Source organism: Gorilla gorilla, chromosome 3, assembly GCF_029281585.2.
Source record: "Gorilla gorilla gorilla isolate KB3781 chromosome 3, NHGRI_mGorGor1-v2.1_pri, whole genome shotgun sequence".
NCBI lineage: Eukaryota > Metazoa > Chordata > Mammalia > Primates > Hominidae > Gorilla > Gorilla gorilla.
In genome coordinates this window covers 52,625,804-52,686,751 of record NC_073227.2, presented here as the reverse complement: position 1 = coordinate 52,686,751, position 60,948 = coordinate 52,625,804, and the positions used below count along the sequence as shown (strand labels likewise).

General features: G+C 36.6%; 1 protein-coding gene across 1 annotated transcript; it reads left to right on the top strand.

Moving 5' to 3' along the window:
* Positions 1 to 24,664: 24,664 nt before the first annotated feature.
* On the top strand, positions 24,665 to 52,341 carry YIPF7 (Yip1 domain family member 7). Its single transcript, XM_004038630.4, is given in 5 exon segments — positions 24,665 to 24,781; positions 38,677 to 38,855; positions 45,212 to 45,357; positions 49,989 to 50,170; positions 52,179 to 52,341. Coding segments are annotated over 5 exon segments (786 nt in total). The 5' UTR covers position 24,665.
* The last annotated feature ends 8,607 nt before the right edge of the window (positions 52,342 to 60,948 follow it).

Here is a 60,948-nt window from a genome sequence, read left to right as displayed (position 1 = left end):
CACTAAAAATGCCATTAATAAATGATTAAAGTAGTATCACATTAGCCATTTAAAGCACTTGCACAGTTTTAGAGCATAATCACACAATATTAACAAAAGTTCTCTAGTATTGCTGCTAGGCTGCTGAAATGGTGCCACCGTGTGTCTACAGTATAAAATACATCTTTCAATTCACTTTTGAGGCCCATTTTTAAATTATTCTAAGTTTTTTAGACTTTTATATTTTTTCAAATTTTGAGCATAAAAATTTGATCTTTAGAAATATTTTCATATCACAAAATAGAAAGTGTATGGGGTAGAGGAGGAATCATAGAAAGAAGAGTTTGTATCACTTTGTGAAGGGCTTTGAACAGGGACGTACTAGTTAGCATTTCACCATTAATCTATGCAGAAACCATCGTAAGGAAGGAAATAACAGAATTTTTTGCTCTAGGGGGCTTTCTCTAACGATGTGTAAAATGAAAAGAAATCAAATGAGGTGATGAGAATGAAAAGGAAAAGAGAGTTTTTTATTTTAATAATCTAGGTAAGACAGGCCGGGCGCGGTGGCTCACGCCTGTAATCCCAGCACTTTGGGAGGCCGAGGCGGGTGGATCACGAGGTCAGGAGATCGAGACCATCGTGGCTAACACGGTGAAACCTCGTCTCTACTAGAAACACTAAAAATTAGCCAGGCATCGTGGCGGGCGCTGTAGTCCCAGCTACTCGGGAGGCTGAGGCAGGAGAATGACGTGAACTCAGGAGGCGGAGCTTGCAGTGAGCCGAGATTGCGCCACTGCACTGCAGCCTGGGCCACACAGCTAGACTCCGTCTCAAAAAGTAATAATAATAATAATAATCTAGGTAAGACACAGTAGAGTCCTGGGTAAATGAGTGGCAGAGAATGAAGAGATGATTAGTGGCATTTTGGAGACAAAATTAACAAAATTAATTTGATGTAGAGAGAGAGAGAAGTCCAGGATAACTCCAAATTTCATCTTAAGAATGCAACCTTGAGCTGTTAGAAACTATATTAGCGTTTGTTCAAGTCTTTTGATATGTGTGTATGGGTGGGAGGGGGGAGGATGTGGATGAAATCAGTTGTGCTGAGAGTCTGTAGTTTTTATAGGCCAAGGTGGAGACTTTGCCAGTAAATGGGCTCAGAGGAACCTGGCTATAGTTAGTCAGGAAAAGTATTTTGTCAATCTTCCTATTTCTCTTATATACTTAATATTTTTTAAATTAACTTACCTTTTATGTGTAAATGAATTTTTAAATAGAAAACTTTATATGATTAATATAAATCGAAACAACATAATAACCTGTTAAAAACTAACAGTATCAGCATAATGAATAAAAAATGTGATTCATTTAGAGTTTGATTTCTTTTGATTAAAAAGGGAGATTAGTCAGCATTAGAGAAGAATTGTAAAATATTAGCACCAAAATAAGGTGTTGGCTGGAACAAACAGATTCTTTTGGCAACTTTGAGCTTTCCCAGACTGAAACTCAAGGAGGCTGGAGTCATCATCTGTTTTTCTGGAGAACATTGACTAATACAGATGCTTAGAGATAATTTTTGAAAAATATAAGTACAAATCCATATAGGCTATTCTGTTTCCTCAAGGCATGTTTCACAAAAGGGTACCCTCAAGTGTGCTGAGTTCTTCTCTCTTCTTTTCTCAACAACTTTATTTCCTACCCTCTGATTTCAAAAAGTTATCTAGTACCACAGTTTTTTTAAAAATTGTTTACAGATGGTTTCCAGAACTCTAGCCCTGAATTATTTTCCCTAAACTCGATTTATAACTACCTATGAGATACTGAATATTAAAAACATCCTAACAGCAATGTTATTCTCCAATCTACCTAAGCTAGATATACTGGTTACAATGGCTTCTCACATTACTTATTCAAGGTGCTTCACACACTGTCTGACATGCTAGGTATATATACTGGCTATTCACACACACATACACACAAAATGTATATATATATATATATAATGTGTGTATATATAAATATTTACACACACACACACACATATAGCCATGCATGGCATGTACATGCATATGGAGACAGAGAGAAAGAGATCACGTTTGAGATTTTAAATAATTGACTCACACGATTGTGGAAGCTAGCAAGCAAGAAATTTGTAGACCAGGATGGCAGCCTAAAAATTCAGATAAGTGTTGATGTTGCACTCTTGAGTCCAAAATCTGCAGGGAATTCAAAATCTACAGGAAAACTCAGGCAGGATTCCTTCTTTAGTTTATCTTTTACCTCTCTTGTTTTACTATAAACAACAAGGAGAAACCAGGCTGCACCTTCAATACTTTGCTTAAAATTCTCCTCAGTTAAATATCCAAGTTCATCATGAATAAGTTCTTTCCACTCTATAGAACACAATTCATCCAAATTCTCTGTCACCTTTTCTTCAGTTTCCATTAACATGGATCACCTATTCTCCAGTTTCCAATAAAATGATCCTCATTTTTGTCTGATACCCCACCACCTTTAACATTTGTATTTCTAGCAACATTGTTCATGATGATGTATGATCTAAGATGATAGACGCTTTCTCTCCAGGTTTACTCTTTATGAGCTCTCCACAGACTCTCCTTTAACATCCATATTTTTTACCAACAATCTCTTCAAGGCAATTTTGGCTTTTTCTGCCATTTTCCTCAAAACTCAGTCTTTGCGCATTTCTTAAGTTCAAAACAACTTATACTTTTTAAGATATTTCTTGCTGAAGCAGCCCACTTCCTTTTGCCATCTGTATTAGTTTTCTAGGGCTTCCGCAAACTGAGTGGCTTAAACAACGGAAATCATTATTTTATAGTTCTGGAGGCTAGAAGTTCAATTGGCAAGGTTGGTTTTTACTGGGAACCAGGATAGAGAATCTGTTCCATTGCCCCCTACTAGCTTCTGCTTGTTTCCTGGCAGTCTATGGCATTTCTTGGCTTGTAGCTGCATCAATCCAGTCTCTGCCATATGGTGTTCTCCCTGTGTCTCTTAACATAGTCTTCTGTCTGTGCATGTTTCTGTGTTCAAAATTTCCGTTTTTATAAAATACCAGTAATATTAAATTAGGGCCCAACCTGATGACCTCATTTTAACATGGTTATCCCTGTAAAGACCCCATTTTCATATAAGGTCACATTCTGAGGTACTGGGCATTAAGACTTCAACGTATCTTTCTGGTGGGGACAGAGTTTAACCACAACAGCATCTAAGAGTTGACCTCCAGGCAGGCCCAAGGTCAGTAGCCTTCTGTCTAAATCTTGATCCTGGTTAAGAATCTGGACAAATCTCCTCTTTCAGAGCCTCAAAAATGAATCAGACTGAGACTTTGTATCATAATTTATGGTAATTTGTAAAAATTACCTTAAAATTAGCCTTAAATCCAAAGACTTTTAATGATAATTACTTTTAAAGTATTTATGTTCAAGCAAAAACATTACCAACCCAAATACTCTGAATAGATACTTATTGGTAGTTCTTAAATGGTCATAGCAATATTTCTTTTCTGAATGCTGTCCCCAGAAACTCCATTGTTTTAGTTTTCTATTGCTATGTAACTAATTGCCACAAATGCAGCACCTCAAACGATACAGATTTATTAGTTCACAGTTATGTAGGGCATAAGTACAGCATGGTTCATTTGGATTCTCTGCTTAGTATTTCACAAGGCTGAAATCTGGGATCTAGTCAGGCTGGACTTTTACGTGGAACCTCTAGGGTAGTATCTACTTCTGAGTTCATTCAGGCTGCTGGCAGAATTCAATTCCGTGTAGCACTGAGATACACATTTCCTAGCTGGCTGTCATCAGGGGGCAGCTCTCATCTCCTAGCGCTACTCACATTCTTTGGCATGTGGCCCTCTCCATCTTAAAGCTAGCCATGGTACATCAAATCCCCACTGAGCTTCAAATATCTCACTTCTTCTGCCTTCAGCCACCAGCCAGAGAAAATTTTCTGTTTTAAGAAGATTCATGTGGTCAGATTAAGGCACTCAGATCATCTCCCTATTTCAAAGTCAACTAACAAGTGGCCTTAATTATATGCCTTTTGCTAAGGTGACACCCAGCAACAACCACCAGACATATGGACTCAGCAAGACTTCACATGATTCCAGCATTTAGTTTCTGAGCTACCACAGATTTTGCCAAGCAGAGCAGGGAAGAGCTCTCCCCATCAGCACAGCCCAAATTGCAGATTTCTGAAAAAGATAAATGTCTCCTTGTTTAAATTCAGTAAATTTTGATGTGTTTTTTTGTGTGTGTGTAGCAATGACTATCTGTAACAACTTATGTACATATATTTATTTTATTCTGAGAAATCTGCATTCATTGATTAGTGTATTAGTCCATTTTCATACGTTATAAAGAACTGCTGAGATTGGGTAATTTATAAAGGAAAGAAATTTAATTGACTCACAGTTCAGCATGGCTGAGGAGACCTCAGACAACTTACAGTTATGGAAGAAGGCAAAGGGAAAGCAAGGCACCTTCTTCACAAGGCGTCAAGAAGGAGAAGTACTGAGTGAAAGAGTGAAAAGGGAAGAGCCCCTTATAAAACCGTAAGATCTCGTGAGAACTCACTCACTCTCAAGAGAATGGCACGGGGGAAACTGCCTCCATGATTCAATCACCTCCACCTGGTCTCTCCCTTTACAGATGGGGATTATGGTGATTATACCTCAAGATAAGATTTGGCTGGGGACAGAATATCATTTATTAATCATTCAATAAATATTAGCTGGATGTTTACTACATGTCAGACACTGTATTAAGCCATGGGAATGCAAAAATGAAATAGGTATGGTTGTAGTACTGAGAGAATTTATGATAAATTTAAAAAGCCATTTTATAAAAGATAATCATAATACAATGTTATAATTTTTATGATAGAATTTTCAATAAAGTATTATAAAGGAACAGAGAAGAGGCCTCTTCTACAGCCGGATAGTGGTGGTATCAGGAAAGTCTTTGCATGGCAGGTGACAATAATACTTAGTTATACACATTAATAAAGAACTGGCTATGTGCCAGGTGCTCTTCTAAGCACTTTGTAAATATCTCAATTAATCCTCAAAACAACGTTATAAATAGGTATTATTGCCCCTGTTTTACAGATAGGGCAGTTGAGCTTGGGCCGGTTGAATAACTTGACTGAGTTCATGCAGGTCGTATGTAGTGAAGGGGCATTTAAACACCACTCTGGCAGATTTGAAAACTATTCCCTTGACCACAGAGTTATGTCCCTAACTTGGGGGCCAAAGGATAAGTCAGATTCAACCAGGCTGAGATGAAAGTAAGGTGTGACGTTCTAGATGGAAGATCCTATGTGAGCAGAGTCATGATATATGCATGAAACAGTCAGCACTTTTAGGTTGCAGGAATTTAGAGTTTGGCAAGAAGTGAAGTTGAAAAAGAAATTAGGAACCAGACCAGGGAACGAGGAGCTTGGATTTCATGTTCCTGGTAATTGTAGCCACTGCAAGGTTAGAAAGATTTTACACAGAGGAGTAGCATGGCAATTTTGTGTCTCATTTAGATCATTTTCACAGCTGCTTGGAGGCAGGGAATAAATTAGTTTCAAGAGATAAATGATGGCAACCTACATGGGGACAGTGATACTGTGTCTGCAGAAGAAATGAATTTGACTGGATGGTAAATTTATCCTGCCTTAATATAGAATATGAAAAAAGCAATTGCATATTACAAACCCAGAGTAAAGAAAATTTTTGCATTTCACACTTGAAATGAATCAGCTGATTCCTGGTTTCCCTTATGCCTCCATTATCATCTATTGGTTAAAAAAATTAAGCAGGGCAGGGGAGAGGGAATATTTTGTTTAGTTTTGCACTGTGGAGACTTGTGTCATTCTTGTCAGATGAAGACCAATTCAACTACTTTCTAAGCTTCTTGTTATATTATTCCAAAACAAAAATCTCAAAGCAAAGTTTATCGTTCTCCAGTTCTTCAGTGAATCTTACTGATTCAGGAAGTTAGTCATAACTGAAAATGACTTGTCTCTGGCGTCCTTCCTTTTGCTCTTTGGCATGTGCAGAAACTTGTTTGATGCCTTAGCTTAAAGTCTTTGACCTGGAGAAATGATATGCTACTCATGCACCAAAGTATATCACAAAGGAAAGGCTTGGCTATTTTTCCACCCATCAGGTAACTTTCATAAACCCCAAGGCAATGCCCAGGCAATGTCCGTGGCCTTTGTACTGTCGTATATTTGGGAACACACATATTCACTCATACATCTTTCAAAGGTGTGTCTTCTTCAGAAAGCTATGTCGTGGAGCATCGGTATTTCCTTTAGGAGCACATCATTAAGAGTTTTGATAGATTTCACTATTAAAAATAAAATATTATAGTATTGATGTGTGATTTTTATCACAATAAAATACTAGGAAGGATAAGATTAGAAGTGTTTAAATTGAAAAATATCCTGACCCAACATATACAGCAATAGCTAAATAAAAGGCATCAATTAAAGACACTTTGGAGGCTGTGGGGTGCAGTGGCTCATGCCTGTAATCCCAGTGATTTGGAAGGCAGAGGCAAGAGGATCACTTGAGACCAGGAGTTCAGAGCTTCAGTGAGCTCTGATTGTGCCGCTGCACTCTAGCCTAGGTAATGGAGTGAGTCACTCTATCTCTTGGTGGGGGGAGATGCTTTGGTTGTTAGCTATGTTTTTACAGGAAGGTGTATTATAAACTTTAAGTTACAATTATACAGCTTAACCTGGTCTAAACAAGAAGTTCTATTGGCTTGTATCACTGCCAAGTCTCTTTAAGCCTTGGATTTATCAGGATCACAGGTCTGTTTCTCTGATAGTCCATTGGTTCTGCCTTCCTCCATGTTTGGTTTATTTTTGTCTTACATCCTTAAAAAATGCGTGTCAGAAGCAATTGAAACACTGTTTTTTCTTATTGAGATACAGGGAGAGAGCATCAGTTTTCACAATTAGTGAAATAATCTTTTTTTGAGGTGTTGATCTGGATCTACTAGTAGCATTAGGGAAGAAATTCTGATGTGAGCCCCGGGGCTCTTACACAATGTCAGCAGGGTGTTCCCCCAAAGGAAAACTGGGTGCTGACAGGAAATGAGAAGGTGGATTGGATATTGAGTAGCAATAAATGTCCATTACAAGGATTAAAGGATTCTTAAGCAACCCCGAAGAGTACATTTCTAAGTGCACAATGCCAAGGAAAATAAGGAAATTAATTTTCCTGTGACTTTGTCTTTTTAAAAAATTACTTTAGCATCTGTTTCTTACCTGTGTTATTTTTTGCTTCTCTGACATTTTGTATTCTTATGTGAGTCATTATTTGCATAGTACTGATCAATTTTTTCTCTAATAATTCCTCCTATTTTTGTCACTAGTTTTAGATTTATTAAACACCTCACAGTAGTATTCATTCATTTGGAAGTGTTAGAAAAACATCATTTCCGTTTGTGCTTGTTTCTCTATGGCAGTTGTGGAATTTAATATTTATTTATGCTCACAAGGAAGGGAATTGTAACATGTTGAATAAAGAATATGAGAAATAAACAGTTTTAATGTTGCACTAGGAACATGAAAAAAAAGAGAACTTTTCTTTTTAAGGCCTAAAAGGATTTATTCAAAAGAATCCCTGCAGAATCTAGTAGATTCGAGTTTGCAATAAAATGTCTTAGCAGAAATTTTTGGCACATTTAGGCAGTATACCAAGCAGCTTTGCAACACAGATAATGTCTCCCATCAGAAGCTTCTGCTGTGGCCATGTTAAAAATATAAATATTTTTAGGTACACTTACAGTACTTGAAATATTTCAGGAGGTATAGGGGGTGTCCTTATATACCATATAATCCAAAAATATAATTTTATTGCTTAGAAAACTGACATGCAGAGAAACTAAGTAAATTGCCATAGGCCACACAGCAGGAATAAGAGAGCTTACATTATAACAGAAATACAATGCTAGCCTACAAGTTTACAGGAAGTTATTATTAGGGAAATCTCTGTGACAAAACTTGATGGCTCTCTTAGTGGAAAAATTTGATGATGTTTTCCCCTTGGAAAAAGATGAGCTGGAGGCCCTCTGGTACCATGTGAAGTTTTGTTATATGAATGTAATGTCTCCCATTTTCCTTCTTTGTCATAAGAGATGATTTAGAGAGAAATCGCATGAGCATAATACATCAAGAGAAGACATTAGAATGGCTACAGGTTTGTCTTGTCAGGTAAATTATCTGGTTTTCTTAGAAAATGAGAATTGCACCATGTTGACATGACATATGTGAGGATAAGATCTTATACATTTAATTAGTTTTTTAAAAGATTTTGGTGTCAAGACATATTTAAGTTTGTCAGTTTTACTGACGAGTTATTGTATTAGTTACCTACGACTACAGAACAGCACACATTTTTTATCTTATAGTTTCTTTGGGTCAGGAAACTGGGCATGGCTGAACTGGGTTCTCTGCTATACAACCTATCACAAGGCTGAAATTGAGATATCAGACAAAGATCCACAGTCTCATCTGAAGACACAACTGAGAAAGGATTCTTTTCCATGCTCATTCAGTGATTTGGGGCTGTATTCAGATCCTGTGGTCTGATGGACTGAGGACCTCATTTTCTACCCATCCGTGAGAAATGGGATGGGTAGAAAGTGAGGCCTCCCTTATTTCCATGCCACCTGGGTCTCTCCCATATTTTAGCTTGCTTCATCAAAGTGTGCAAGCCACAAAGGCAATAGAGTCTGCTAACAATATAGAAGTCATAATATTTTTCACTTAATCACAGAAATGACATCCCATTATCTTTTCCATATTTTATTGGTTAGAATCAAGTAATCAAGACTATGCTTAAGGGGAGGGGATCACACAAGAACATGAATACTAGGATGCTGGGATTATTGGTGACCACATCAGAACCTGCCTATCACAGTTAGAAAACAACCTTTCCAATAAAGACTGTCAGTAAAACTATTAATATTATTCTGTGAAAACCACAGTGTGATATCCACAGCCTAAAATTCACAGCCTAAAAACATGCTCAGCAATAGATTTTTATATAGAAACACTGGTGCAATGGAAAGAAAAAAAAGATTTTAAGCTAGTTTTGCTATATTTAAAGCTACATAACATACTTAGGCAATAAAACAATGCCAGAAACTATTTATAACCCAAAACTTCTTATTTCCCCAGTCAAAAACAATCAAACATATGTAATAATAAAATTTGAAATACATCTTTTTAATATAAATATTTGTCTTTAATAGATAGTAAGCAATTAATTTGTCAGTTTTGTTAATTGCTGTGATTTATCACTGTTTTTCGTTCCACAATATGTATATGTATGTGTGTGTATACACACACACAATTAAAACAAGCTCATGTAAGTCATAAAGATCATTACATCATTTGATACATTTTACATCATTTGATAAATATATTTAAAATAGTCCTGAAAATCAATTCTGCCACATGAATTTGAGAGTATATGTCTTATTAGTCTCATTTTTGAATGTCTGCTGTGAACATAATACTGTATATTTCATTTATCATTTAATCTATTTATTAGTTAATCAGAATAGAAATAAATTTATATGTATATCTTATTTTTAATAAAATGCTAATAGTAAATGACTATGAAAAGAGAATCTATTGATAGGGGTTTTCCTATGTTATATGATATTTTCAAGTATATTACGCTGATAAAATATTAAGAAAGCCTCTTACACAGAGATTTCATTCTAAATAGATACACATTAATTTTGACAAGGTAAAAAAAGTGAGGTTAAAAAAAGTTGTCTTGTTTGAGTATTCATTAATTCAACAAACTTTTATTGAACATTTATTGCATCTCAGGAACTGTGCTAGGTGCTATGAAGAATATAAGAATGCAGTTAAATTCTCAAGTGAATCACCAGAATAGAATATGAGCCTTCTATATAATTATAGTAGACGGTAAGTGATGGCAACAATGAGATATCTAAAAGAAAGATTTTCAACTTAAAGCAGTGATTGCCTATGATATAATTGGACTATATGATATGCTGTGTTTCACCCTAACTAGTGCTAACCAGCTGAAGCTTTTAAGCAATCATGAACATTGAACATTGACCAACAATGGCTGATAAATGAATGTGAATTTTGAGTGACTCCAGGATATTGGACCATTACTGAACACAATTGAAGACTTTCTCTTTTTTTATTTCAAAAAGTCTTTTAATTGTTCGAAATAGCACAAAACGACATCGTACTATGGTAATACTGAGTCACAGGGATTACTCTACAATAGTGAAGGGTGTACTCTTCTCAGAAACGAGAAATCAAAGGGCGCGCGGGAGAAGAGATGGGGTAAAACAACAGGACCAGGTGAGTGGGCTGCAAGGTGAATAAACGTGATATTTTCCACAGCGAAATATACTATAATACAACAAACCAGAGGCCCTGGATGACACAGGCCGCTGCATCTCCAGGCAGAGTTTAGTGTTTGCGGGGTGGGGGGTGGGGGTTGGGCGCTGAAAAGATTGGCTGCTCAGTTCAAATCCTTCTGACTTGTTCGCAAGCCTTGCTCCTTGCCAGAAGCTCGGGGTGTGGGACAGAAAACTCCGAGCAGATCCCCCAACCCCGGAGTCTGGCCTGGCCCGGGTTCCATGCTGCACATTCACGCAGCAGCTGCTGCTGCTGTTGGACTGCTCCGTTGCCCTAGCCTCCCTTGTGGGTGACGTTACACAGTCGCCCTCCCGGGCTGCCTCCAAGGACGCCTGGTTCTCCCCCATTCTCCACTCTTTCCATGACAATTTGGGGGAGGCGGCGCAGTGGCTGCGCAGAAAGCAGCAGCCCAGTGTGGGAGGTGGCACCAGTAGTGCTGAGGGACGGGGCGTGGAGACAGCTGTGAACCCAAGACAAGGAGCCCCCAGCCCACCCTCAGGCTCCCTCAGGCTCTACCCTTTAGGTGCGAAGTGGTCGCCCATGAGGAATGAGCTGTCCTTCCTTTGTTCCAGCGGCCTGAGGACAGGCAAAGGCGCAGAGGGTAGGGGCAAGCAACAGGAAGTTGGGCTGGCAGGCAAACAGCAGGCCTCACGTGGCAGATTCCACACCTCTCCTGCCATGGCTGGCCCCAGCTTTTCCTCCAGAAAGATCCCTGCCGAGAATTAGCCAAGGAGAAAAAAGAAAAACACACAAACAACACACACACACACACAAAGAAAAAAGATTACACATTCTGTACACAGCTAACAACTACAAAAAAGGGTCAAAACCTCACATGCTAAAAGTACAATGGAAGTGTGAACTTCACTCTTTCTTAACAGGTGAACAGTGGGGCTTGTTTTAACTAACCTTGTACGGACTTACGGACTGGTAGTCCTATCCAGAAAGCAAACATCAAGTATTCATTAGCATAACCATCACAAACTCTCACTATATCCCTATTGCATAATACTGCCTAAAGTTTTTCCCTCAGAAAACTGCTCCTTCAATTCTTCTCTGGTGTGTTCTCTTGCCTGGCAAATCAATAAACTCTGTGCTCACTTTGATGATCACAATAGTGGTTCTGGTCTTTCCTTTATTAGTCACCATCTGAATTTTGGCAATTAGAGCAACCGCATTAATCACTTAAAACCTAAAATCTATAGGAGATGAGTTCAAGAATATCCAAAACCACTTAAAAAAGAAAGAATAATGTATAGTAGTTCCCTCTTACACGTGGTTTCTCTTTCCAAGTGTCATAGTTCATTTGTGTCGCTATGAAGGAATAGCTGAGGTTGGGTAATTTATAAAGAAAATAGGTTTATTTGGCTCACCGTTCTGCATGCTGTGCAAGTAGCACAGCACCAGCGTGTATGTCAGATGAGAGCTTCAGGCTGCTTTTGTTCATGGCAGAAGGCAAAAGGGAACTGGTGTGTACAGATCATATGGTGAGAGAGGAAGCAAGAGAGAGCAGAGAGGGAGGAGCCAGGCTGTTTTTCACAATCAGTTCTCACAGGAATTAATAGATCAAGAACTCACTCATTACTGTAAGGACAGCACCAAGCAGTTCATGAGAGATCCACCCCAGGACCCAAACACTTCCCAGTAGGCCCCACCTCCAACATTGGGATCACATTTCAAATGAGGTTTGAGGGGACAAATATCCAGACCATAGCAAGCATACAGTTTCAGGTACCTGTGGTCAACTGTGTGCCAAAAGCATTAAATGGAAAATTCCAGAAATAAACAATTCATAAGTTGTAAGTTGAGTGTCATTCTGAGTAGCATGATGAAGTCTTGCCCTGTCCTGCTCTGTCCTTCTGCTGCTCCACTGTGCCCAGGACATGAATCATCCCTTTGTCCAAAGTATCCACACCATGTTTGCTCTTTGCCCATTAGTCACTTAAGTAGCCTTCTTGGTTATCAAATCAACAAAAAGAAAGGTGAGTACAGTACAATAAGATATTCTGAGAGAAAGAGAGAGAGACCACATTTACATAACTGCTATTACAGCACATTGTTATAATTGTTCTATTCTATTATTGTTAGTCTCTTACTGTACCTAATTTATACGTTAAACTTTATCATAGGTATGTATGTATAGGAAGAAACAGTATATATAGGGTTCCATACTATCTGTGGTTTCTTAGGCACCCACTAGGGGTCTTGTAATGTATCCCATAAGGATGAGGGGTACTGCTGTACAGAACAGCACAACAGTTGGTATAATGTAACAAATGGTTTCAATATAACTGAAGAAAAGCACATATTCATCAGAAGGAAGATAAATCAGAAACAAACAAGGAAGAAAGAGCATTGAAGAGAAACAGGCTGACAGTACCTCTGTAGAATTCAAAGTTGTGAGTGCCTTGAACCAAGAATTCTATCTGCTGGCTAGAGATGGTGACAGATAAAAACCAATTAACTTGGTAATTAAAGACCAAGTCCCCATTCTCTGATTCCACCTCACTAAGTAATATTCCTGTTAATCTTTTTTCTTCCACATGTATTTATCTGCAACACTTTTGGTTGAATGTACATTTTTATGTTAGGAATTTGAAAGTTTAAGCCCAATAATTCTCACCTCCCAATGAACGCTGTCTCCTCCCTGGTGGGAAATATATAAGATTAAAAAATTATGCTGCTTTTTATTGTTGTTAAGAAGATGACATAAAGAGACATGTGTACCCTTTACAAGGGATGACAAATGCATATTGCAACAAATGGAACCTGTAGTACTTGCAAACTTTGTGCAAGAAATTTTACTATTTACAAATCTTACCAACTTCTATCCAAAGAACAGAGATGCTCAGTCAATTCGCTGCCTCCCTATTTGAGTTTCTTATGGATCAATTTATAATCCACTTCACAACCAGTGTTTCTTCCCAAGACAGGCCCTTTTCTACGTTAGACCCCCTGTGTGGTTCTTGTGGGATGTTAATATTTCTAAAACCCTTGTTGTTTAACTGAGAGGGTTCACAAGATGTGCCCATGAGATATTTAGAAGCCCTGCTAAGTATACCCTTACATCTGTCTGAAGTCTTAACAAATGGTTTATAGTCACAACCTTCAGTTTATCTCTGAGCCCATACTTTAATGGTGGCATCCTAAGTTTTATCTTTGTGCTGAAGCCATTTTCTACTTTGGAGAATTTTTGCTAAGAGAGACTAAGGTTGGAAAACTATTCTGTTTTCAAATTAAGCAAGTCCTGGCCTTTTTAAATTTCCTCTAAATTCCATTTAGAATTTTAACAGTTCCTGCTTTAGTTTTTGTATTTTAGTCTCCTTATATGTTCTTATAAGTTGCTGCAAGAAACTGGTTGGCATTTTCTGTATTTTGTCTGGAAAGTTCCCTTGTCTATTTTTCACATTAACCTGGGCACCAGTATTGCCAAACTTTTTGGTACTACATAAAATAAGTCTCAATTTTCTCCATCCTACAAAGCATATTTTTCACTCTCCTTCAAATCCTAAGCCTGGGACCCTTTGAGCTTCCACTAATAGTCCCCTTGGAGTGTTTCCATCTTTTTCCTACTACTTGGTCTCAGATGCAATGTAACATTTTCAAAAACCAATTCCATTCACCAAATGTGTTCTAGTTATTTACTGCTATATCACAAACCACTCCAAAATTTAGTGACTCAAAACAATCATTCCTTTTGTGTATTCATCTGCAGTTTGGGAAAGTCTGGCAGGAATGACTTGTTTCTGTGATGTCTGTGGCCTCAACTGGGATGACTCGACCAGCTGGGGACTTGAAAATCGGGCATCTCTTTCTCTCTCATCTTGTAGTCACAGTCTCTCCATGTGGTCTCCCCATACAGCCTCTTCAGCATCACAATCTCAGGTACTTATTACATGGCAGTCAGACTCAAAGAACAAGTGTTCCAAGGGACCCAGGCAGAAACTAAATAGCTTCTTATCCAACCTTGAAAGTCTGAGAACGTTGCTTCCTCCACATTTTATTGGTCAAGCAAGTCACTAAGGCCAGCCTATATTCAAGGTGAAGGAAATTACATCCCTTCTTAAAAAGGAGTATCAAAGAATGTGTAGCTATCTTTAATCTGTCTCAAATTGCAAAGTGTTCAATTGCATAGGTGTATCATGATTTAATTAACTAGTCCTCTAATATTAGACATGCAGGTCACTGTAAGGTTCGGTTTTTTGTTTTTTTTTTAAATTTGAGACAGAGTCTTGCTCTGTCACCCAGGCTGGAGTGCAGTGGCGCAATCTCCGCTCACTGCAAGCTCTGCCTCCCGGGTTCACGCCATTCTCCTGTCTCAGCCTCCCGAGTAGCTGGGACTACAGGCAGCCGCCACCACTCCCGGCTAATTTTTTTGTATTTTTAGTAGAGACGGGGTTTCACCGTGTTAGCCAGGGTGGTCTCGATCCCTGACCTTGTGACCCGCCTGCCTTGGCCTCCCAAAGTGCTGGGATTAAAGGCGTGAGCCACCACGCCTGGCCAAGATTTTGTTTTAATGTATATTCCCTGATTAAGTCTTTAGGATAAGTTATTTTAACTAGATTTGCTAAATCAAGGGAATATAGACGTTTTATAGTGCTTTTTAATGCTTAGTTACCAGCTAAAGAATTTTTAAAACAATATATACTAAAATAAACTTTATATGAGATTTTTGGTTGTCTTCAGCCTTACTAAAACTAGATATTTTTATTTTATCTTTGCTAACTTGATAGGTCAAACATTATGTCTTATTTTAGTTTAAAATTATTGATAGTGAGTTTAAATACTTCCCACAGATTTTTCCGTTATGAATTGGTCATTTCTTTGCTCTTCTTTTTCTTTTTCAATTTAATTCCTTTGCCCTTTTATTTTGAATTAGGAGATAATATATTAAGTGTTGTCTCTATATCCCTGATCCAATTGTCAGCACTATCATTTATACTCTCTATCTTTTGCATTATTTTACTAGATTTTTTACACTGCTTCCTAAACTAATACGTCTTTGTTTCCTACTCTTATGTTTTGTTCGAATACATTGTCTTTGCATTTCATCTTTTCCCTGACTCTGACTTTGAAGCCATGTGTGCATATTGTAAGGGCAAGCTTAAGTTAAAAAATATAATTTATTACTACATTTAATGCACACTCGCAAACCCCAGTACGCTGTGGCTCTGTAAAAGGGAAGGGATGAAAATGGGTGTTGCTTTCAACATCTTCATGTGATAGGTTCCCAGGCTTCCTCATGATCCAGCCAACTCTGCAGATAAACCCAGGCAAACAGGGAGAGTACAGTAACTGTGTAAACTAAACACTAGTAATGATTAATATATTTCATATTTTTATATAGAAATAAATATAAATAATAGTGATATGGTTTGGCTGAGTCCTCGCCCAAATCTCATCTTGAATTATAGCTCCCATAATTCCCACATTTTGTGGGAGGGACCCAGTGGGTGATGATTGAAGATAATCGAATCATGGAGGCAGTGTCTCCCACACTGTTCTCGTGGTAGTGAATAAATCTCAAAAGATCCGATGGTTTTATAAGAGGTTCCCCTTTTGTTTGATTCTTATTCTCCTATCTGCTGCCATGTAAAATGTGCCTCTCACCTTCCACCATGATTTTTCTTTGTAAATTACCCAGTCTCGGGTATGCCTTTATCAGCAACATGAAAACTACTAATACAAATAGTCTACCGTTGTTTTCTCTACTCCATTGGATCGTCTTGCACAGTTTCACATCAGAATTTTGGGTGAAAGTAGTGTGATACATGAAAAGCTTCATTCCCCCAGTATATATTGTCATTGGATGCTTTTCTCTGATCTTATAACAACAGGGTAGTGGGGAGACTATAGTTCCCAGGATGCATAGAACCATTATTAGTGTCTTAGTCTATTCAGGCTTCAATAAAAAAGTGACATAGACAGGGTGGCTTGTCAACAGTGGAAATTTATTTTTCTTAGTTCTGGAGGCTGCAAGCTGAGATCAGGGTGCCAGCATAGTGGAGTTCTGATGTGGGCCCTCTTCCAGGTTGCAGACTGCTGAGTTCTTATTGTATCCTCACATATTGGAAGGAAACAGAGCTAGCTCTCTGGCCTCTTCTTATAAGATTACTAATCTCATTCATGAGGGCTCCATCCTCATGACTTAGTAACCTCCCAAAGACTCCACCTCCAGATACCATCACATTGGGTTAGATTTCAATGTATGGATTTGGTAGGGGGACAGGGGGAGGGCATAAACATTCAGTCTATAACACCTTTTAAAAATTGTATTTATTTTTTATAAAGGTGGGGTCTCACTATATTGCCCAGGCTAGTCTCAAACTCCTGGGCTCAAGTGATCCTCCCACCTCAGCCTCCCAAAGTGCTAGGATTACAGGTATGAGCCACCGCACCCAGCCAGTCCATAGCAATTACTGAGAACTTCCACCCCAATCCCACTAAGCCACAACTCCCTTTCACTATATATCCTGAGAGCGGTCCTCCCTTCTCCCAGGTGTGACTTTCCCCAAATATATATCAGACCATAAGACCAGGTGGCAGGATTATTTCTCTGGCACTTAGAAAAGCAGCGTCGTTACAGTAGGGGGATGGCTGCTTTTCTATTTATTACAAAGCCTGAATCTCTGAGGGTCTCGGGAATCTTCTTCCTTTCATATGAATGAGCTGTCCTGGTGCACGACGGAAAGACTGCGATGGTCTAAAATCACTTTTTTCACTACATACTCATCGACGTTATCACAGAAATTTTACCCAGGCTCTGGCAGGAGGTTGACTCCAAGCATTAGTTTTTCACATTGTGGCATGTTTATCCTTTTATAAACCTTCATAGGTCATTTTGCTGGGATTGTGAGACAACTTTCTGGCCTAGTGACACTTTAAACCAGACAGTCAACTATAATTTTTTTAAAAGAAGATTCAATTGTATTTAAAACATTATTTTGTCATGCTATACGCTACTTTCCCTGGCTCAGATTTGTGTATGAAACATAAATACTGCAAGGCAGAGAGTTTTCCTTTGAAGAGCTCCCCATATAAATGCAATGTTTGAGTAAATGTTCAAATTAAGTTAAAATTCTAAGCTGTAAGTCATTAGCTTCTACTGTCGAAAGAAGGTAGAGATATTCTTTATGAAATAGAATTTGTATATTGACAATTACATTAAAAACATACTATATCTACTATATCTGGTCATTTTCCTCAAACTATCTTAACAACTCTCACCTGCTGATCATAATAAAATTTTCACAATAAACTTGGAATACTTTGACAAAAATCTTAATAATGGTGCAATTGCATAGGCCATGAAATAGCAATGTTGTCATAAAAAAACATAATTATGACAGAACGTTGTGAAGAATTTCGCCTTTCTTTGCTAAAGGAAATATGGTCAACATAAACATACGTCCTTACTGAGCAGTACCTAAAGGATTTTAGTCAAAATAGTAAGTAATACTTGGACAATAAAGTCAATTTTTACTTTTCTTATTAGAAATTTTATCTTTTTATTGTAAAATAAGACATGAATGCTAAGGAAACGTTGAATCTCTAATTGCAATCTCTCTATAAGAGAGAGCATTTGCAAATATCCAGCCTCCTATCTTCTTTTGATAAAATAACTTTATTCAGATTTATGTAATATCAAAGTAGAAAAAAATATGTGTTGAATGATTGTAAATAATGAACACAAGAGTAAATTTGGATGCTTGCTGTTGATCCAGTTTCATCATCACCTAGAAACATAATCAAACAGGTCACATTTATTGACAATTTACTACTTGCCAGCTACCGTACTCAATTGTACCTTTTGCAAAATTCTATCTAATCCTCATATTTTATACTGAAGTTTATATACACACATAAAAGTTATATATTCATTAATTAATAATCTTGATATGTTGTGAAACATGGAAAAATAGAATTAAGTGGATGAGATAAAGATGAAATAAACAGTACCTAAGAGGTAAGAATAAGTTTTATTCCTTTTTACTGATGAAGGAACTAAGGATCTATGTGATTAGATAACTTGTGGAAGAATGTATATAATTCCTGGGAAAGACTTCCTATGAAAATTAATTATATCAATTTGCTAAATGGATGTAAATTTGACTTCTTGTTACATATTTAAATGACTATTATAATAATATGGTTACTAAGAATGTCTGCTCATATCAACTTTCATAATCTCAGGTGTAAATTATATTTTTGCTAACAAAACATATTGCCAAACTAAAAACTTAATAAGAATTCAGCAATAACTCTGCTAGAATGCAATGTTTTCTGTAGAGACAAATAAAGTCTTTGCAGGAAAATGAAGTGGAAATTAAGAAGAAATAGCCAAATTAAAAGTCAAAGATAATTATGATAGTATTAATGAAGCAAAATCCTTTAATTTTCTTTTCTTTGCATGCCATAGAACATATTGAGCTCTTTAAAATTCATTCATGCAGTGCAACAGAATTTTATGCCCATTTTCATGTGTCTCTGTAATATTCAGGGCTGTAGTTTCAGGCTTATACAATAGAAGCAACACGGTCTTTAAAAGGCAGATGATCAGGAACAAATCTTATGTGGTACTAACAAAAAGAGCATTTAAAGAATACTGATAAAAATGCATTAAAAATAACGGAAAACAATGCGTTCTATTCTTCTCTGAATTAATGCAGATGTGCATTAAATTGCAATACAGATTGCCAGAATAAAGTAATTACATGATAAACACCGGTAACAAACAACCTGTTTCTCTGTCAGCAGAGGTAGAAAATAATGACATATTTTTCTTTTGGTTTATTGGCAGCTCTATTCAGCTGAAAATATTTGGGGTAGAGGGATACAAATAAACATCATTTAGTGTTCCTAAATAGGTACATTCATAACACCAGAGTTCTGGGCAGCCATACATAATATTTTTGAAGAAACAGAGTAATCAAAGAAAACTGAGCGAGTGAGAGAATTGATGCTTCAGACTAGGTTCTTTCACATACTAAGTGTGTGACTGCACAAATCAATTTGCTTCTCTGAGCCTCCATTTTTATATCAGAGGACTGCAGTGATGAATGTCGCAATTTTGCATTATACTTAGATTAATAGACATCAACTAAAATATTGGATTCTGAGTATGCAGTATTTATAATAGTTATCATTCATCCATACATCAAGCCATTCATTATTTAACTTAACACAAATATGTATGCATAACTGTCAGGTATATGGCAAATTGTTGCCAATATATCTATTGAGCAACTCACAGCCTCTACAACATGTGACAGATCACCAGAGAGATGCTAAGAAACTATGGATGGAAATTCCTATTGATTCCTGCTGCTAATTGCAGTCAGCAACCACAGAAGAATCTTTCCTGATTTTGTCAATTTGTTAAAGGTGTATTTTTACAGTCTTTTTAAGTGAGCTTTGTTATCTCCTACCAATCTCCTACTGTAAAAGTGATATTTCACTTTTTAAAATAATTACAAAGAGAATTATAAGTGGGAGAAAATGGTGACTTCAACCAGGCTGATAGCAGTGGAGATGGAGGAAATTGGTTAGTGAGAGATATATTTAAGAGACAGAATTGATAGAATTTGTTGAAAAATTAGATGATTTCTGATTTGAGTGAGTGCTTTGTGATGTCATTTCTTGAAATAGAGAAGGCAGTGTTGGGTTGGGAAGGGTAGAGACTTTAAGAATCCAGTTTGGATTATGTTAAGTTTGAAATGTCTATCAAATAGTCTGATCCTGAGAAGAAAGGTCAAGGATGCATATGTAACTTTGGGAATTGTCTATATATAGATGATATATAAAGCCATGGGAATAGATAGGATCAACTTAAGAGAGAGTTCGGAGAGAGAACTGAGGGAGAGAAGGAAAGGATGAAGGTAAGGAGAGAGGGGGGAGAGAAAAGAAAATGAGAAGGAAGGAAAAGAAAGTGGCTATGAGTAGAACACATGGCTTTTTTACATCAGGTGAGAAACTTTATTCACCTAATGCAGCCTTTTTGGTCATTCAGGACACAGAAACAATTACTAAAGCAGATGAGTTAAAATAATTGATGACACTGTGACTATATGTAATATCAATCTACACTCTGTTCTTCAACATGTGCTACAGAAATCAGATAATTCATTAATGGAAAAAACCCACTTAAATGTATATTTTATAGATACACAGTGTTATAGCCATAAGAATAGCTTTAAAATATTCTTGCATATGCATTAATGGTCCATTAATGCACTTCTAAAGAGACTGAAGTCATTTTGTCCTCAATGTTTCATGGTTTATAATTCGCTTGAGGCTGAGATTAATTTTTTTATATGCCATTTTCAGTCCATATATTCCTGTAATTCATCTAATCAAGCCAGGTTTTTATGAAGGAAACTGTGTTGAAAAGTACAACATCACAAAATAAGTTTAAAATGTATCTAAATGGACTAAGATAAAAAATATTATCTTTGGTAGGCTTTTTGTGGAATTTATACGTCAAAAAAAAAGAATGTACCATAAATCTCTGCTGTTTTAGAAAAGGACCTATGTTCTCACGTAAAGAACTTTGAAAGAAGGAATAGAAAAGATGATAATAATCAAAATTTGGCCACTATATAACAATGTGGCCTTTTCCTATGGCATTATGCACTAGAAAGGAAAAACTGACAGAATTCTAGGAATCATCCTCAGTAATTGCCTTTTCCTTCTTCCTCCTATTCGATAGAAACTGAATCCTATTAAATCTTTCCCAAATATTTTCTGTATTTGTTCAGTACTCTACCTATTGGTTGGACCTTCCTCAGTTCATATAACTCATCATCATTTTCCTGGACTGAACTTTCTTTTTACTGATACTACTGCTTCAGTATTGACCCCTGTAATTCATCTTTTCCTCAGTTGCCATGACTTTTGTACCAGTTCTCCTTCCACTGCTACCCTAGTTCAGGCCACTCACATCCCATGCCTGTGGTTATTGTAACATTCTCTTCCTAACCAGTCTCCCTCTTCCACTTGTGACTAATACGGAATCATCACATTTTATACTACCCTAGAATGACATTTCATTTCAATTATAGTAACCTTTAGACTCTTTACCATGGCCTACAGGCTCCTTTTTGATCCAGCCTCTATTCATACCTCTGACCTCATCTCCTTCAACTTTTCTCTAATTCAAAAATCCCTAGCAACATTGGCTTTTTATTTCTAAACCAGAAACCACAAAACTCCTTGCCATCTGAAAGTCTTTGCTTGAAATGTTCTTACGTAGTCTGTAAAGTGACTTCTTCATTATCATCCATCAGATCTCTATCCAAATGACCCTCTTAAGAAGCCTTCCCTGAGTATTCAAATCCTCTCCCCTTTGCACTCTCCATCTTAACAGTATATTCTATTGTATAATTCCTGAAATTATCTTTCATAATGTGAGTTCTGAACTCAGTCAGCTTTCAAACATTGGCTTTTTCACCTACTAGCTAATGACCTTGGGAAAATTATTCAATCTCCATTTATTTTTTGGTAAAATGGGATAATAATACCTCATCAGGTTGTTACAAAAACTAAATGACTTAAAGTTTGTAGAACAATACCCAGTTATTCATTATTATTAGTTGTAGGTGTAGCAAAATCAGTACTAAGATGTAACTCTTTAAATGTTTAGTTTGCTTGTTTCTGAAACGCTGGCATCTACAACAGAGTGTGGAACTCAACAGTACGTCCTTGATAAAATGTGTGACCAGTTGTTGCCTGACTAGTGATGTAAGAAGGGCAGCTGTGATTAAAGACATTCAAATTTCAAATGCTTTTAAACAATGTGGAAAAAAATTACTCCAGCATTCTGCTGTTGGCTCCAATTGAAGATTCTTAAGTGCCAAATTATCTGCCTTTGGACAGAAAATTTCAGTTACTGAGATTTGGATACATGGGAAGTCTTAAGTCCTAGAAAAGAGAATCAGCATGAAGCAAACCACAGGGGCCTTGACTTCCAACTGTGAGATTAATATTAGGGATGAGAACACCAGATCTAGATAGAATTGATAGTATTAGCTAGGTTACCTGGGTCAGAATCAGAAAGTAGGCTCCCAGCAGTGACCCAGTGATACAGAGAAGGGCCAATTCAGGGAGCTTCCTGAGGTGGGGATGGGCCTAACACCTTCCAGTGGTTAGGATTGGCTCGATAATGGTATAGAACCTGTCCATCAGGTAAGAAGCACTAGATCCCATTAGCATATCCATCTTGGCCTCTGCTGGAAAAGTAGGAAGCAGGAAAAAAGTCAGAGGCAGACCGTAATTAGTCTTCTTAAATATTGCTCATATAAACAGAATAGCTCTGATTTAGATAAAATTGACCACAACTCATTTTCATTTTGGTGCTGAGATCTTCTAGATAAGATCATGTGCCATATTTTGATTTTTACTGCATATTATTAGGAAATCCATGAAATGGAAGGGACATTGAGGCCTCTTACTTTTTAACTGCTTGCCTCAAATAAATGATCTTACCTCAGAGTTTAATAGACATGTACAAAAGGGAATTGTATTTATCTTTCCACAATTTCCATATTATCAAATTGTAAGTCTGTAACACTGTTCACTGTGTTTGTAAACCATAATAAGTGTTATAAGATACTGTATTTGGCTTTTGGCAGGCTTTTTTATTTTTGACTGTAGCATCTGCTCAGGGTGTCAGAACACAAATTTAGAAAGGTATATATATAGCCAGCATGTCATCTTTTCACCAACGGATTTGCTTAAAATTTCTCACACAAAGCTACATTTACTGGAGGATCTTTCTATAAAAAATAAACAGAGGTATGTGTCTGATCCTTCTAAAAGACTTGGCATTTAAACAAAATACAAAGCTCGGTTATGTAAGGACTGTAGTACCAATAGTCATGTTACATAAAGCTTTGCATGTTATGAAAATTTAGTGTATTCTCAATAAATTACTCTCTATGCTTTATAATAGCATATTTTCATGTGTTGAGAAAGTTATGCTATTACATTGTAATTTCTTTAAATTATAAATTGTTAAAAGATTTATCACTAAGTCCTGATTTCAGTTTACATAATTCATAGCTACTTTTATACACATTACTAATGAAAAATCTTGATTTATTGCATCAGATGTATGAATCGCTGCATCTAATTTTAGAGAAGCTTTTTGTGTTTTCATTGAACTGAACAAATTTGATATATTTGACAACTGTTACTTGAATATTTCTGATTAATGATGCCTTTAGAGTTGAGGCTGTTTATGCAATATCATTTGACATTTTTATAAGTAGTATTCCATAGATTATTATAAGCATATGGATTACTCGTGGTGATTTTTAAATCCACTGTTTTAAAATAAGAAGGTTTTCAAAGAAAAATAAATAATTAAATGTTGAGTTGAATAACCACATTTGTCCAGTTGAAAAGAGTCTCTTCTCTGTTCTCTACTTTTTATCCAAAGAGCCACTATTACCTCTCTAATATCCTCTTCTCCCATACCTCTTCCTTCTCTCAGTTCTTTATTTTTCCCTCTGGTATTCCTGGCCATTAGGTCTAATTCAAAAACAATCATTCCTCTTTACTCCTAGAAGTGAATGGAAACTATAGAGAGAATGTATAGAACAAAGACTTCCCTTAGCAGGATTGAGTCTTTTTCTCTCTGACTCAGCCAGAAGCCCAGGTGCAGTATCCAGAGCAAAAGAAAAGCGAAAATATTCCAAACACTTTTTAAGAATTGCCAAGTAGAACAAGGAAATGGGTTTGTAGGGTTTTGGTTTTGCTTTGGGAAGGAGTATTATTATTATCAGCCATTTGCAGATAATAATCCTTGGTACGAGTGTGTGTGCGTGTGTGTGTGTGTGTGTGTGCGCGCGCGCCTGCTTAAAATGAAAAACACATCGTTTTAGGGAAATCCTTCTAGATGTGTCCTAAGTTTTAAGCTTTTTCTCTTAAATTACTGAGAATAAGATATTTGGAGAAGATTAGTTCTTTCAGATGAATTAAAGTCAAGTTATTAAAAGCCACAGTCCAGGGTGTGAAAACTTCAGAAAAAGTAGTTGAAGATAACACATTCTGTAAATAACTTTCTAGCATATATTTCTATACCCTTCCCCCAATACTTTATTGACCCCATTCAAAGGACATCTTTTTTTCTGATAGGAATTCAGCCATAATCACATTGTCAGTTGATCTTTGTAAATATCTCAAACTAAGTTTTATTGACTCATGAACTTATTAAAAACATACTCTTATTTTTCAGGATGTCAAACTTGGCACAATTTGACTCTGATTTTTACCAATCTAATTTTACTATTGATAACCAGGAGCAGAGTGGTGATGACTCTAATGCCTATGGAAATCTTTATGGATCTAGAAAGTAAGTACTTAATATTTTTCTTTTTTTTTTGACAGAGTCTCACTCTGTCACCCACATATAGTAAAAATTCAATATATTGTAGTTATTATGAAAGTTGAAGGGTCTGACCTTTCTTGCCCTCTAACCTAGACCCACAAAAAAAATCCAAGAAAGCAACTAATTAACAAAATACAGTATACTTAAGTGACTTTAGGCAACAAAGTGTCAATTGCTTTTGTAAGGCTGGAGTGCAGTGGTGCAATCTTGGCTCACTGCTGTCTCTGCCTCCTGGGTTCAAGCGATTCTGTGCCTCAGCCTCGCATGTAGCTAGGATTATAGGTGTGTGCCACCATGCCTGGCTTTTTTTTTTTTTTTTAATGTTTAGTAGAGACGAGATTTGGCCATGTTGCCCAGACTGGCCTGGAGCTCGTGAGCTCAAGTGATCCGCCCCGCTGGGCCTCCCAAAGTGTTTGGATTATAATCATTAACAACCGCACTGAGCTGTATTGTTCTTGTTTTAAGAAGTCTTAATATTATGGCAGGGATTTCTAGACAGGGAGGTTTCCTTGGGAAAAGCCAACATTTGCCTCAACATATCTCAGTAAATTGCCCAAGAAGACATGTCAGGAAATGGCAGAGAAATTCATCAAGTTCTCCGTGAATCCCCTTTATCACCTCAGCCTGAGCCAAGTGAAAGGCTTGTCTCCTCTTTTCAAACTATCACTTAACAGAGAGCTGGGATACAGGCACTGGGCAAACAGAAACCATTTTCCTTTTGCCTAATATTTTCCAGGGCACTTCTTGAGAACCAGATTTCATTTAATTTAATAAACATTTATTGAGATTCTGCTTGTGTTTCAGAAATTAAGAAGGGCACTGCAAATCCAAATATAAGGATGAAATTCATAGTTTTTTCTCTCATGCAATTTTATGTTGAAGAATTGGGCAATTAAATATGCAATTTAAAGTATGAAAAATGCCATGACGGAATCAAGGTAAACATGTTAAAATATGATAGTTATTTGAGGTAAAAATTCAACTTGAGTTGAAAATGAAACAAAATGATTAAGAATTTGATAGCGGCAAAATATGGCATTTAGAGTAAGAAGAATTTGGTTCAAATTCTGGCTTTGGCATTTTTTGTCTGTGATATTGGTATGACTTAACTTCTCTGACTGTCTTAATCTGGAAAATAAGGATATTAATAATACCTACTTAATGGAATTGTTATGAAAAAATTATGATAATATGTAGGAAAGTGTGTGTTAAAGTAAAACCACTATATAAACAGTATTTATTCATATAAATGTGACTTACAAAAGCAATTCACACTTTGTTACCTAAAGTCACTGAAGTATACTGTATTTTGTTAAATAGTTGCTTTCTTGGAATTTTTTTCTTGGGTCTAGGTTAGAGGGCAAGAAGAGTCAGACTCTTCAACTTTCATAATAACTATACAATATATTGAGTTTTTATTATATGTTAGGAACTGTCCTGAAATTATATAAATTAATTCATTGGATCCTCAATTATATACATTAACTCATTGGAGCACCATATGAATTAGGCACTACAGGTTGAGCATCCCAAATCCCAAATCAGAAATCTGAAATGTCCCCAAATCCAAAACTTTTTGAACACTGACATGTGCTCAAGGGAAATGCTCAGTGGAGCATTTCGGATTTCTAGTTTTCAGATTAAGGATGCTCAACCAGTATGTGTTCTGTAAATATTCAAAAATCCATAAAATCTGAAATCTAAAACACTTTGGTCCCAAACATTTCAGATAAAGGATACTCAACTTGCACTATCATCCCCATTTTGCATGAGAAGACAGACACACAGAGAAATTAAGAGATTTTCTCAAGGTTACACATCTAGTAAGAAATGGGGTTAGGATTTTAGCTCAAGGTTGTTTGATTAGTGCTATAACTAGTGTGAGCATATGACTTATTATAAAATAAAGACTTTTTAAGTGTAAAATTAGTGCTATTATAATAATGTTGGGATAATAGGAATAAACTGTTCCATAAATTAGGATATGTGGTATATTTCAAATGTTTTAATTTTTGAAGCTTTGTTATACACACACACACCTTAAAAGCTCCAGATAGAAAGAGGAAAAGACAGAATACATATAACAGGCATTGGGGAGTCTTATGTTCCTACTCTGCCCAGAAAAAAATGGACTCTCTTTTTACTGACTGATCACTCCAACAGGTGTAAGCAAATAGATGCTGCTTTCATGATAGGGAAAGGTATTGAGATATAATTTTTTTTAGGCTGGAAAAGTTGAATATCTGGAATTGTATCTAATTCACACTCCTATGCTATCCTGCCTAGCAGTAGTCAGGCTGCCTTTTATGATTTACACTTTGGAAGGTGAAAAAAAAAAACAGGAAAATGTTTGAGGCACAGGGAGTAGTTTGAGCACTAAGGCATACAAAGGTGGTCACTCTAAATTTGCAATCCACAGTGAAAGATATCTACTAAGATTTTTAAGCTCTGTTCTGTTTTGTAGAAAGGAACTAGTTGCCTTAAACCTTCTGTTTCTTTTCTCAACCCTCTTTTCCAGATAAGATTGGTATTTGGGTAGCATTGATATTTTCAGATTAAATTAAACTAAAATGTACAATAAGAGAGAAAAAACTTTCTCCCTAAGCAAGGACTCATGGACCGCGGCTTTATCCACCCACCCCACGCACTCCGATTTTCTTTTTCCATCTGACTGAACATTTCCTAGAAATCAAAATGACAAAGAGATGGAAATTACTGTAGCCAGATGAGGAAAGCTCATAATTTTACAGTACCAGGTTGACGGCCTACCCTGCTTCAGATGCTTAGCATTTAAATCTAAGTCCTGATTTGGATGCAGCAACATTTAAATTCCGATTCACACTGTGCATCTCAGGAATTAGGAAAGGGCATAGTAGCTGTGGTAGTTTTATGAGGTACGTAAAACATGGAGTCAGGTCAGTGATTTACTATGCACGTCAAAGGAAATCCAGAGATTTGATCTTTTATTCATACCATGAATAGTTCAATTAAGATATACCCCATATCAGAACAAGATGATGATCATCCTGGCAAAAGATGTGGGAACCTAGAGAATAGTTATAATCAGTCATTCAGCTTCTGTTTCTCTGTCTCTGTCTTTGCCTCTCTCACTCTCTCTCTTCCTTCACGCCTGTCCACAGTATATGAGAGCTCATTTTAAAAAGCCTGTTTGGCTCAATGGTGTATTGATCTGAAAGCTGGGTGACTGTGCTCACTAAGACGGTGAAGATATTTATATTTAAAAACAAGTTTTCTTATTTTAGAATGAACAGTAGGATCATTATCTTTTTAAAAACATAATTATTCAGCCATTCAGATAGGGATAATTTCCAACCATCTATAGGTAGTTACTGAGGCTGTATCTTTCCACCTTCTGAAATGTGAAATCTATTCATATTATATGGAAAAAAGAAATAGATACTGTTGCAGAAAGGTGTGAATAACTGGAAAAATCCCTTTGAGTGGTTTGGTAGGACCTTAACAGATAAATATTGAATCATCATCTTTTCTGAATCCTCAGACCTGATCTTCTAGTATTTCAAACACAGTTAAGGCATCACTGTGTACCCAGCTATACCAACCGGAGTATAGGAATGTTGCAGAAGCCAACTCTCCCAGCTACCACTCCCTGACTCATGCTACCACCAAACTCAACCTATTTGATAACGTCTTACCAAGGGCACTTAGATTGCCTGAGTTTACAAGCTTAATCGGAAATTTACATAGATAAATTACACAGATATGGTTTTGAATCAGTTATGTTTAACTAGTTAATTCTATGTTGCCTCTGGAATTAATAAACACCAAAAAGTTCTGAGCTGTTCTTGTTTAACATTTTCCTTGACTCCACCAACATCTCTGCTTTTAGAAAACTATAAGATATCTAATTGTATCCAGTATAGAATTTGGAAAATATAGAAGCATATGAATAAAATATTAAAATCACTTCAAATCTTGTGTCCAAGACGTGACTATTATTAACAATTTGGTGTACCTCCTTGCTGCCTTTATTCTATTTTCCTATGAATGTGTATATTATATATATTTAAAAATAAAATACTATTTTTCAATGAATGTATATGTATTTATGAGTACTTATAAATGAAAATTGCTGATTGTTCTAAAGGAGCCCTACAGTCACTTCTCGGTAGTTTGAAGTGATTTTTAAAGGAAGAGGAGATGTTTACTAACAAAGCTAAAGTTTAAATTCAACGAGCCAGAGTTCAATGTTTCTTCTGATCTAATTCAGTTAACATTTATTTTATCTGTAATAGTGTGCTGAATTTGAAATTATCACAATTTCAGTATTTATCTTCCAATAGAGCTAATGGAGATATTGCATAATACAGGAGAAGAGTTACATTTTCTTGGCATATTCTGCAAAAGTCTTATTGTGTGTGAGGTACAAATATATAACTTTAACATCTTAAATATTGAGCATATTAATCTGACTTATTACATTACCTGTAATAGGTTAATTGTCAAGGACTATAGGCTTAATAGAGCAAATAGTGAAGTGTCCAGATCCATTATCTCAGAGACTTTTTTCATGAAAGAATATTGTAGGCTTGAAAGATGTCTCTAAGAATATATGAAAACTCATTGGCATAGCCATTCAGAGTTGGTGCCACTTAGTAAAAAAAGGAAAATACCAGAAGACATAGGGGACTAAATGTAAATTCATAATATGTGTTTAAAATTAAGGTTGTTCATATAAATTTTTAGAAAAAAACCCTAAAACATAAGAATTGGGTTATTTACTATATCAGGCCATTCCCACACTGCTATGAAGAAATTCTCGAGACTGGGTAATTTATAAAGCAAAGAGGTTTAATTGGCTCATAGTCCCACAGGCTGTAGAGGAAGCATGGCAGCAGCTGCTTCTGAGGAGGCCTCAGGGAGCTTTTACTCATGGCAGAAGGCAAAGCAAGAGAAGGAGTCTCAGATGGCAGGAGCAGAACCAAGAGAGAGTGGGGAGGTGCTGCACATCTTTAAACAACCAGATATCATGATAACTTTATCAAAGAGCAGAAATGGGGGATGGTGCTAAACCATCTATGAGAAACCACCTCCATGATCCAATCACCTCCCTCTAGGCCCCACCTCCAGCTGGGGATTTCATTTCAACGTGAGATTTGGGTGGGGACACAGATCCAGACCATATCCTTCTACCCCTGGACCCTCCCAAATCTCATGTCCTCACATTTCAAAGTTCAAATTAAGCCTTTCCAACAGTTCCCCAAAGTCTTAACTCACTCCAGCATTAACTCAAAAGTCCAAGTCCAAAGTCTCACCTGACACAAGGCTAGTCCCTTCTGCCTATGATCCTGTAAAATCAAAAACAAATTAGTGGCTTCCAAGATACAATAGAGGTGTAGGCATTCTAAAAGGGATAAATTGGCCAAAAAAAGGGAATGTCCCATGCAAGTTTAAAACCCAGCAGTGCAGTCATTAAGTCTTAAAGCAAATTTGTCCAACCCACAGCCCACAGGCTGTGTGCAGCCCATGGTGGGTTTAATGTGGCCCAACACAAATTCATAAACTTTCTTAAAACATTATGAGATACTTTTGCAATTTTTTTACCTCATCCGCTATCATTAGTGTTAGTATATTTTATGTGTGGCCCTACACAATTCTTCTATTTCCAGTGTGGCTCAGGGAAGCCAAAAGATTGGACACCTCTGTGTTAAAGCTTCAAAATAATTTCATTTGACTTCATGTCCTACATCCAGGTCACACTGATGCAAGAGGTAGGCTCCCAAGGCCTTGGGCAGCATCAACCCTGTGGCTTTGCAGGGCACACCAAGTTCTGGTGATGAATGTCTGAGGCTTTTCTAGATGCAGGTTGCAAGTTTCTGGGGGATCTACCATTCTGGGGTCTGGATGATGATGGCCCTCTTCTCACAGCTGCACTGTGAGGGACTCTGTGTGGAGACTCTGTGTGGGGGCTTCAAGCCCTCTTTTTCATTCCACACTTCCCTAGTAGAGGTGTTCCATGAGGGCTCCACCCCTGCAGCAGGCTTCTGCTTGGACATCCAGGCTTTTCCATAAATCCTCTGGAATCTAGGTGGAGCTTCCAAGCCTCAACTCTTGCACTCTGTGCACCTGCAGGCTTTACACTATGCGGAAGCCACCAAGACTTAATAGCTTGCATCCTCTGAAGCAGTGAGCTGTAACTTGGCTCATTTGCCCCAAGGCTGGAGCTGGAGTGGCCAGAATGCAGGGAGCAATGTCCTGAGGCTATGAAGGGAAGAGGGGTCCTGGGCCTGGCCCATGAAACCATTCTTCCCTCCTAGGCCTCTGAGCCTGTGATGGGAAGGACTGACACAAAGGCCTTTGAGTCCTTTTCCTGTTTTCTTGGCTAATAGCACATGGCTCTTTTTTTTAACTTATGCAATTTTTTGTAGCCTGCTTGAATTCCTCCCTTGAAAATGGGCTTTTCTTTTCTATCATTTGGCCATTCTGCAAATCTTCCTAACTTTTACACTCTGGTTCATTTTTAAATATAATTTCAAGTTTCAGATCATTTCTTTGCTCACACATATAAACATAGATTGTTAGAAGCAGCCAGGTCATATCTTGAAGGCTTTACTGCTTAGAAATTTCTTCCACTAGATGCCCTAAACCATCATTCTCACTTTTAAAATTTCACACATCCCTAGAGAAGGGGGCACAATGCACGCAGTCTCTTTGCTAAAGCATAGCAAAAATGACTTTTACTCCAGTTCCCACTAAGTTTCTCATCTCCCTCTGAGATCTCAGCCTAGACTTCATTGTCCATATCACTGTCAGCATTTTGGTCATAACAATTTAACGAGTGTTTAGGAAGTTCCAAATTTTTCCTCATCTTCCTGTCTTCTTCTGAGCCCTCCACACTCTTCTGACATCTACCTGTTACCCAGTTCCAAAGCCACTTCCACATTTCCAAGTATCTTTATAGCAATACCCCCACTCCTCAGTACCAATTTCTTGTATTAGGCCATTCTTGCACTACTATAAAGGAATACCTGAGACTGGATAATATATAAAGAAAAGAGGTTTAATTGACTCATGGTTCCACAGGCTGAACAGGAAGCATGGCGACAGCTGCTCCTGGGGAGGTCACAGGGAGCTTTTACTCATGGTGGAAGGCACAGGAGCATCATCTCACAAGGCAGGAGCAGGATCAAGAGAGAGAGGTGGGAAGTGCTACACACTTTTAAACAATCAGATCTCATGAGAACTCTATCATGAGAACAGCCCTAGGGGGATGGCGGTAAACCATTCATGAGAAATTGCCCCCATAATTCAATCACCTCCCACTAGGCCCCACCTCCAGCATTGGGGATTACATTTCAACATGAGATTTGGATGGGGACACAGATCCAAACTATATCATTTACCGATTTTTTGGATCATACTTTGGACTAATAATGTGATTCTTTTGGTATTGGTTATGCTTTTTTTTATTGAGATGCAACATTTAATATTACAGTGATGGTATACAAAGATATAAGATAAAGAAAGCTATAATTTAAATTTAGATAGTTATCAAAGGTGAGTATGGTAATTTTATGAATAATTATGTGTTTTCCTTTATGGGACAAATTTTAACATTTTACTTTCTTAAATAAGTGGTAGAGGAATTTTAGTATTATAACCCCATTACAATAAGGACAATGGAATCCAAGCTCCTGAGAATTTTTTTCTGTAAAATTTTGTTTCTCTTTGAAGAGGATGGTCAAAGTTGCTACCTGAAATAGTCCATTCATTCACAGAGGTTGCTTTGCAGCTAATAACAGTGAAGGTTATGTTTACTCAAGCCTGATTAGTAGCACCTGACATGAGTTATGGTGAGTCCAGACAAGTATGGCAATGACATAGTCTTACTTAGACATTGGTCCATTTAGTCATCTTTGTGTGTCCCTTTCATTTTTCTGGAAAGGCTTACATTAAAAAAATAGGTATTGGGGGATTTTTGTCAATAAAAAAGCCATTCGGATTCCTATTTCTAATTTGTTTCTACCAGTATTTTTGATGGTGTGCCTATTTTGCTGGAAAATAGATTAGGAATATTACATATGGCTAAGTGAACAATAATAGCAGGTAATCACCATACATTCTGGCAGGTTCAAATATTATTACACCAGGCTCTTGCTCTTAATGAGCATACATTTGAGTTAGTAAATGATTAAGTGTATATCTCCCCCCTCTATATCTGTGGCTTTCTTTTCCTAAATAAGTTATTCTCTTGGTCAGGCTTACTCACATAAAGGAGGTCGAATGTGTTATTCTTAGATTTCATATTAAGATTAACGTTCGAAGGAAAGTACTAAAGGCCATTTTGTAAATATTTTATCATAAAGAAATCACAAGGAGTTACCAAGTTCAGAACCTTGGACTGTACATTCAGTTTACCCCAAGGGCTTTTGTGAAAGAAACTTAAAACGTGTTACTGGGCAGCTCTATGTTTCTTTCCATTCAGCTCTATGTTTCTTTCCATTCTTTAAGGTAAAAACAACTTAAAATGAATAAAAATAAAAAGCAAAAACATGTCAAAGAGGTATTATGGCTTGGCAAAATTGAATTGCCCATTTTCAAAAAGGGACTCTTTTTTTTTATTCAAGATGGCTGACTTGAAGCATTTCAAGCATGTTTTATCCACTTAGAAGAAGCAAAATGGTGTGTAGACAATCACACTTCTAATATATTATCCAAGGCAGAACATTGGAATGCAACAGGAAAGTGACAGAAAACACCAAAAGCTAGGAAGGGGAAGGAAAATAGGCAGCATACATGGCCAAGACCAGCCAAGAACCAGGAATGACTCTCCAGTACAGGAGAGGGTGAGTGACAGTCTATACGTGGTCCACTTTCCTGCTGGGGAATTGCATAATTCAGGTTATGGGAGAGCACCTTGACTCTCTCAAACCCTAGGTCTAACTTAGAAAGCAACCAGGAAACTGTGAGAAGGAACTGCTTTAGGGAGGGAGCATGCCTTGGGTTCCATGCTCTTTCTGAAACCCAGGCAGCTAAAGTAAGACACCATTCTAGATCTTAGCCCTTAACGGACTGTGTGAAGTCCTGAGAATTCCAGTCCTAGGCATTAGGGAAACTTAGGCTGGTGTTTGTAGAACCGGGGTGTGAACTAGGGGCTGGCCCTAACAACCAAGACTAAGAAGCTAGTGTGGCATGGGCTGCAGCCACCAGTGCAGGAAGCAGGTACCGCTCCTCCTACTTGAGCAGGATGAGAGTTGCCATGAAGGCTTAGTGTTGAGCTAAGTGGAGACTCCTATGGGCCATGAGCATGAACTGAGGGGCAACAGTTGGGTTGGCTATGACACCTGAGACAGGGGAGTGAACCCTGTCTGGACTGGGGGCTGTAAGAAGGAAGCAAGTCTCTTACTCACTGGCCAAGGCTAAGGCCACTGGGACTGGTCCCACCCTTCCCGTGGAAGGACCTCAGTGCAGTGGTGACTACACTTTACCCAAGAATTCCACCAGAGGCCTGAGGACTGTTTCTCCCCAACCGGTCATGGCCGGTGCATGCACTCATGACTGGGGGTCCTGAGTGTAAGCTTGCCCAGTCCAGCTCCATCTGGCTTTGGCCCTCAACCAATGATAAGTGACAAAATTGAATCAGCAATAAAGAGTCTCTCAACAAAGAAAAGGCCTGGACCACATGAATTCACAGTCGAATTCTACCAAATGTACAAAAAAGAAATAATACTAATCCTCTTGAAACTGTTCCCAAAAATTCAGATGGAGGGAATTTTCCCTAAGTCATTCTACAAGGCCAGTAACACCTGATACCAAAACCAGACAAGGACACAACAACAACAACAAAAACTAGACCAATAGTTCTGATGAACATAGATGCAAATATCCTCCACAAAATACTAGCAAACCAAATGCAACAGCACATCAAAAAATAATACGCCATGATTTAGTAGGTTTTATACAAGGGATGAAAGGATGATTTAATACATGTAAAGCAATAAATGTGGTAAATCACATAAACAGAGCCAAGGACAAAAAACATATGATTATCTCAATGGATGCAGAAAAGCATTTGATAAAATTCAACATCCTTTCATAATAAAAACCCTCAACAAACTAGGAATATAAGAAATGTACCTCAAAATAATAAAGTCTATTTAGGACAAATCCACAGATAACATCATGCTGAATGTGAAAAGTTGAAAGCATTTTTTCTAAGAAAAAATGAAACAAGACAAGAATGCTCACTCTCACCATTCCTGTTCAACATAGTAGTGGAAATCCTACCTAGAGAAATCAGGCAAGAGAGAAAAATAAAAGCCATCCAAATTGGTAATTGGATGATATGATCTTATTTCTAGAAAAACCTAAAGAATTCACCAAAACCTCTTAGAGTTAATAAATGAATTCAGTAAAGCTGTAGGATATAAAATCAACATACAAAATCAGTAGCATTTCTATATAGCAATAACTGTCTAGCTGAGAAAGAAATCAAGAGGGCAATCTCATTTACAATAATTACAAGCAAATTTAGGAATATATTTATTAGCCAAGGAGGTGAAAGATACCTACAAGGAAAATGACAAACACTGATGAAAAAATATTGTGCATGACACAAACAAATGGAAAAACATCTCATGCTCATGGATTGAAAGAATTAATATTGTTTAAATGACCATAATGCCCAAAGCAATCTATAAATTCAATGCAATCACTATCAAAATACCAGCAGCATTTTTTAACAGAATTAGAAAAAAACTATCCTAAAATTCATACAGAAGGAGAAAAAAAGCCTGAATAGCCAAAGCAATTCTGAGAAAAATGAACAAACCTGGAGGCATCTCATTACCTGACCTGAAATTATATTACAAGGCTATAGTAACCAGAACAGCATGGTACTGCTGTAAAAATAGACATATAGATCAATGGAACATAATAGAAAACACGTAAATAAGGTCACATATTTATAGCTAACTAGTCGTTGACAAAGCTGACAACAACATAAGTTGGAAAAAGGACACCCTTTTCAGTAAATGGTGCTGGGACAATTGGATTGCCATTTGCACAAGAATTAAACTGGACCTCTATCTCCCACCATATACAAAAAATAAACTCAAGATGGATTAAAGACTTAAACATAAAACCTTAAACTATAAAAATGCTTGAATAAAACACAGGGAAAACTTTTGGACACTGGTCTAGGCAAAGAATTTATGACTAAGACCTCAAAAGCATAAGAAACAAAAACAAAAATAGACAAATGGGATTTAATTAAAAACTTCTGCACAGCAAAAGAAATAATCAACAGAGTGAAGAGACAGCCAGTAGAATGGGAGAAAATATTTGGAGAATATTCATTTGACAGGGGACTAAAAACCAGATATACAAGGAACTGAATTCAACAGCCAAAAACCCTGAAACAATCCCATTAAAAAGTGGACAAGGAGTAAGGTGGTATTGCATCATGGTTTTGATTTGCATTTCCCTGATCATTAGTGATGCTGAGCATTTTTTCATACGTTTGTTGGTCATTTGTATATCTTCTTTTGAGAATTGTATTTATGTCCTTAGCCTACTTTTTGATGGACTGTTTTGCCCTCACCTGTCATGGCTGGTACATGCACTCATGACTGGCGGGCCTGAGTGCAAGCTTGCCTAGTCCAGCTCCATCTGGCTTTGGCCCCCAGCCAATAATGATTCAAGATTGAATCGGCAATAAAAACAGCCAACAAACAGCCAAAAAAAAAAAAAAAAAAAACCCCTGAAACTCAACAGTCAAAAAACCCTGAAACAATCCCATTGAAAAGTGGGCAAGGAGTAAGGTGGTATCGCATCATGGTTTTGATTTGCATTTCCCTGATTATTGGTGACGTTGAGCATTTTTTCACGTTTGTTGGCCATTTATATATCTTCTTTTGAGAATTGTCTGTTTATGTCCTTACCCCACTTTTTGATGGGAATTTTTTTCTTGATAATTTGTTTGAGTTCCTTGTGGATTCTGGAAATTAGTCACTTTTGAATACTATTCAGCCATAAAAAGGAACGAATTAATGGCATTTGCAGCAACCTAGATGGAACTGGAGACTATTATTCTAAGTGAAGTAACTCAAGAATGGAAAACCAAACATTGTATGTTCTCTCTTATAAGTAGGAGCTAAGCTATGAGAATGCAAGGGCATAAGAATAATACAATGGGCTTTGGGGACTCGAGGGAAAGGGTAGGAGGGGTGTGAGGAATAGAAGACTACAAATTGGGTTCAGTGTATACTGCTCAGATGATGGGTACACCAAAATCTCATAAATCACCAGTAAAGAACTTACTCATGTAACCAAATACCACCTGTTCCCCCGAAACCTATGGAAATACAAAATTTTTTTAAAAAAGAAAAAAGTGGGCAAGAATATGAATAAACATTTTTCAAACGAAGACATATGAATGGCCAAGTATATGAAACAATGCTCAACATCACTAATCATCAGAGAAATGAAAATTAAAACAACAGTGAGATATCATCTTCCCCCAGTCAGAATGGCTCTTATTAAAATGACAAAAAGTAACAGATGTTGATGAGGATGTAGAGAAAAGGGAACTCTTACACACTGTTGGTGGGAATGTAAATTATTAGCCTCTATGGAAAACAGTATGAAGATTTCTCAAAGAACTAAAAATAGAATGACTATTTTATCAAGCAATCCCACTACTGGGTATATATCCAAAGGAAAGGAAGTCAATATATCAAAAAGATACCTGCACTCATATGTTTATTGAAGCACTACTCACAATAGCAAAGATATGAAATTAACCTAGTATCCACCAATGGATGAATGAATAAAGAAAATGTGGTATATATACAATGAAATACCATTCAGCCATGAAAAGAATAAAATCATGTCATTTACAGCAATATAGATGGAAATGGAAATCACTATCTTAAGTGAAAGAAACCAGGCACAGAAAATCAAATATCACATGTTTTTACTCATAAACGTGCTAAAAATACGTACACATGGAAGTAGAGAGTAGAATCATTGGCAATTGATACTTGGAAGTGTGAGGGGGTAGGAGAGGAGTGATGATAAATTAGTTAATGCATATAATGAATGTTATTTGGGTTTTGGATACCCTAAAAGCTCTAATTTGACCACTACACAATCTATGCATGTAACAAAATTTTATATGTGCCCCATAAATTTGTACAAATAAAATAAAGAGACACTAAAGCCAACTAGATAATACATTTAGCTAGGAACTCAGAGACAATTCTATTGGCAATGACTGTCTTGGAATGGCTGGAACTGAAGTGTATTTCCTTATGCACAGCAATTAGTGTATGTATTTATTTTTCCTATCAGTTGACTATACTATTAAAATTATATTTTTTCCTGGCTGCTTCCACATATTTGGAGGGGCTTCATGGCTGGAGACTGTCCCTGAAGATAAGTTAAAAAGCATCAGCATGTGGTGAGCAGATCACGGCTCAGAAAGCTTCACACCAGAGTCCAACACCTGCAATGTTATTTTGTGTTACTGGACAAGTCGTTTAGTCTCTGTGAAATTCTATGTCTTTTTCTGTAAAATGGGATTAGAAATACAGCTTTTACCTTGTAGAGTTTTAATTGAGAAAAGATTAGGAGAAGCATTCAGCATGTTGTCCATGCTCGATTAATGTTTATTGGTGTGGATTATTTTTCTAGAAGGCTTTAGATGACCAGTTATTTTACATTTTTGGACTAACGTTAAATTTTAAGTAAGTTGTTTCTTTCATGAGTAAATACTCATAAAAGCTACATGAATTCATGTAAGTAAAATTTTAATTTTCCTCTTTTGTCATGATACCTTTTTCTTAGACATATAAATGTTTGTATTTTTCTTTTTCTAGACAACAAGCTGGTGAGCAGCCTCAGCCTGCCTCCTTTGTTCCATCAGAGATGCTCATGTCATCAGGTTACGCAGGACAATTTTTTCAGCCAGCATCCAACTCAGATTATTATTCACAGTCTCCTTACATTGATAGTTTTGATGAAGAGCCTCCTTTGCTAGAAGATAAGTTAAGGAAGTGTTATTAATGTGTGTACAGCTAGAAGAATAATAGCAATAATTAGCACTTAATGTGTGCTGTCAGCCTGCAGTGTACAGTGTTTTATGTTTGATTGTTTCACATATAACAAGAGTTTGCTGAACCCAAACCCTTAAACCATTGGAAGTTTGTCGCATGTTTGCATAGGGGAAATTGGGTGCAGATATGGGATATTCTGTGATATTGCTGCACTTATTAAATGCTCCTTCACTGTTTCTTAAATTCAAACTCCTTGGCCAAGAATAGAAAAAAAATGAAGACATCTTTTGGCAGAGTAGTTACATCAAAGTGACTACCCTTCCCACCCTGTTAATGAAGCACTTCATAACAGCGTATTTTATTTTCTGCTATGTTTTCCTGGGAGCAAAGTGGATATTTTCTCAAATTAATATTTTTGTTGTCATTGTCGACATGGAGACAAGCCAGTTTTTTTTCTTTCCTGACTCATACAAGCCCTTTCATATCAGCTTGGCATGGGTAGGTGAGGAAGAACATAAATCCAGTAAATAACGCTGCTGGTGGGAAGGAAATCCAGAGATTCTTGGAACTGAAGGTACTTAGGGGATTTTGGAGTTGTTCCATCCATTGATTTTTTTTTTCCATATGTAGCCAGTCTGTATGTGCTGTTTTTGCTCTTAAACAATGTTAATACAATGCTGGAAACATAGGTGTTAAGACGCTAAAACCCAAGTGGATTTAAATTGGAGAACCAAGCAGAAACAGTCACTGGTTAACTATTCCACGTCCTTTGCATGTAGTCAAGTGAAAAGGAATAGATTAAAATTTCTAGTATTTTACATCACAAGATGTAAAGGTGTTTGCCTCACATGAACACAACCAGCCACATTCTTCTTTCTTTTCCTTAAAAATATAAAAACGTGAAAGATTTAAACTGTTCAGAACAGAACAGAGATTTATATAATCGATCTTTTGGCTCTTTAGAAGCCAGTCAAGTTTCTGGATCAGTTATCTTTAACCAGTTCATTCAGTTTTGCCTCTACAAGTAATAAACACCTAGAAGTTACAAGTTATTCTTGTTAAATATTTTCCTTGACTTTGCCAATATCTCTGCCTAATTGTCTTCAGAATTTGAAAAACATAGAAACATAAGAATAAAAATATAAAAATTACTTCAATTCTTGTCTCAAAGACATGACTATCATTAACAATTTGATGTAGTTTCTTCTAGCCTTTATTCTATTTTCCTATAAATGCCTGTGTATATGTATTATGTATGAATATACATGCATACTTTAAAGTAAAATACTATTTTTTCAATGAATATATATGCATCTGAGTACTTAAGTATTATATTCTTTTTATTTACTTTATGTCGCAAGTATTTTTTTTCTTTTTGAGATGGAGTCTTACTCTGTTGCCGAGGCTGGAGTGCAGTGGCCCAATCTCAGCTCTCTGCAACCTCTGCCTCCCGGGTTCAAGCGATCCTCCTCCCTCAGCTTCCTGAGTAGTTGAGACTACAGGTGCACACCACCGTGCATGGCTAATTTTTGTGTTTTTAGTAGAGACAGGGCTTTGCCATGTTGTCAAGGCTAGTCTCGACCTCCTGACTTTGGGTGATCCACCCGCTTCGGCCTCCCAAAATGCTGGGATTACGGGCATGAGCCACTGTGCCCAGCCTGTCATGAGCACTTCTATGCAAGCATTCTTTAAAGTCATTAAATATTATTTGAAAACAATTTATAATGGTTTCATAGAGTTCTATCATATAACATAACCGTAATTTAAACACACCTTAAAGGTTATTCCTTATAGCAAGTAATGCTTTGTTGACCATCATAGGAAACCATCTTTGACCTTTATAGAGTCTGTCCTTAGGATGTACCCATAACAGTGGGATTGCTGGGTTAAAGGTACTGACACTGTCAACTGATCTCAAAAATGGTGTTCTACTCCACTTGCAGAGTAGAATATGACATGTCTTTGTCAATTTTGTAGGAAAAAAGGAAAAAGGAATACTTTGTACCTCTGGGTTACTAAAAAAATTTTGACATTTCTCATATGTGTATTGACTTTTTATTTTTCATGGGTTTTTTTGTTCAGATTTCTATAGAATCTAAAGAGTTTTCTTTCCTCGTTTATTTTTTAGGGATTTTATATAGTAACCATATTAATTATTGTCTAGAATGTGCATTTTAAACTTTTTTTTTCCTAGCTTGTGTTTGCCACCTAATTTGTTTATGGGTCTTTGGGACATATTAAAAATGTGATATTAATTTTTTAAACCCAGCATATATTTCCTAGTAACATTTCTTTCCAATTGTTCTTTGTTTAGAGTCTATTTCTCCAGCTCTAGGTACTGCCTCTATCTCCTTATAGATGCTCACATTTTAAAATTATCCTTTTATTTTTTTGTTTTATATTGAAAATTTTTATTCAATAGTTGTTTAAGCTTAATATGTGAAGTAAGGATTTATTTTTTTTCTGTGCTGCTTAACTAATTTTTTTTCCTGCAGCATTTATTGAAAGTAATCTTTTCTACTATCTGAAATGTCTCTATTGTTGCATTAATTTACCACTTTCTACACATCCTCCTCTAACATGTCTTTCAATTTGAATAGAAAATATGTAATGGATTTTTATTTCCATTTTATACAGCTCAGAGTTAATTCCCCCAAAATATATAGTGTATTAGAACAGCAGTCCCCAACTTTTTTGGCACCAGGGAACAGTTTTGTGGAAGACAATTTTTCCACAGCCAGGTTAGAGAGATGATTTTGAGACGAAACTCTTCCACTTCAGATCATCAGGAATTAGTTAGATTCTCATAACAAGCGTGCAGCCTAGATCCTTTGCATGCACAGTTCATAATAGGGTTCACGCTCCTATGAGAAACTAATGCAGCTCATCTGGCAGGAGGCGGAGCCAAGGTGATGATACTTGTTCGCCCCCTGCCCACTGCTCACCTCCACCTCCTGCTGTGCGGCCCGGTTCCTAACAGGCCATGGGCAGGTAGATATGGGTCCATGGCCCGGGGATTGGGGACACCTGTATTAGAAGATAGAGTACCTAATATAATTTTGTGTTTTGAATCTATGAAATATCTGGATTTTGGATCCAATGTGTTCTTCAAGCTGAGTGACTTGTGAAAGCCTCAAGCCTCTTTTGTCTAAAGATATGCAAAAGGCCAGGGTATGTCTTTTTCAGATATAAAAAAAATACAATTTCTAGGATAACGCATTAAATAACATTTACTAGTTTTTATTGGCAATTCAACAGAATGGCCTATAAAATTATGAAGCTATAATACTATGCACAAAAATACGTTGTTTCAAAAGTGTCCTACTTTATTTCTTATTTTGTTGTCTAAAATATTTGTTTGGTTTTATGTAAGAATGATAAATTTTGCTCTTTGTTAATGTAAAATCAATATGTTAACAAATGCATTTTCAAGAATAATAATAAATTCAAGTCTGTCAGATACGAAAAATTACTGATATTTGGTATTTTGTATTTATAGCGTAGCTTGACACTTCTATATGAAAGGCCAATGCCACAATTTGCGTAGAAAATAGAGATCTTAATTCACTTTTATAGCATATGTATCATATACTTTACTACCACTAGATGACAGCAAAACAATAAATTTTGCATTAAAATTTCACAGCAGTTTTATCTTCTTTTATTTTGTACAATAAGATGTTATATTAGAGTATCTACAATTAATAAATAGTTATAATCACTCACATACCTTACAATAAATAAAAACCACAAAATTATGGAGATATATTTCAGTAGAAAGCACATAAAATCTTTTTTATTACGAAAATATTTGTATGGGCTTATGTTCATTTACTGTCTCATGGCTTGATGTTAAAATATGTGTAGGAGTTAGTTATGCCATTAAATAAATGGTTGACATCAGTATGATGTTGTGTAAAGCATTTTCATCTGAATTTCTTCCAAAATAATTATGTTTTCTGAGGAAGAGGTATTTGGAATTAAGTACCACTTTATTGTGGTAAATACTGAAAATGTATTTTTAGCATACATGCCAAAATTAAAACATAAAGTTTGAGCACATAAATTTCCGGTGAAATTAATTTAAAATTAATTAATTTAAAATATGTAGCATGTCTCAATTTTTAAAGTCTTCTTCTCTTTTAAAAATTACGTTAGACATTCTAACCTCCTTTTAAGCTTGGTGAACTGCTCATATTCTTCAAAGCATATGTTCATTAATAAATATATAATTGCACTGTGCAAATAAAGGATGAAACAAGGAAGCAGAAATGTAAATTATTTGGTATTAATTTACATTCAATTTTTTTTCAAGCTTAAAATAACAGATGTCATTCTGGACATGAAATGAGTAAAACTTTATTTTTTGGTTTAGACCAGTGTCTAGCTGACCCTCTGAAAGTTTCTGAGTTGTTAGAACAAGGGTCCTCTGTGTCGTAGGGATTATTAGAAGTCCATGTTGTCGTCTGTGTACAGAAAAGTCAGCTTTTCAAGGTATTTAGATGATATGTGCCTCTGAAAAATAAGTTGAGCTATACCCCTGTATCTGACCAAACAGGGTTACCAAAGCTTGGAAGGGTGGTTGAGTGCCACATATAAATACATTTAGGAAGACAGTCCTTCACATGGAAGAATTGGGCTCATTTAAAAAAAAAAATACAACCATTATGAGAGTAGATGAACATTGACCTGACCACAAATCTATGGTTAAACATGTACTTTCTTGAGTCAGATTGTGCAGCATTGAAACCCAAGTTTTCTATTACTGCTTTGTGTCTTCAGACAAATTAATCTGTCAAAGCCTTATATATCTTATGCATAAAATAGGGATAAAATAATAGTAATTGATTGATTGTGTATTTATAAGACCAATGTATGTAAATCTTGTGGAGTCCATAGCAAACACTCAGTAAATTTTAGCTTTCATTCTTCCTAGCCTCCACCTCACCCTTACTGATATTCTGAAATTATAGAAGGAGGATAACCAATTTGATTGCTGGTCCCTAAATAGTCAAGTCATACTCTTCTCTTTGAATATTCTCTTTCTCTACCCTAGATACATCTTAGTTCATCTCTACAGGAGTGGTGAGAAAAGAAACTGATCTGGTATCAATATTTATTTCTATGTTCAGGGGATGTCAAATGGCTAAGTATTTGCTTTATAGTAATAAGAGAAGCAGATTCTAGCAGAAGGACCTGTGAGGCAGCAGTCAGAAGTATTTTAAAAATGGGAATTGGAGAAAAAAGATCAGAAATTTCTAAATGGATTTGGACTCATGAACACTGAACTTCATTGATTTTGGATATTTTATTTGAATACTACCATGTATAAAAGAGAAAGGTTAACTCATCTCAAGAATTTAATCTTTGAATGCATAGACTCAACTTCACAGTACATTGACCTTACAAAAATATGCATGCACATCATGATCACTTTTACTTGGAGAAAGAGCCCTTTTCCCTCTGTGTAGTTTCAAGCATTTAGCATAAAATTGCTCTTCTCATTAGGCATAGTGGAAGTAAAACCCCAGACTTGGACTAAGTCTCATTAGTTCATTATAGTACTGCTAATTGAAAAATTATGCCATGGCCAATATGACAGGATTTCAGAAGTGTCAGCAATTGAAAATACAGGAAAAGGGCCAGGTGTGGTGGCTAAGGTCTGTAATCCCAGCACTTTGGGAGGCCGAGGCAGGAGGGTCCCTGGAGCCCAGGAGCTCTAGACCAGCCTGGGCAACATAGTGAGACCTCGCCACTATGGAAGAAAAAAGATTAGCCAGGTGTGGTGGTGCATGCCTATAGTCTCAGCTACTCAAGAGGCTGAGCCAGGAGTATTGCTTGAACCTGGGAGGCGGAGGAGCTGAGATCGTGCCACTGCACTCCAGCCTGGGTGACAGAGGGAAACCCTGTCTCGAAAAACAAATAAAAAAGAAACAGAAAATGCAGGAAAAGGAAATATCTAGATGGACAATAGGCTGAAAGTTTTGATCTGTTAGCTACAATTTTATTTTTTACTGTATATTGCCAACTTCCCAATTTTCAATTAGATTTAAAGCTTGTATTTGCTGCATAAATCAGGGAATGTTTTCCTTGATGGAAATATTTCTCTAATATATTTCTTTTAAGTCATTCTTTGGAAACCAAATTATTTTTTAGTTTGTTTTTTAAGGTTATTATATGTTACATAGAACTTGAGTTTCTGTGTAATACAGAACATAGAACTTTAGAAGGTATGATAGAACAATCAGATTAAAATGCTAAGTATATTAATCAGATATGTTAACCTTTAAAGAGGGTAACTTTTTTTATTTTTCTATATTTATGTTATCATATTATCTATCTTTTTTCCTTTTTACAGAACTTGGAATCCATTTTGATCACATATGGCAAAAAACTTTGACAGTGTTAAACCCAATGAAGCCAGCAGATGGCAGCATTATGAATGAAACGGACCTCACTGGACCCATTCTTTTTTGCGTAGCCCTGGGAGCCACCTTGCTTCTGGTAATGTGTCACAGGAAGCACCAGATTTTAATGCTTGTCCTTTCCAGTGCTGGCTTTGAAGCAATCTATATAAATATAAGAGAAACTGTGTCACCTTACATAGTGAATTTTTTAAGTGAGAGAGAATAATTTAACCATAGTGACAAAAATATGCTACCATTATGCATTGCAACAGCTAAAAAGTATAAATTTAAATAGAATTTCAAAAATCAAGAAGCAGATCAAAGCAGGAGATCATTTATGTCTTTTTTGTTAGTAAGAAAAGACTGTAAATCTGGAATAATGGAAGGAAAACATAGATTTGGGAGATATAAGGCCTACATTTTATTTTTTGTTTTTTTGTGAGAGTTCTATTGTGACACTGAAGAAGTCACTTCTCTTTGGTCACCATTTTCTTTGCTGTGATATATCTGCAAACTATTTCTAACATCTTATGAGATACGAGACAGATCTCCTTGTTTTGGGTTAGGCTACTATGAAAAATTAATTTGCAATGACAACCTATGTTTTGTTTACTCAACCTACATATTTCCTCTAAAATGTTAGCTTTCCACATTTTATGAAGACATTTGTTCCCTGACTTCACTATATGTCTTATGTATACTTTCATTCTTTATATCTGGAAGTAATGATATTAAGGGTCACTAGAAAAGTAAAGAAAAATGTACTTCCACCTAAGTAAAGTTTAAAAGACATTCTAGCTCATAGTTTAGGAAAATGTTTCATTAAGAAAAAAAGGCAGAAGAAAAAAATGAGAAAATGTCTCTGACTTTATACCAAGGAGGAGGTGGCAATACATTAAAAACAGAGAATAATAAAGATGGTTAAGCCAGTCTGAAAAGTATAGTTTCATTAAGACACAAAGAGGTAAACCAGGCAGAGGAAATAATATGAGAAATTTAACATTATAGGAAAAGCTCTTACAATAACTATTTAGCCCTTTTCCCCATTTTCCTGCTCTTCATGTTCCATAATAATAATTTCTTCCAATGGATATACAGTTTTCAAAAGTAGTTGTAAAATGCATTTGCAACTAAATAAAATTCTGCTTTTCAATTATTGTATATAATCAATCAAAATACTGATAGCAATCTAGTTTCTGTAGGCAATATGGCCAATAATAACGTCATATTCATCCAATACAATAGTATTTAGCGATGACATCTTATTTCTTGGTACTACAGCAAATGCAAATACTCTGTAAATCAAACACTATATCAACTAGAGTTTTAATTTAGTCTCTAACCTCCCTTCTTCTGTCTTTGTCACAGTAATTTGATAATCTTAGATTAACTGCTAAGTAAGGCCATGTCAATTAATCAAATAGTCAGAAACAATCAATTTAATATATTAACTCATCTTTCTTTACAAGTCATTTGTAATAAAGCAGCTGTTTGTTCTGTAGCAGAATATTACTGTTACCATCCCTTAAAGAACAGCATCAATTCCATTATGATCTCTCTTGGATGCATAATGTTAGTTGGAGTTATTTACATAACCCTTCTTATATTTTAAATACAAAGCAATAGAGGCAAAAAATTCTTAACTGGAAGCGAGAAAATTGGATCTACCCTAGCTTTACCACTTGCTGTAATCTTTAATCCTTGGCTTCATATTTCTAGGCTTTCATTTCATTTTCTTCAAGGCAAAAGTTTATTTGAGTGGCTCTTCAGGTTCTATTTAATTCTAAAATTGTGGAGAATATGTGAAAATACGTATTTTCTGAATGTCTTTATGCAAACATCGTCACTTGAAAGTTTACCATTAGATGTGATAACTTTCAGATTGATTCTGATATAAAGCAAAAAGGACTCCCCAAAAACTCCAATTGAATATTACTTGAAGCATTATTTAACTCAGAATTCATTTGATTATAGGTTAATTCTTTCCTGGATATGTAGAATTAAAATGTAAGAGTGATTTTACTGGCTGACACAGGAATTTTACTAGAGAAAGCAAAACTAAATCCAGAATCAATATCCAAATCTGCTTATTATCTCTGGAGGCACAAGAGTCATAGTCACATACTCTTCCTTAAGATTTATGTTGACATAAGACACAGTTCTTTCAGTAGGCTTTCTTCAGGCGAAAGGAGACAAACCAAAGAAAACAGCTTCAAGCACTTAGCACAAATTTAGTTTTACTTATTCTTTTCCCCAAAATTATTTTCATTTCCAACACCAAGAAGACAAATGGTTTAAAACTTTTGCTCCATATAACTTTTCTGGTAGGGCCAAGAGTGTGCTCTGAAAAAGCAATATGCATGGCCAATATAAAAGTGCAATCAGAAGAACACTAAGTATTTTAAATCAAGATGTGGGGCCGGGTGCGGTGGCTTATGCCTGTAATCCCAGCACTTTGGGAGGCCGAGGTGGGCGGATCACGAGGTCAGGAGATCGAGACCATCCTGGATAATACAGTGAAACCCCGTCTGTACTAAAAAAAAAAATACAGAAAATTAGCCAGGCGTGGTGGCGGGCACCTGTAGTCCCAGCTACTCGGGAGGCTGAAGCAGGAGAATGGAATGAACCCAGGAGGCGGAGCTTGCAGTGAGCCGAGATAGCACCACTGCCTCCGGCCTGGGCGAAAGAGCGAGACTCCATCTCAAAAAAAAAAAAAAAAAAAAAAAAAAAAAAAAAAAAAAGATGTGCTAATGAGGATGGAATAGGGAGGATCCTTAAAAATTTTGAGGTTAAAAAAATAGAACATTTATTTTCTATTTCAATTATAAGCCCTTGTTAGAATTTGAAACACTTTTTTAAAATGGCCGTGATTTCGGCTACATGGAATTACAACTTAAATGGGACAAACTAACAAGAGAAAGACATGATGAGAGAAGCACATAACTGCCATGAAAAGACACAACTTTACTACCAAATTAGCTTCATCTACTCCCTATTTGCCCCACTCCATTTGTAGAACTGCCTTTTCAGGACAGGAAGGTCCAGTCAGATGTCCTTTGGGTGTAAGAGAGTTGTCCTATACCATTAGGACTAGCCCTACCTCAGATTTATCCTATCCAAGTAAAATATTAAGTAGATGGTTTCTCTAATGCATGACAATGATGTGAAATTGTCACTATTTTGCAAGTGGAGCAAACTCACCCAATAAAGCAGTGGGTAGCTGATGTGTTTCTGTTAGCATGTCCATCATTAGCATTATTTCATTAAATAGTCACAAGCATACAGAAGGTATCATAAGAATTTATCAGTGGCTAATGCTGGAGACAATTCTGCCAGCAAAAGTCAGGAATATTTATGAAAGGACTTCGTAGTGATCAACTCTCCAACTGCAGAGGAAGAAGAATTCAGAATAGGTAAACAATTTTGAACATTAAAATAGCTATGACATTCTCCATTACCCTGATTAATTGTAAAATAAATATCTCTAAAATACTTCATAGATAATAGCATGGAGAAGGAAAAGTGGCAGCTAAAAAGCTCCCTCTCTCCTGAATCAATTTATCAGATCCTTCATTGTTTTTGTCTAATTCCCATGAAAACCAGAGACAGCCTATTCAACTTTTATCTAGAAGTTATGATCAGCATAATGTAAATATAAAAAATTAATGAATTTTTTTAACTGTAGCTTTGGTATTCTCAGATAGCAAACATTAAAATATCCTCTTCTGAAGTAATAGTATGCTGTAAGTAACAGTACTTACTTCTGAAGTAATAGTTCTCTGAATGAATTTATTGGGGCTTGTATTCACAAAACACTAGCTTTATGAGCAATGGCTGTTTTTATGAGTTTTCCTCAGAAGATTGGTGGTGTACTCCGAACACTACTAACTTCCTTTGACAGTACACCTTTTATAATTCATTGCCAGTTAGTTTATATAAATCACCTTTTCATAAGGTGTGGTTAATCAACCTGGCAATAGGTATCATGAAACATAAAAGGATTCTGTGGTCAACTAAATGCTGAATTAAATAGGGTTAAATATGTGCCATTATTTTGGGACTTATGTAGGACTTGTAAGAGTTCCCGTTGATGTTCAGGACCTAAATTTTAGAGCTGAAATACCTAGGTTAAAAGCCAACCTCCATTGCTTAGCGTTATATTACCTTGGGCAAGTTACTTATCCTCTCTGCACCTCAGTGTCCTCATGTGTAAAGTTGGTGTAATAATGATACTGATTTCATAAGGTTGTTATGTGGATTAGATAAATATATATAGCACACTTAGAATGGGATCTGACATGGTAAACCCTGTAGGTGTTTGCTAATTTTACTAATATGCCTTGTAAATCTCCAAGACTAAAATTGGATTTTTTATTCCTCTGTTCAATCACTTATTTATTTAATAAATATGGGAACAAAATATAGTCTTACTTATGCCTTGTACTCGTAATGGACAATTTATAGTAAAAAATATAAGTCTAGAAATATTCGATCTTTTTTGTAGCATGCTTGTCCTATCCTAACTCTAGTCAGAAGTGTTTGTTTTCAGAATCTGAATTCAAACCATTGGCCATGTTTTTCCCAGAACTTCCAGTCTCCTGATGACAGTCCTACAAAGACATGGAACAGCACTGAACTGACTCTAAGATGCTCTCAGCTTCATGATATTCAGATTTCCTCTTGGTGTCCATTGTGTGTTCAAACTGTTTTTTCTTCACATCTTTTCAGGCAGGAAAAGTTCAGTTTGGTTATGTGTATGGCATGAGTGCCATTGGCTGCCTTGTGATTCATGCCTTGCTGAACCTGATGAGCTCTTCAGGGGTGTCGTACGGCTGTGTAGCCAGCGTGCTGGGTTACTGCCTGCTCCCCATGGTCATCCTGTCTGGCTGCGCCATGTTCTTTTCACTGCAGTAAGTGTCTGTGTGCTCTCAATGACCCCACATGCACAATCATAGCCAAGGTTTGCCACAGCCATGAAAAAGTTGAGCCCTTCCTGATTGTTTTGGTAGTGGAACTGGGAAAACCATGGCTATTAAAAGCTACACATAGATTCAGAAAAGTAGGTTAGTTTTGGCCCAGGTGCTGTTCTTACTTCAATTACTTAAAAAATAAATTAATCCAAGTTATCTTTAAAACTGGCACTTTTTGGCCGGGCGCAGTGGCTAATGCTTGTAATCCCAGCACTTTGGGAGGCCGAGGTGGGCGAATCACCTGAGGTCGGGAGTTTGAGACCAGCCTAACCAGCGTGGAGAAACCCCATCTCTACTAAAAATACAAAATTAGCCAGGCATGGTGGCGCAGGCCTGTAATCCCATCTACTCGGGAGGCTGAGGCAGGAGAATCACTTGAACCCAGAGGCGGAGGTTGCAGTGAGCCGAGATCGCACCACTGCACTCCAGCCTGGGCAACAAGAGTGAAACTCCATCTCAAAAAAAAAAAAGAGAAAAAAAAAACTGGCACTTTTTAAGTTGTCAGATTTTTCAATGTGAACTATCGTCATGTGTAAAATAAGAACTACAGGAACTTCACTTGTTTGATTTTGGAAGAGTAAGTGCCTGGTGAACACTGATAAATTGCTTCAGCTTTCAGGCACTCTGCCTTCTGGGCTGAAAACAACTATTCTTTCTCAGCTGGGCTCTTTGCCACGTAGAATTCCCAGGAACCCTGATGAGGATATTAATGTTGGAGAACTTTATAACATACATGCTCAGTCAATATGTTTTTTTCTTTTTTCTTCCTTAATTTAGGCAATTAGTAGTGCAACTCAAGACCATTACTAAGAATACAGTACATTAAACAACTCTAGAAATTATCCCTAATAGGTTTTACTTAAATCAATAAATGTAGTACTTATTTGGTGTTTTAAAAATATGTTTGTTTTATTAATGGTCTGAGGCATTAGAAGCTATACTGTAGAGCTTTTCACTTGTTTTGCTTTGGTTCAATTATTAGAAGTAGATATTTCTGTCATTTTCACAAATAATAAACATAATTCCCAACTTCAGTGTCAAACCAAGATCAAGTAAGGCAGTTTAGTTTGGTGGTGAAAAGAGTACTATGCTAGGAGAGATCTTGACCTATTGTCCACTTTACCATGCAATTTTTATCATCACTTTATGCTTTAAAACTGGACAGTAGACATCTCCTGAGATTTCTCCCAGCTCTTATGTCTTATTTTTCTAAATAATGCATTCTATTTAGCACATAAGAAAGGAAATTCACTCTCGACCACCCTTCCTGCCTTATTACTCTCCAAGTGACTAGACTTAACTATCTCATTTGCTCACTTGCCTCCGCAGTTACCTTCTGAAGACACCAGTTGAACAAATCTATTTCAGCATTCTAAAAATATACAAAATGGAACTTCAAGGATGAGGTGGGAAGCCACACACATATGTGGTTTCCTGTCCCGTGTGTTCCTTACTTGAGCTGTGTCAGGCTTTTTGTGATGTCCGACAAAAACCTGAGAAGTAGATCTGGAAGTAGTGGGAACTAGGCACCCCACTGGAATGTAACTCTGTCTATCTTTCTCCTATGCTGTTGGCCAATTTTTGAGGAAAGTAGGGAAAAGGAAATCTGTAGGTATAAGGAAGTGAAGGCTCTCAATGCTGTATTTAAGGGAATTTTAGGAGTTAGGATTTGAATATTGACAGATGAGAACAGAGTGACTGCAGGTGACTTCTACTGTTTTTTTCTAATTCAGGTTTAACAGAAATATAAAATATTTAGCCTCTGTAATGAATTTGACTAAAAAATGCCTAACTGGCCAAGGGCTTTTGTTCATATATTTTATCATTTTCATTTTACCACTCGGGAAAGTAGTTATAAATATTGTGCCAAGGATATTTCAGAGGCGACTTTAACTCAATAATCTCTTTTCTACTGGCACAGGCAATCATTTCTTTGTCTTTGCTGCAGGGGCATCTTTGGAACCATGTCATCCCTGGTCATCATTGGCTGGTGTAGTCTCTCAGCTTCCAAGATCTTCATTGCAGCCTTGCACATGGAAGGACAGCAGCTTCTTGTTGCCTACCCTTGTGCCATACTTTATGGACTTTTTGCCCTCTTAACAATTTTCTAAAGAATGTTTGAGATGGCATTTCAAGACTCTGTTTGCTGTCCAGATTATTTTGGAAATATATTAACATTCAAATTTGGTGATATGATTTCTGTTTTATTGCTTTTGAGAGAGTAATAAGCAGAGAGACAAAGCAGCACTTAAGGGTGGTGCTCTAATAGCTGTTCGTTTGAATGATGTTTTGCTTTTGAGTTTGGTGCATTAAAACATTTCAAAATACTTAAAATCAAAAGGGATACAGTTGCTGTACTGATCAACCTTGCTTTTCTCAATAGATGTATTTCTGAGAAAAGTAAGCAAATAAACTCATATGTTTACTAAAAGGAAATCTCTAGTAAGCCTTTTGAGAAACTTTCATGACAGCTCAAGCTGTGTGCATGTGGCTAAAAACTGCACTGTTCTGCACCTTTGGAGAGTTCAGGGGTATGTTATATAGGGTTTTACTTACCTAAAGAATCAAAGAAACTCTTGCCTTTCAATTCACTTACTTTAATAACTATTCTTCAGTCTCATTTATATGATGCATTGACTCACCACTTTTTCAAGCCCTCACTTCCTTCTTACTTGGTTTAGATGCCATGGTTCATTACTATAATTTCTTTCTTGCATGTATCCTCAGCAACCTTGCCATTTTCTCCCTAAGTAGGTGAATGTTAATAGAAGAAATCCCACTTACTTCATGTTTATTGTATTACCATGTCTTAAATGGCTCCTCAGTACTACCCTTGAATCCCACTACATTCTCTTAAATTTGCCTCCATGCTATCTGAGATGAATATATCCCACCAATTCTTCACTGCTGAAATCCCCAATACTCCTTCCTCATTTTCTACGGTTTGTTGATTCTTATTTTATTGCAAAACAGAAACATCTAGAAGAAAAGTGCTTGTCTTCTCACTTTCTTCCCTCTCAACATACATTCATCTTAACCCATATATACTCTTCTTTTCCTCTCATCTCTCTCTTCTCTCCACAGCCAGCCCCTCCACCTGCATAACCCATATTTTCTCATCACCTATCATTTATGTCAGCACGTGAACATGTTTCAATATCTCTTACCTTAAAATAAAACTCCTTTGATTTAACATCTTTGTCCAATTATGGCTCATTCTCTGCTCCTTTTTATTGCAAAAATTCTTGAAAGAGTTTTCTGTTGTCTCTGCTTCTACTTTATCATCTCCCATTCTTGCTTTCCTACATTCCAGGCAATAATTTATCATCCTATTCACCAAGACCACCTTTGTCAAGTTAGCAACAATGCCCACATCTTGCAACATTCAATGGTCAATTCTCAGTTTCATTTTATTTGAACCCTGACAGGTATTTATTTGATTACCCAATCTCCATTAGCCACTATGCTGAAGCACTTCTTCACTTAAGTTCTAGAGTGTCACATGTTCTTGAATTATTTTCCTACCTCACAAGTAGCTTCTTTTCAGTCTCCTTGGCTGACCTTTCTTCTTCTTCTCAGACTTAAATCTCTTCTCTAATTCTCCCCTGCTAGATGAGCTCATTTAATTGAATAACTTTAAAATCTAATGACCCCCAAATTTCCATCTACATTCAATGCTCTTCCCTAAGCTCTTAACATATATACACAACTTATACTTAATATTTCTATTTGATCATTAATATGATATTCTCAATAATAGCATATCTGAAACCAAACCCTTGACTTCTATCCTGTCCTACCTGTCCCTCTTCCATATTTTCTCATCTTTATAACAAGAACCACAAATCACTCACTGGTTCATTTACAGAGTAGTCAGTCTTGATTACTCTGACTTTCACATCCAATATCTAGTCCATCAATTATTTTGACTATGTAATCAAAACATGTCCCAAACGTGACCGTGTGTCCTGGGCTCCTTCGTTGCCCGGGCTACTCTGAACCACCCTCTTCTGTTGCCTCACGGAAGCAATTTCCTAACGGCTTCCTGCTTCCACACTTTCTCCCCCACAAGCTTTTCCTCACACCGGTGTAATCCTTTGAAAATGAAAAGCAATTATGTCATCCCAAGGCCTTTTCATGGCTTTTATTCATATTTACGATAAAACTAAACCTCCTTTTTATAACTCAGAAGCTTCCTTTTCAGAGTGGTCCCCAGAATAACAGCATTAGCATCCCTTGGAAGCTTGTTAGGAATTCAGAATCTCAGGCCCTGGCCCAGACTTCCTGAATCAGAGTCTGAATTTTAAAAAGATTCCAGATGATTTACATGCACAACTAAGTTTGAAAAGTGTGAGACAAGAAGGCCTTGCCTGCACAATCTCACTATGTCTTGCTTTTGTGACATCATCTCCTTCCATTCTCTCTCTTGGTCACTGGTTTTATTGCTTCTTCTCAAACCACCAACTTTATCCACCTCAGGATCTTTATACAAATTCAGTCTACTTGCAACATTTTCCCCTCAGATCTTTCATATTATTAACTTCTCTGTTTATATGTTACCTCCTGAGAGAGGCCTTCACTGGCTTTTTTTTTTCAACAGTACATCCACCCAGATTTGCTCAGTCCACCCTCTGCAGTAGCTGTTACAATTACTTGAAATTATGTTATTTATTTGGATACTTGCTTTCTATCCTACCCCAACTCCACAGAAAATAAACACTCTGAGGCCAAAGACCTTGTCTATATGCAACAGTTCATGATAAGGAATAGGAGATTAATATTTATTTATTCAATTAATGAATAAACAAACGAATGAGACTGTGATTGGGCATTGTTCACTATGGTGAATAAGACAGCTGATGGTTGCAGCTCTAATGGAAATACATTGGCAGTGGACAAAAATAAACAATATGCAATCAATTAATATGAGATAATTACAAAAGTATGAGAAGAATTCTAAGGTAGGAGTATGTTGAAAAGAAGGCAGGATTGTAGTAAACGTTAGACTGTTACGGTCTAATAACCCATTAATAGACATGTTAATTAGCACAGAATTTTCTTAAGTTCTTGGTCTTTCTATTTGGGCTGAGACAGTTCTACTGACATCCTTCATGGTGAAGCAAGAATTCCATTTATTGTAATGATTTCTCTATAAAATCACCCCTTTGCTTAGAAGTATACTTGTATTACGGATCTATTTTTTTTTTTTTTTTTTGAGGCGGAGTCTCACTCTGTCACTCAGGCTGGAGTGCAGTGGCGCGATCTCGGCTCACTGCAAGTTTCACCTCCTGGGTTCACGCCATTCTCCTGCCACAGCCTCCTGAGTAGCTGGGACTACAGGTGCCCGCCACCACGTCTGGCTAATTTTTTGTATTTTTAGTAGAGACAGGGTTTCACCATGTTAGGCAGGATGGTCTCGATCTCCTGACCTCCTGATCCGCCCGCCTCGGTCTCCCAAAGTGCTGGGATTACAGGCGTAAGCCACCGCGCCCGGCCTTATGGACCTAATTTTTTTTTCCTGTTTGGAAAGTGCTTTTACTTTTAAAAAGATAAAACTAAAAATTGCTCTAAATTCAGGATGTAAGTTGATGTTTTTCTATGTATAAAAACAGAGTCACACACAGAAAGGTTTGACATTCTTTACTATGAAAAATTACAGCCTCTATATTAAAAAATGGCATAAACTACTAAATATTTCCATAACAATAAGAAATAAGAATACATTCTATTTAATAGTTCCTAATGACTGAGTTGTGAAATACCAAAGAATATATGTACAAAGAAATACAGATGATTTATATGAAAATAATCGCAAAACATTAGAGGTTTATTTTAAGGAGGTTTAAATTTACAGAAAGATAAACTATATCCCTGGATGAGAAGACTGGACTTCATAAGAGAATCTCCCCCAAATAAATGTGTATGTTTAACATAATCTCAGTTAAAATCCAAGAGGCATTTTTTTTACAAAGTTGACAAATTGATTCTAAGGTTAATCTGAAAAATTAGGCAAATATATAACAGTGAAGAATTGGAAAAAAATCTAAAAATTTATTACAATTGTTAGTTAAGTAGATTATTGTTCATCTCTGCAATTGAATGCTTGGTAACTAACAAATGTTTTGGAAGAATCATGACAAGAGAAAATGCATGCAGTAAGTTTTCACAATTTTGATATTTACTGAGGATTTACCATGGGTTGGCCTAGATGCTTTACATTTATTAACTCATGTTTAATCCTCACTATAAATTTATGAAGTGCAATTATCATCACCTCCATTTAATAGGTGAGGCTACTGAGTTACAGAGAGGCTAAATCACTTGCCAAAGGTTACACAGCCAACGACTAGGATTTGAATAAAGGAAGTTTGATTCCAGAGCCCATAATCACTACATAACACTGTCTGTAACTAAGCAGTAGTGTGTCTACTTTTCATTCTACTAGGGTTTATCATGTCTTTTTCATCTTGGCCAATACTAGACAGGGCCAATGGGCCTTACCTACAAGGGAAAAATAATACTGTAATAAGATAGAAGAATCCAGAATGTCTAAGTGGACTATAGTGGTACCTGTATGACTCCTGGGTCCATTTATGAACTGTAATTTAAATGAATGGTGCACATTTATATCTAGTTAGCATTTGCGTAAAACATTTCACAAAATATCATTCTCTGTCCCAATTCCAACAGGTGTATACATTGTATGGATTTGAGTGGAATGAAGATATTTTCCTTTTAAATTTATTATATACTTTGTGAAATGTATCTGCAGTCATTAAAATCTGTTACAGAACAAATGAGAAAGTAAAAGAAAACACATTTGGGGTGCACAACAAGAAATATATCTTTTTTTTCCTTTATCTGAGGATGTAACATTTTCCATTTTTCTGTCTTTACTGGTTGGATGAAAGTTACAGATTATTGCTAAGGGTAAATGGCACATTTAGTGGCAAGAGATGGCCTTCATTTCAACAGGAATGATTGGGGACATGGTCTGAAAATAAAAGTCCTGAATTACTCAGACTCAAGTGCCCCAGTTCACAACAGTTTAACTAGGGCAGTGGCCTTTGTCACATTTGATGACAGATGCTTTTCTACTCTGCTCTGACTCCAAGTGAGGGATGCCAACTGTAAACCCACATTGACAAGCTTCTGCTCCTCTTATTCTCAGAGCATTGTAGGTTCTATTCTGTTTCTCCTACACAGTCAAGAGGCTATAGCTTTCCAAATAGATTTTCATATTTGAGTAAAAGTATGGAATAATTTTTTTAAATTTAAAAAGCCAAGCAGTCTGTGTCACAGAGAATCCTTGATGATGGTGACCAAATGCATATTTCCAGAAAAAAAAATGATTTTTTTTGTGTGAAGGTAGGATTCATGGGCTTTTATGCTGCTGATTAGACATGCAGAATGGTGAAAATATCTTGAACAGAGACTTTGACATAGAAGAAAAGAAGGAAAGAAGTAAAGCAGGAAGGAAGGAGAAATCACTCAGTCCTAAGTTATCATCCCAGCACTGCCTGCAAACAATTTGCTGTATTTGAGACCATTACGTAGATTTTTGAATTTCATTTTCTTTACATGGAAAATGAAGTGAGTAATGTAGAGTTTGCAAGGGCCTTGTGAGGACTAAATAAGATGCTGCATATAAATTACCTAGCCCAGAGCCCTGCATATAGTAATTACTCAGTAAGTGGAAACTAGCCACAGCTGTAATAGATCCTCAGGGATAAGATTTTAGGAAAGTCTATTTGCTTTTCCATAGTATCATGAATACAATTATGGGTAAAATATGATGACCTTAATTGACATACAGACTTAATGGAAAACAATTATTTTGGCATGGTGGTGCAACTGGTGAGGGAGATCATGTCAAGGTCAGCTAAACTTTTTGTTAAGTATTACTAGAAATATTAACACAATTTTATGAATTTGAGAGAAGGTCGTTTGTTGGAGTTTCATTATTTGGCTGCCAGGCATTTGAATATTTTATATTGAAGGCATTTTCCATATCCTAAAGCAGGCAGTTATTCCCTCTCTCTGATCTCTGGCAGCTAGTGGCATATGAAATAGGATCAGTCAATTTGATCCTTTTGTTCAGCACCTGGAATCCTGATAAAATGATACAAGGGCAGAGGAGCAGTTAGAAATATTCACGGAAGCTGAAGGGCAGATTCTAGGAGTGGTAATAACTATGCATATGTAGTTGGGTCCACATCTGTAGAACGAATTGAACTTCAAGACTTGGGCTGTATTCTCTACCCAGTCTCTTTTGGATGGTGCACTTTTAGCAAGCTCTGTCCTCTTTCCTTATGGTTGATTCTATGATCTAGCCTATATCCTTCTTATAAATCCTGTTTCTTTTTATATTAACTATAGCCAACTTCTCTTGTTTGCATACAAGAACTCCTAAAGTGTTGGTAGACTAGTGAACATTTCCTCTCTTGGCATCACCAAACTTTTGGAGGGCATATTAGGTTATCATAATAGAGAAGATTGAAATACATGTTATTCTTTACATTATCTGAGAAGACACAACTATTATATTGTATGTAGCACTCACAAGCAGAACATTTAGCACCTAGACTGTCACTGTAGAGGTATTTTTATCACACAGAACAACATAAACATGACCCTTGAAACCGACTGTAATTTGGGGAGAGATTTTTAGTAACTAGAGTATAATTTCCAGACTCCGGGAATTAAGAACTTGTATATTATTTGTCCCAGCTGCAAATCTTGTGAGACAGATTGAAGATGGTATTTGCTGGTGTATAATGTGGTTCAGAGATGAGCCTTGCTAGAAGGAAAGCAGCATGTGAGGAAGAACATGTTGACTATTTCACTGAGGCAGAATCCAGGGCAAGAGCAGCAGGAATGACAATGAATACCAGCCAATGACAGAGCAGTCCAAGGGGCTCCCACTGACCCAGTGACAGGGCACATAGATCCTCAGTTGCTGCCTGTTACCAGTGGAATCATCATCTACAGGTGCTGCAATCTGTCTTGCATTTTAAAATGTGAACACTGGGGAATTCATCCCAATTTAATAAAAAGCGTGGGACTTGTAGACTTGTTTATCTACAAGACCATTCTGAACTTCCCTCAAAGGGGTCATTTATTGAACCAATAGGGGTGAGAGAAGCCAGTACAACAAGTATAATCAAGGTTGTTCTCGTGTCAAAGGCATATTCGAGGAACTCTTACAGAATGCTTTCAAATTTCTGGGATCTGCTTAGAATGCGATTTTTAAGAGAGACCCCAATGTGCCATTTCGTTTCTGTGTTTAATATTCTTTATTTGCCAAGGGAGTTTGTTGGAGGGAGTCCAAAAAACATATAGAATGAGCAAGCATATTTTTATTCCTAGCATTATTTTTGTCAACACTGACTACAAAAGCATTTATTTCCTATCTATTTGGATATGACCCTGAGCTTGTCCCTCTGCAACAAGTCATAGAGCCTGATCTAACGCTTCGCATACCTATAACCTTTACCCTATGTATCTGCCCTGGATCATCACTGCTATCAAGAAGCATTGCTTAATTAAAATGATAAATCAGAAATGTGAATAACTCTTCCCTGATGAATCATATGCATTAATGTTAACTTAATCTTAGAAATCAACTTCTAGCAAGATTTCCCAAGTTAAATTCCTTTCATCAAAATTCCTTTTTTAAAAACCTCTCATCATTCATAAACTTGGATAAAATAAATCCTTTAAATAGCCATTAGTATTGGCTTAAACATTATATTTTCATGGATTATTATGTTTAAATAATGAGAAGGTCTATTTACTAATCTTTGCTTTCAGTCACAACTTGAACTAATCTTGAGAAAATTCTTCTTAACTTGAGCAGAATGAACTCATCCAGAATATTTTAAAATGTCTTCAGAACCATCCTGGTTCCAGCACACAGCTTCATAAAGCTTCAGAATTAGTAGCCCTTTGGTTGTGAAAAATTCCTAAGTGACCCAGAGCTGCCAAAACAAGGCTTCTGCCTCATTCTTGGGTGTGCATATAATCCTCTGGGTCAGTGGTGTTTTTTTCAGATTCTTCCACTCTGACTTTCTACTTTTTTTTCTTTCCATGGGTAGAAGGAGAAAAAAATATTATGTATGTATATAATAGGTTTGAAGGAAGGAGCTAAAGAACTAATATATAATAGGCACCTATTACTTCAGTGCTTTACATAAAATGTCTCATTTCATCATCAGAAAAAGCAGTGAGACATTATTTTAAAGAAGAATCTAAACTAAGAGAATATGATGCCCTTTTTCTATGTTCCCATGGCATCCTGTGTCTACCCCTATTGGAGGTATTATAACACTGTATTGAAAAATCTACTTATTTGTCTACATCATCCATGCAGTTTAAGTGTCTTGAGTATACTGTATTCTATCAGCTTGCTGGGACCTCCATAACAAAGTACCACAGACTGGGTGGCTTCAACAATGGAAATTTACTGTCTCACAAGTCTAGAGGATAGAAGTCTAAAATCAAGGTATCAGCAGGTTTGCTTTCTTCTATAGCCTCTCTATTTGGCTTGCGTATGGCCCCCTTCTTGCAATGCATAATGTCTGCCCATATGACTTCATTTTACTTTATTTACCTCTTTATTTTATTTTATTATTATTATTTTTTGAGACAGAGTCTTGCTCTAGCCAAGCCTGGAGTGCAGCAGCATGATCTCAGCTCACTGCAACCTCCACCTCCTA